Here is a 72,089-nt window from a genome sequence, read left to right as displayed (position 1 = left end):
CTTTATGAATTATAAATTGCAAAATATACTGTGCCCACTGAAGAAAATAGTGTAATCTAAAAGCCACTCTTGATGCTTTGATTAAACCATTAGGTCATGAAGTATTTTAGCGCAGAAGAGAACAGTAACCCAAATTCATTTTACTGGTGGATCTGCAATTTCCGTAATTACACAACACTAATATCTGCAGTTGCTTTAAAGTCCCAGAAAAAGTATAGATGAGGGAAACTTGGCTGAGCTCCATAATAATGTGATTGTGCGAGAAATGAGATCATCAATCCCTGCTTAGAATAGAGAGTAAGCAAGCACGTGGTACATCTCCTTTGACCTGAGTAGGACTTGGGCTGGAGACAGAGGTGGGTGGTAGCCCTGCCTTCAGGCAGAGTGAGGTAGATGATGCTAGAAGGCAGGAAGGTGGCAGCGGTAATGCACACCCACCCACACCCAGCTGTTCCCATTTTCTGGCGGCAGCAATGCTTATGTGTTACTGGCCTGACTGGCTGGCTTTCTCAACTACCAATGTGTCACAAACAGTGCCATGGGGGAAAGCCCCCTCACTGTAATGATCTCATAGGTCTGGGGAAGGCGATCTGCCGGGTAACATGGTCCCAAGTTCTCCAGGGCTTTATAAGCAAACAGCAAGATAGGTAATAGGTAACCAGTGCATGGCCAGGTGCACCACTTGACTTCCTGGCAAACACATTCTACACCAGCTAAGAGATGACTCAGCAATGCAATATAAGCAGCAACCTCTTCACCAGGGCTTGGTTTTATTTATGAAATTTAAATCTCTCAATTATATCAACGGGTGTGGGTGTCGGTGAGGAGGGGGCCTTCAGTACTCCCACAAGTTCAACAAGGCCTTATGGCCTATGCAAGCGTTCACGGTCTCCCTCCCCACTTTTCCCCTGAACACCTTTACAGGGCTTTCGTTTTAAGGGAAGCAAGGTGCAGTGAGTGCTCTTTCGATGGCAAATATTTTGGCCCCACAGACTGTCAGGAGAACAGCTCATTTCTGCCCACCCTCTTTCTTGTTTGCTTCGAGATAAAATGAAAACCTCTCAGCCCACATCAGGAGATGGGCTGACTGACATCAATATGCCCCAGGGCAGCCATTTTAACCACAGAGGCTGCTCAGGTTTCAAATTGTAGGGAGACTTATTCAGGCTGACTTGAAAGAGGAGAGTCACACTAACACTGGGCTCAACACACACACACACACACACACACACACACACACACACACACACGTTTGTACATGCCCCTACCCTCGTGGAAGTGGTGGTGGGGATATCCAGCAACTTTCAGGGGACAAGCAAATTTCTAAATAATAAAAAAAGTCTTATCCTAGGCTTAAATCTGAGTTGGCTAAGGGTTTTGTTCTCTCTTAGCAACAAAAAAAGCCTTGCTGCTGCTTCCAAGTGGGGACTCAGCATGAACTACACTACAGAATAACTATCCAATATCTTTTTACCTAGTGGGCCACCCAAAATTATTCTCTGGCGCTGCTAATGAAAAGAATGCTATGTTTCTCTTTAGTTCTGCTCTCTGCCTATCCAAGAACCTGTGTATTTCATACAAGGCAAGATCTGAGTTACAGCAGGCCTTTATGTTTTCAGACATGGGGGTCAGCCGGTGCTTCTTTGTCCCAGAATGCTGGGTGTAATTTGATACCTGCAACACGTAGCACTGACTAATTCATTTGGTCTGCAATCTCCATGTAACCTCATGGCCTTAACATCTAGCCTCATCTTGCTTTTTATATCATCTAGCTAAGGTAGGGTGACCATATGAAAAGGAGGACAGAGCTCCTGTATCTTTAACAGTTGCATAGAAAAGGGAATTGCTGCAAGTATTTGTATGCATGCAGCACCTGGTGCAATTGCCTCTTCATCACCACAGTGAAAGCTGCAGGTGCCCTGCCCTCTTTTAAAATGGTCACTCTAGAATAGCTCCTGCAGCTTTAACTGTTGTGATGAAGGAGGAATTTCACCAGGTTCTCCATATATACAAATGACACCTGCTGAAATTCCTTTTTCTATGCAACTGTTAAAGATACAGCAGCCCTGTCCTCCTTTTCATATGGTAACCCTAAGCTAAGGGGTCTCAAATTTGGCATCTATGAGTGCCACTCTACCCACAAAGCCAGGCTGAGCTGGCCGCCAACCTATTTTCCCTTTCTGCAAGTGAATTAAGTGATTCCTCCATTCACTAGCACAGGGGTTGTAGGGAGCCCTCATTGCCTCAAAATGGCTGGAGGGGGGCAAAGTGCACCCCAAGGCCTTTTGGGCAACTGGGTCCATTGGCTTTAAAAGCCCCCCTGCTGAAAATTGCCAAATGTGCCTTAGGGGGGAAGTTTGGAGACCCCTAGTCTAGCCTGATATAAAGAATTCTGCAGACTTCAAAAGTATTCACCTTTTTGTGGCATTTTACTTGGTATTAATAAAGTTAGTGCCTAGCTTTGATTTATTTTTCTCATGGACCAATGCAACTATTTTGTTTTTTAAGTGGTGTATTCATTACAGATAATTACTATAGTGTCAAATAAGCATATTCATATTTGTAGGCTGTATGCTTAGATTGAACATTTAGTTGAGCATTAAGATATAAACATCGAATATGAATTTATTGCTCTTATACTCTGCTCTTCATATAAAGACTTGCATGTTTTTGTGGTTTTTATTTTTTGTATATTGTTTTTAAATGTTTTATCTTATGTGAACTGCCCAGAGAGCTTCAGCTATGGGGTAGTATATAAATGCAATAAATAAATAAAATATAAAGGATTTTATGTCAGACCATCTCCCATCCCTGCAGCTAACACTGAAGATATTAGATTGTACAGTTGAACTCTGAGAAAAACATGGTACTCTCACTTATTTCCAGAATATGCCTAACAAAATACCTCTTGAGTAGGCACAGCACCCTCTCCTGGCTAGAATTAGGCCTTCTGTTCTTGTTAGATCTCTTGCCCCTCTTTTCAGAAAATGCCCTGGGTTCTGAGCCTGGCAGTGTCTCACTAGTATGGGGGACAGGGAGAGGTGTCATGGTCACTGCGAGCTGTGTTACCTGGAAGATGGCAGCCATGTACCAGCCTAATGGGATGGTGGAGGTGGGGTGATGGCTAAACCAGGTGTGGGCAGACTTCGGACTTTTGTGTTCTACTTTGTTTTTACTAGAATCCCAAATTCCACCAACCAGAGCCAGGCACAAAAGACATACATTTTAAATTAAAGAATTCTGAGGCGAGGATTTGATGCAGTAGGGTTTTTTCTTTCTTTGTTTTTTAGCACCAGAACTAAATGGAGCTCACCACCCTTCCAGAAAAAAAAACACCCACTCCTTGTTACCCTCTCCACAAGCTTTCTTCATTTTAGCAGTTTAGGTTAAGTAGGGTGCAAGGAAGTCTTTCTTGTTACAATTGTTAAAACCAGTGATTTACTCTTTGGAAGGTGTGATTCTTTTGCAGCCCAATCATCTTGGAATGGGCTCCACAGAGAGGATCCTGAAGACCGAAGCGTCCAGTCCCAGGAAGCCCACCTCTTTGGACGCCAGTCCCAAGTGATTGACATGTTCAGGCCTGGGAGGCCAGTGGGGCAGGAGCAGCCTACCTGTATAACTTTGAAATGGGTTCCAAACGGTCCTTGTTGCCACGACAAGACCAGTATTGAGGCCTGGGAGGCCAGTGAACCAGTAACAGCCCACCTGTGTAGCTTTGAACTGGGTTCCAAACGGTCCTTGTTGCCACGACAAGACCAGTATTGAGGACTGGGAGGCCAGTGAACCAGTAACAGCCCACCTGTGGAACTTTGAACTGGGTTCCAAACGGTCCTTGTTGCCACGACAAGACCAGTATTGAGGACTGGGAGGCCAGTGAACCAGTAACAGCCCACCTGTGGAACTTTGAACTGGGTTCCAAACGGTCCTTGTTGCCACGACAAGACCAGTATTGAGGCCTGGGAGGCCAGTGAACCAGTAACAGCCCACCTGTGGAACTTTGAAATGGGTTCCAAACGGTCCTTGTTGCCACGACAGCTGGTCGGCGTCCAGAGCCGAGGGTTCCGGCCTGGCTCTTTGTGGCCGTTGGCGTTGGAGCGAGCGGAGGCGTCGGTCTGGTCTCTGCTCCCGGACTTCATTGGGTTTGATCGTTGCGGAGTTCGAGTTCGAGTTCTTCACTTGAGATCATCTAAACGTAAGTGAATTCTGCCCCCTCCACGCAAAGCTGATGACCCTGAAGGAATCTTGAATGGCCCCATTGGAAGCGGATGGAGGGCTTGAATAAGGGGATTCCTTCTAGAGTCAGAAATGCTGAGATTAGGGCGCACACCCTCGTCCCCTTCTTCCCCTCGCTAGTTTAGAGTCAAGTGGACGTTTTTAGGAAATAGGGCTCTCCCTTCCTTAGGCCTCCGCTTCTTCAATCCTTCAGAGTTTCCTGGGGTTTTCTGTTGACAACTATGTGTACAGACTCCTTTATATTAGGCATCTTTTATTGGTGACGAGGGCTGAAAACAGGGACAATCCAGAATGATGCAGAGGAGCAGCAAACTTTCCTTTGCCCTGACATGACAAATATCCTTTCAGACGTACTAGAGCAGGGGAAAAGCAAATTGGTGCCCTCCAGAAGTTTTAGACTAAATTCCCATCAGCCCCACCCAGCATGGCTAATGGTCAGGGATTGTGGGAGCTGCTGTCCAGAACATCTATAGGGCACCAGGGTGCCTCCCCCCACGCTGGAGTGTCCTCATAGATAGAATGATATTTAGCCCTCCACCCACTTCCCCAAATTTAGGAAATACTTTGATGTAATTTGAACATGGCTGGTTTTAACTAAGAAGTCTACTGGCTTGATGTGTGGTTTGAGCCTAACATGACAGACTGAGAGTCCGGGGTGGGGGGGAGGTGAGGGGGGGCAGGAAGGAATGTTTCATTGGGTCACATGAGCTTACAACTCTGGGCAGGATGTGGCTTGGCTCCCCTAGGACAGGAGGACTGCTTGCGCCCAGGCTCCCCAATCTTAGGGTGACCAACTGTCAGGATTTCCCCAGATTTGTCCTGGTTTTTGTTCTTTCCATGGTGTCAGGGGGGATTTTCTATAATTTTCAATAATGTCCTGGAATGATACACCTTCCTCTTTAAGGCTGCCATTAGCATGGCAGGAGGGAATGACATGCTTTCTTGAGGCACATCATTCCCCCACCCCGAGCTCCAATTGAGGTCTTAAAGGGGAAAGGGGGTCATTCGTGGACATTATAGAAAAGGCCCCAATTGGAGTGGATGGTGGTGGTGCAGAATGAAATCCTTTCCCCTCCTCCACTCCAATCGGGTTCTTTAAGGTGGCGGGGGAATAACGTACTTTCTGCAGGACTCAGAAAGCTGCTTCCCCCCACACACACTAGGTGTCCTCTTTTTTGGTTTCCCAAATATGGTCACCCTACCCAATCTCCCATACGCACACTGCTGCCAGCCCCACACGAAGAGCATGAGGAGTTTCAGACCCACATGCCTGGTTTCCCAGCAGAACTCCTGCCAGCCTGACTTTTGCAGGAACGCAGGACGCGCTGGTTCCCTGCAAAATCTGTGATTCTGCCCTGAATGGCTCTCCCCGTGTACCTTGTTTCCCTGCAGAATTGGGCTCCTGCCAGCCTGCTAACTCTTTTCTTCTGCCGCTCCCAGTTTGTGGAATGGCTTACTGGGAGAGATTCATCAACTTAATAGTCTTCCGGAATTTAAGAAAGCCGTAAAGACTGATTTCTTCCAGCAGGCCTACCCAGTTGAATTTTAAGATGCCTTTTAATAATTTGCTGCTTTTAATAATGTATTAGTTTTAAATGTTTTAATTAGTTATATGTATTTTATTGTGTTTGTATTTGTGTTGTACCCCACCTCGATCCAGAGGGAGAGGCGGGTAACAAATAAATGTATTATTTATTTATAAATATTTTCTTACTATTGATAGGCTGCCCTATAACAAAAGTTCTGTGGGAAGTGTACAAAGTTAAAAACAAGGGGGGTAAATAATTATAATTACAATGAAATATAATAAAATGCAGCAAATAAAGCACAACTATAGAGGGGGGAAACCACTTAAATAAATGTTGTTGTTGTTTTTAAAAACCCAAACATACCAGCTGGAGACCAGGCAGGATTTGATTAGGGTAACCATATGGAAAGGAGGGCTGAGCTCCTGTATCTTTAAGAGTTGTGTAGAAAAGGGAATTTCTTTGTATGCCTGCAGCCCCTGGTGAAATTCCCTCTTCATCACAACTGTTAAAGCTGCAGGAGCCCTGTCCTCTTTTGTATCTGATGCAGGAAGAGAAGGGAAACCCTGTGAGGGAGTGAAAAAACAAGCTATGCTTTCATTGAGCAGACAACTGTAAAAACCATTTTGAATAGCCCTGAGGAAGGACGTTTTTTGTCCGAAACATGTAGGGTACCTCCTAGGGTGACCATATGAAAAGGAGGACAGGGCTCCTGTATCTTTAACAGTTGTATTAAAAAGGGAAATTCAGCAGGTGTCATTTGTATATATGGAGAACTTGGTGAAATTCCCTCTTCATCACAACAGTTAAAGCTGCAGGTGCCCTGCCCTCTTTTGCATCTGGTCACTCTATTATAGCTCCTGCAGCTTTAACTGTTGTGATGAAGAGGGAATTTCACCAGGTTCTTCATATATACAAATGACACCTGCTGAAATTCCCTTTTCTATGCAGCTGTTAAAGATACAGGAGCCCTGTCCTCCTTTTCATATGGTCACCCTACTACCTTCATTACATCTTTTTCTATTCAAATAATATTTTGCAAGATTATCCTTGGCTCCGCCCCTGCCTTCGGCTTGTTTTTTCACTCCCTCTTTTGTATCTGGTCCCTCTAGCTAAACAGCTGTTTCATGTGCTCTGTTTCTCAGCAGAACCGAGAGTCCTGGGAAATAGGATATGCAAGGAGAGTCATCCCCAGGCGCCTTCTTTCCCAACAGTTTCGCTGGGGGAGGTGAAAGCCTCTCCCTCCTTCCAGCGACCTGAGTCAGGGTGTGTGTGCGTGTGTAAAGGGGTGTGGACGTGTGTGTGTGGCCCCTGGCCACCGATCCAATGCTACATGCAGCCTTTAAGGCTGTACAAGTTGCCCACCCCTGCTGTAGGGCAGTGGTCTTCAACTGGTCCAGACCCAAAACCCACCTCAGACTCCCAACCTGTAACATGGGACTGACTTTCAAAATTGCCCAATATGCTGCAACAGCTTTGCTAGGGCCTGTTTGGACTAATCTCACAACCCACATTTGAGTCACAACCCACCAGTGGAAGACCATTGTTCTAGGGTGTCTACTTTGGCTCTTGAACTAGGGTGACTATATGGAAAGGAGGACAGGGCTCCTGTATCTCCTGTAGGTGTCATTTCTATGCGTGCAGCACCTGGTGAAATTCCCTCTTCATCGCAACAGTTAAAGCAGCATGAGTTATGCTAGGGTGACCAGATACAAAAGAGGGCAGGGCTCCTGCAGCTTGAACTGTGGTGATGAAGAGGGAATTTCAACAGGTGCTGCATGCATGCCAGTGACACTTGCTGAAATTCCTTTTTCTCTACTACTGTTAAAGATACAGGAGACCTGTCCTTCTTTCCATACGGTCACTCTGTCCTGGACCTCAGTTTGACAGAGTCAGGAGGTGCATAGAAACTCATAGAAATGAGCTGGATTTGGGCACTGGCCTGTAGCGTTCATTTTTCAGTCTGATTTAGGGTAGGCAGGTGTGGAACCTCTTTCAACTCAAAGGTCGAATTCCGTTTAAGAGCAGCTCTCTGGGGAAAGGGACAGGCCCCCCAATACAAACAACAATTCCCAGCATATTTCAGCCTTTACTGCCAGTAACTAAGACTTAGCAGAGGTATTTCTGTTTCGCCCCCCTCCATTCAGCTTTTTAGAATGGGCCGGGGGGGGGGGACTGCACAAAAGGCAGGAAGCCACGAAAAAGTTGGTGTTCAGGGAAAATGGGGCTTGGACAGGGAAAGGGGAGGCACACCTTCTTCAAAGTACACATTTAATTTTAAAATGAAATTAAAGGGAGCGAGAGAGAGATTTGAAGCATACAGTCAATGAGGGCCCTTGGACATCGTAGTGTTACGTGACGTGAAACTTTAGACATTGGCGATAGAGCGTCTGTGGCTAAGTAAGGCGAGTCTTACTCAAAGAAATCTACACCATTGAATAGGATAATGCCACAATGGCACATTTATGGAGGTTCAAACAGATATACAAATGCACAAGCTAGTTTTGGGGGAAATAGTGGAGGCTTAGAAGTAGTTTTAAGACTGAGGAGGAGACTTTCTGAGACTTAGAGCGCACACACACACAGGGCAGGGAAAAGAGGGGGGGAATCTCTAATAGGTGTGGACTCCCTCCATCGATGAAGAGCAATAACAAAAGAATAACTATGTACAAGAATCTGGACATCTTTTTTTTCTTTGCAGATGAAGTTTTCACTCTGCACATGCTCTTGGCTTGGCTGCCAAGGGCTAATTAAAACTGAGTGAAACTTTTAACCAGGGGGCTTTGGGGGTGGCATTTCTTGTTTCCCAAACATACCTGCACGGCTGGCCAGAATAAAGAAAACTAAAGCAATTACTCTAAAAGTTAATGATGCCCTGGGTGCAAAGTGGGACTGAGTAATTGCTTCTGGAAAAGGCCAACGGTCAGGGGGCTTCACTTTCCATTCTTTGGACTGCAAGCCGTTGACACCCTTGGCCTTGTTAAGCAAGTGCCATGCTCTGTCTTGGTGTCTTGAAGGGGCTGCCCCCGTGCCTTACAAGGGACTACCCAATGCTTGTCATCCTTGTAGGTGCCGGCTTCATAATCACATTTCCAGTCTTGGATCTTGAGTCTGCCTACAAGATTTTCTAAACAAAGGAAGGTTATTAATGCAGAAAGATGGAGATCAAATAACCACTTCACTGCCTGCTTAGCAGTGGCAGGGAGTTGCACATGGGAGCACTGTGCTGTGAAGTCTTTTTCACCTGCGCTGTTGGGAAGCAAAAACTTTATTGGCTTCACACAGGCAGGTGGCACAGGTTTCTGGGCTTCTCGATCTTTGTCTACTCTCTTGTGGCTGTAATTTGAGACCATTTGGTAATTTAGGGAGAAAACAAGGTTAATTTTTTAACTTGATTCAGGTTTCAGGTAGACACTTCCTGCAGTTGGAGGCTCTACTTTTGACGTTGTTATTTTTTCCTGTATGGAAAGGCTGCTTATTAGGAAACAAAAGCTGGCTAGCAAACACAAGGTTTTCTTTATTAGACTTTGCTACTAATTCAGGAGAACAAACAAGTTCTGCTTCACTCCCTTGAGAAATTTCCTTCTGTTCTATGCAGCGTTCTTCAACAGGCTTTCTATTTCCAATTTCTACTTCTGAACATGCCACAGGCGTTTCCTTACAACTTGGCATGGCGGAAACATTCGACTGGGTTTTCTCACTCTCTTGAACTTGAGACTGAACTGGGGGAGCTTTTAAAACTTGCCGTTTCATGGGCTCACTTGGTTAGGAAGTGAAGCTCAATTGAGCGTAGAGAGGATGGCTCGCCCTGTCTTTAGGACCAGATCCAAACTGCCGCTCTCCAGAACCAAACTAAAACTCTGCCCTTCAGACCCTTCTGACTTTCAAAAGGATGGTGCTAACCTGGCAAAACCATTCTAGCACTTCTAACTTTTGCAGTTCTAGCATCACAGTTCTAGCAAACATTTAGGCTAAGCAAAACATCCGGCATGCAACAAGACTTCAAACACATTGGTGTTAGCCAGCAATGGAAACAGAAAACAGGAAAACATTCACACAGTGACCCTTTCACTAGAATCCCTTCTTGCCAAGACTACTCTATGCTAACGTGTGTATGAACAGACGCGTGTCTGCCTGCCTTCTCCACCAGAACTGTTACGTGATGTGCTCTCCTTAGACCCGTGTACAAACCTGCACACCCGCTTATAAGGAATCTCCAGACATTGGCAATAGAGCGTCTGTGGCTAAGTAAGGCGATTCTTACTCAAAGACATCTACACCATTGAATAGGATGACACCACAATGGCACATTTATTGAGGTTCAAACCGATACAAATGCACAAACTAATTTTGGGGAAATTAGCTGAGCAAGTGGAAGCTTAGAAGTAGTTTTAAGACTGAGAAGGAGACTTTCTGAGACTTGGAGCACACACACACACACACACACACACACAGGGGAGGGAATCTCTAAAAGCAATTTCCCTTTCCCTGGGCTGAAGCCCTTTCCTGTAGAGAAAAGCAGTGACTTCCCAATCTAGAGAAATGCATTTCAAGACGTCTATCAGAAAACGGACACGTGACCTAGCCTTGTGGGATCGCTCCCAGACCCATTCCTGTGCCTTTGCCCCATCTCTGCTGGAGGTGGGGGATGAAGACGCCTTGACTTTGGGGGGGCTGCCTCAAAACGGAGTCAGTACTGCTCACCAGAGAGCTACTTTGTAACAGCAGTGAAAGGCAGAGAGGTCTCAGCCGCTAGAGTGAGGGTCTCCCCTGGTGTCTCTCCATTAGGGTTGCAGACATGCGGTTCTTGAAGTGGCTGAAGAGGTGTTTCTGCTGCTGCTCAAGTTGCGGACGGAAGAAGAGGAGGAAGGAGGACAAGCACAACGGAGATTCGTTTAGTAAGTTATAGGACAGGACTGCACTTAGGGTTAGAATGTGAGACAGGTGGAAACTGCAACTAAATGTTGTGGTGCGGAATTCCCCTGTTCAAGGTGCATTCCATTCTCCATCAGCCCACTCCGGTTTTCCATTCCTAACCACCCAACACTCAGCATTATGTGCCCACTGAGCATGCTCAGTCCTTTCTGGGCTGGTTTTGGTTCCTTCCTGTTTTGTCCCCCTTTAACAGTGTGTGTGTGTGTGTGTGTGTGAGAGAGAGAGAGAGAGAGAGAGAGAGAGAGAGAGAGAGATGGCCCCATTTGAGCTACATAATGATTGGCATTTGGAGAATGTTACTAGTAGCATATATGACCGTTTCCAGCATACTCTAGCAAGCCTTCTTCTTATGGCTGCATGGAAGAGCCATACAGAATATTGTCTCTGAAAATAGAAAGCTGGGTGAGAGTAAGTGGGGGGGAATAGCTGCCGGCACCCACATCGAGGGACCTCCGCACTGAGGTTTCTCACCCATCCTTTTCCCCCTCCAGCAGGCCCAGGCCCCAGTGGCCAAGAGAAGAGCCAACTGGAAAGAAGGTGAGAAAGACAGCGGGGGGGGGGGTTGTGGGCGTGCACGATTCTGCCCCCCCTCCCTCCGGCCTTGGAGTGCCGGGATTTCTCCAGGCATTCCCGACTTCTGGCCTCTTTTTTTGCAGATCTCAGAGGACTGCCCTCAACATCCAGGACTTCGATTTCCTGGCAGTCCTGGGGCAAGGAGGTTTCGGGAAGGTAAGTGAGCCAGAGTGCAGAGGAGCAGCTTTCCGGTGGGGGTGGAAGGCAGGCTGGGGCTGAGACCTCCCCTCTCTTTCAGGTCTTCCTGGCGGAATACAGGCCCAGGAAGACGCTGCTGGCCGTGAAGACCCTGAGGAAGGCAGCAGTAGAAGACATCAGGCGGTAAGTGGGAAGGGCCTCCCTGCCTTGTGAACAAGGTCCTCCTGAGGAGGAGGAGGAGGAGGTGCTTTGGACAAGCCCAGCCGGGTCCCAGGCGGGGGCTGTGGGCGCTGGGCGGGTGCCTTGCTGGCTCCCCGCTCGAGGTTCCCCCGTGAACCGTCCCCTTGGCTCCTGGCGCTTGGGAGCCCAGGTCCCTGCCCAGCGCAGCCGCCCTGCTCATTCCTTCTCCTCTCCTTCCTTCCTTTGGCTTTGCAGGCTGGAAACAGAGAAGCGGGTGCTGGAGGGCAACACGCAGCGGAAGCACCCCTTTGTCATCCACCTCTTTGGGTGCTTCCAGACTGCCACCCACGTTGCCATGGCGGTAGAGTACGCGCCCGGAGGAGACCTGCGGCACTACCGCCAGAAGAAGAAGAGGAAGCCTTTCAAGGAGCCCTGGGTCAGGTGAGGGTCTCTGGAGCCCTCCATGCCGTGACAGGGGTTGGCAGGGAAGCTGCCCCTGGCCTCGGTGGCCACGTAGAGCCATCCTGGCTCGTAGCCACGGCTCAGCGGATGCGGTCCCCACAGCAAGACAGGGCCTGAATTTCTCCCCGTCTTTTTTTGGATAGGTTCTGTGTCGGCTGCATCACGCTTGGCCTGGAACATCTTCATGCATCTAACATCATTTACAGGTAGGGTATCTGTCAGAATGACATCGTCAGAGGAGGGTGAGGGAAACACTGGATTGCCACAGCAGGCAGATATTTAGACGGAAAGGGCAGGAAGTTAGAACCCCACTGCCTTTGGGTTTCTGCACTGCTTGCAGGCAAGGTGCTGTAACCATTGGGCAACATCCAACATAAGAATCAGCCCATTGAAATTTTAGTTTAGTTTTTGAGCTAAATTTTGCCTTTTTACCCCTCCATGAAGTTTGGTGGCGCGGTGGGGGCTGTACGGCAAGGTTGGTGGGGGCCACATGGATCCCATGGGCTGTCCGTTGCCCACCCCTGCCTCTTGATAAGGAGTTCGCGATGCTGCTTGGAGCAGCGGTAGGGAAACAGACAGAGACCCGGCAAACATAAAGGCAAAATCCAACCTAAGTCCTACTTAGAGTAGACCTATTGAAATGAATGGAACTTTAAGTCAGTCATGTCTGACTTACGTCCTATTGATTTCAATCGGTCTACTCTAAGTAGGACTTAGGCTGGATTTTGCCTTTATGTTTGCCGGGTCTCTGTCTGTTTCCCTACCGCTGCTCCAAGCAGCATCGCGAACTCCTTTGTGGACCCTGAAAGGCTGCTGTGTAATTGCTCCATGGCAATATCCTCTTCTTCTTACGATGAGCTTCAAGCCTCTCTTTGTCCAGGAGCCTCTAGCCTTGTTTTGCCCAGAAGGAATCACGTCGGTAGAGTCGAAAGTGGGTGCCACCAGGGCGCCACTTCCAGCTAGCAAATGGGAGCGAGAGGAGGGGGCCTTCAGGGTGTCCCAGACAAGCTAGCCTAAGGGGTGGATCAACGGGGAGCTTCCCTCTGGGAGACCTCCCGCTCACTGCAGCCTCATCCCGTCCGTGGCTCAGGGACCTGAAGCTGGACAACCTCGTCATCGATCGGGACGGCTACATTAAGATCACGGACTTCGGCCTCTGCAAAGAAGGTAATGGCAACCGGATGGCGTATGTGGGAGGCCCTTGATCCTGGGGCAGAGCTCAGGCGCTGGCTGGCTGGAGCAGGGGGGGCAAAGGGACGCTTTCTGTTAGTAACACCCTGCCCTCATTTATTCCAGGCATCGGCTACGGGGACAGGGCTTTGAGTCGCTGTGGCACCCCTGAAACCATCGCCCCCGAGATCGTCAACCGCAAGCCGTACACCAGATCCGTCGACTGGTGGAGCCTCGGGGTTGTCATCTACCAGCTGTTCACCGGAAAGGTAAGCACAGGAGCAGGGGCTGAGCCGTGAAAGAAAGGAAAGGGCCCGGGAGTTGAGGGGAAGAACCATCCGCCGCCAGGAGGAGTGGGGCCAACCTTCCCACCCAGCCCCCTTTTCCTCTTTCAATGCCTCTCCTTGGGACTCTTGGGTTCACCTACACGGCACGGATTCCAGGAAGCCTGTCGTTCAGCCCAAGCAGAGAGCCTGAAGTCACCGGGACGAACAGTTTGCCTTTCAGGGCTAATAAGAGATGGATTTCCAGGCTGGTAGCTGAGGGTGACCTTGGTCCAACCTCCCAGGCGGGTGAATCGAGAGTTTTGTGACTTCCCTTCCCTGGCTGACCCTTTGCGTTTCCTCTCCTGCATTTCAGAACCCGTTTGATGGAGACAACCTGAGACTGCTGGCCAACATCATCACAGCCCCCGTGAAATATCCAGCAGCTCTGTCGGAGGAAGCCGTTTCCATCATGTCCCAGGTGAGAGGATGAGGAATTCATCCTTGCCACGTACTAATTGATGGTGGGCTGTCCAATCCTGGGCTGGGGCCTCCGAGGTGAGCAATGCAGCCCCCACAGCACATCCTGAGCGGGTCGTCCAGCCTGGCTTTCGGTGGGCCGCTGCCTTCGGTGGGCGGCCGGGCAGCCGATCCTGATTGTGCCCGTACTGTTTTCTAGCTAATGCAGAAGAACCCCCAAGCTAGATTGGGCAGCGGAAAGCGTGATGCGGCTGACGTCAAGGGCCACCTCTTCTTCCAGGTATGTACGTGGTCAGGGGTGAGGAGCGGAGCAGCATTTCCCCGCCGCTCTGAAGTCTTCTGCTTCCCCAGGAACCCGACAGCCTACGTGGGGCTTCCTGCCCCTCCCCTTCCTTCTCCCCCCCCCACCTCCCTGCCTTCCTCCGTTGCTGGGAGCACACGGTGAGAAGGCGTGGTCTCTGTTTTTGGCCTTGGTGGGTTGTGGGCCTGGGAAATTTTCTGTGGGGTGTCCATGCTGGTTGCTTCAGCGAAGAAGTCACTGGCCTGGCCACCGGGCTTGTTTCCAGGAGTTCGCGTGGGAAGACCTGCTCCAGCGACGGATGACATCTCCCCTCGGCCCCGTGGAAAAACAACACCGGCTTGACCCGAAGTCCGTCCGTGACATCTCCCTTCTCAGCTCAAGTGCTGCAGATGCCTTGGAGATGCACTTCGAAGGGTTCAGCTGCATAGCTGAGGGGGCTCTCTCCATCAGCCCCAGCAGGTCAGCGTCCTTCATCCCAGAGGTCGTTCCTGCTGGGTGGCCCAGTCTGCCCAGGGAGACGACCCACGCCGTCCAGGGCCCGGCCTCTCCCTGCGATTGGCACCCTGCGGTCCCAAAGCCGGAGACAGGAAGGCCCTCTGAGGCTAGGAGGGTCCGGGAGCCCTTGCAAAGCCTGGGTGACCTTTTCAGGCTCAGCTTCTCTGCAAGAGGGAGAAGGTCTTGTGAACCCGTCCTTCGTTTTGTATTTCCAGGGAGAGCAGTGGCCAGTGCCAAAGAACACCTGCCAGGGCGTGCTGCGAGGAGGAGGAGGTGTGGGAGGAGGCCTCTGCCTCCAGCGAAAGCCCAGCTTCCCCCGGCCAGCTTCCACCTCTGGCGCCACCGTCCGCTAGCCAGCCTCCATCTCTGGCTCCATCTTCTGTTGGCCAGTTCCCACCTGCGGCTTCACCTCCTCCCAGCCGGCCGCCATCTCCGGCTTCAAGCACCGGGGCCGCTCCATCCCTGCTTGAGCCCTCAGCCCTCAGCTGCAGCCTCTGGACGAACCCGGAGAGGAGGACGGACTGCGCCGTGGCCCGAGCAGCTAGCCTGCCAAACATGTACGGCTCCCCGTCCCCTTCCCCAGGGAAAGGGCTGAGATGGGTTCTGGCCGCTTCAGCGGAAATGGAAGCCAGGGGCCTTGATGCACATTTGCTCTCCTTGCAGCTGTGGTCACCAGCAGGACTCCCCTCCGTGCCTTCCACGCGGCTCTTCGAGGTGCCAAACAACGGTACGCTTTCCTCTTTCCTCTCCCTTTAGGGGAGGACACGTTGCCCCTCCTTCGCAGTCCCATGAGGGCACAGGCTGAGCTCTGGCCAGGAAGGGCCCCTCAGCCCAGTGCGGGGCTCAGCAGTCCCTCGTGCCCAGGGGGGCCTCAGGGAGGAGCGGGTGGGATGGCAGCCTTGTCTTGGCGGAGGGGCTCATGCTTTCTGGCGCCTTCTCTTTGCAGTGAGATGTCTCCAGACCGGGTGGAGGAAGACTGAAGAAACGTAAGTCCTCTCCCACGCCCGAGTGGAGCACCACTGATGCCCTCCACGGCAATGCTCCGGGATGCAGCCCCCTCCGTGACCCCCTGGGCTGGGCTGGGCCCCCTCCCTCTTCCCCTCCCCTCCTGTCCCTTGCCGAGACTCAGCTGTGCTTCTTCCCTCCCTCCCTCCCTCCCTCCCTCCTCCTGTCTGGGCCATCTCCCGGCTGCTCGGAGTTGGTCCTGCGGGTGGCAGGTGAAGACAGAACCAGGTAGCAGTGGCAGCAGCGCAAGCAACGGAAGCAGGCACAGGTAAGGGGGCAAGAGGGGGCCAAGGAGAAGGCCCTCAAGGGAGGGGACCCGCTCCCTGCCAAGCACTTGGTTGGACTCTGGGAAGTTGGCTTGGAGCACTAGGGGCCACAGGGCTAGAGAGAGGGGGCGGAAGAAAGAGGGACACGTAAGGAACCCCAGGAGGAATCAAGGGGGGGGAAGGACTTCTTGGAGGACCCCGCACCAGGGGAGAGGCCCATGAAGTTCCCAGTGGCCTGGAGTGGGAACACTTTGTGCCCTCCGCCCGCAACACATGCAGTAGTTCAACTGCTAGGCCTCACTGGACAATTTTTCATGGTTCTTAGAGGGATTTCACCAAGCGAAGCAGGCAGCCTCTAAAACTGGAAGCAGCAGCAGATGACGGGAACGATGGATATCCGGGACAGCCAGGAATGTGAAAAGGACTCAAGGAACACGAAGAATGGCTCTTTTCAAGGCACCAGCAGGTACTACAGGGCATGAGATTTTGGGGAGGGGTAGAAAGGCGGAACAGTTGAAGAAACACTTGGACAAGACATGTATCCTAATGGTAGTAGCCTATCAGTAATTCTTTGGTTGGGGGAGGGGACCCTGGTAAAGAAAGGGGCTGCCAGTCGGGAAAGTCATCCCCCCTCCCAGTTCTGTAAAAAACACCCCCAAGGAGCCCCCCGTAATGTTTTACAGTGTTTTTCCATGAGATTTTTTCATGCTCATTTTCACATAGTACCCAAAACCAACACGCACACACTCACACACACGCACACACTGCCCCCAGCCAAAAAAATTGTTCCTCTTTTACAGGTGTTTGTCAAGAATGGAGTTCCTAACCCAGGATCTTCGCTCCCGTTCAGCAATCTTTAAGGCACAATCCTATGCAAGTCTAGATAGAAAAAAGGCCTCTGACTTCTAGCGTGCTCCAGCCATCATGCATAGGATTGTGCCCTCAGCAGCTCAGTGATGAGTGTGCTTGATAGGAGCTCCAGGGAAGGAAGGAAGGAAGGAAAGAAAGAAAGAAAGAAAGGAAGAAAGAAAGAAAGAAACCGATAGTCAGACAGACCAACCACAAGCTCATGCAGGCTTCCTTTGGGAATAACTCTTCCTGAAATGAGTCAATATTCATAGGATCAACTGTAAATTGCTTAGGACATCATGTGAGGACTTACCCAGCTGTGAGAATCCACTTACAATCTTTTTTGCCTTTAGGCCCAGGACTGGATTCACAAGCCATGTTTGTGAATCGCCCTTATAAGTTGGGGTGAGGTGTATCTCAGCTTCTGTCGGCCCTGGGCCGGATCACCGGGCTGCCACTGTGTTTCCCCGCACACCATGCGTCATTCCAGCGTTAAAGCACCTGCCAGCTCATTCCTGATCTCCTTGTCAGCGTGCTTGAGAAAATCCAGCGTTTCTGCACTGCCACCTTTACCACTACAAACAAAAGAGAGGAAATCAGTCAGTCATCGATGAAATGAAGAACCCAGCAACGTGTCTGTTAAAAGCTGAGGGAGAGGAGGAGAAACAGCAGTGAATCTAGTCTCCCTATTTTGATTACGATGTTTAAACTTGTCATTGTTGTTGTGCGTCTTTATTTCAGAAGAGGCCCTGTCATGAGGCAATGTCAGGAATTGCCTCAGGCGGTGGATTTCAGGTGCCTTTAAAGGCAGTGGAGTCGAGCCGGGCAGAACTCACCCACGAGGCACAGCCTTTGGGGAAATTCTTCTGCATAAGACCCACTAAAGTGAAATATGCATGGGAGAACTTCCCCACGGATGGAGCCCCATGGGTGTGTGGTGAATTTTCCACTACAAAATCTCTTGGGCCAGCTTTTTGTTGTTGTTGTTGTTGTTAGAATTATTGTTGTGGTGGCCTTGAGGGTATCTTGAAGGTCATCTAGTCTAACCTCCTGCTCAACCCCAGATTTCCGATGCAGCCACTGCATCCCCTGACAGATCTTTGCTCGGCCTGTGCTTAAATACTTCCAGCGAAGGAGAACCCACCTGTTGTGGCTGTCAACCTTTACGTTGTGAATTAAGAACTTTAATGGGATTATTATTATTTAAATCATTATTAAAGGCAGTAATAAATATAGTTTATGCAGCACTATCCATTTGTAGAGTGATTTACAAAGTAATGTAAGGGGGAGGAATCTGATCCCTGCCCTGAGGAGCTTCCAAATTTCAACGATGAGTTGAATTTCAACCACAAGTGAGCTAGCAGAGGGAGAGAGGTCAGAAATCATGAGAGCACGAAGCAACGAATGGGAGAAAACACAGTGAAATGTGCTTAAGCATTGCTTCAGCTGGCAATGAGGATGAAAGGTTTTTTATGATAGACTTTATTTATTTATTTATTGCATTTCTATACCACCCAATAGCCGAAGCTCTCTGGGCAGTTTACAAAATTGTTCTTACAGACAGCAGAGAATAAACTGCTGTCCAGGCGTTTCCCAAAATCTCTCCTGTTCCAGGCTGTGCATAGCAAGCGTGCTTGTTGTATGTGTGCTGTTCAAGCACTCTGCTTCCACCTTTGTGTTTTGGAGAGGCATGAATAATATATACACAACTGCCTCCGTTCAACAGCACTCAGCACTCTCCCAAGGGGAGGGGGGAAGAGGAAATCCTACTGGTGTACTGGGACCGAACTGTTGGCTCATTAGAAAAATAGAGAAATGCCCCACTGTTTTAAAGAGATCAGTTTATATTAGCACATGCACCATTTATTGTAACAACTCTTGGGTGCGTGTGCAAGCTCATATAACACTGATGATTATTTACTTTGGAGTTGTTCCTGAGGCAGCTGTTCCCATGCCACCCTGCCAACTCCATCTCTGCTCAGGGGTGTGGAAGCTGCATTAATTAAAGCCACTCCCAGCTGGTGCTAAGAACTGAGAAAGGCAGTGCAGATTTTTGATTTCTTTTCAACTGAAACTTTTTTTTTCTGACTGAGAACAGTTGGACCATCATACCAAATGGGCAGAAGGGCGTGTGTGGGTGTATGTATGTATACTAGGGTGACCATATGAAAAGGAGGGCAGGGCTCCTGTATCTTTAACAGTTGCATAGAAAAGGGAATTTCAGCAGGTGTCTTTTGTATATATGGAGAACCTGGTGAAATTTCCCCTTCATCACACCTGTTAAAGCTGCAGGTGCCCTGCCCTCTTTTGCATCTGGTCACTCTAGTATAGCTCCTGCACCTTTAACTGTGGTGATTAAGAGGAAATTTCACCAGGTTCCCCATATATGCAAATGACACCTGCTGAAATTCCCTTTTCAATACAACTGTTAAAGATACAGGAGCCCTGTCCTCCTTTTCATATGGTCGCCCTAATGTATACACACACACACACACACACACTTAGTCCACTTCATATTTGCAATAACTTGAGCTCTGGACCACAAGAATGAATTCGTTAGTCTTGAAGGTGACGTAACACGCTGTTCTTTCTTCAACAAACGAACACAGCCACATAACTTGATTTTTATTTTATAGTAATAATGATGATGAAGAAGAAGGAGAGGAAAAGAGAGAAAAATATACACCACTGGCTGTGGAAATTCAAGAATTATAGCAACAGGAAAAAGTTGCCATTATTCTGTTAGTCACATCAGTCAATTTTTTTTTACACAAAACCTTCAGAAACCGGGCCTACCAAAATACATCCACACCAACATCCAGAATGCAGTTGTACTTAAAACATGTCCATTAGTCAGGAAATTGCTGAATCAGGAGAAGACAGCATGACTTGGCAAAGCCAGTCATGTTCATCTAGAAAAACTGTCAAGAGCGAGAAAAGAGAGATAATAATAATAATAATAATAATAATAATAATAATAATAATAGTATAAAAGCAAAATATGCTGCTTTTTACTAACCTACCTGTGCACACATACCTTAGGCATTTAATTATACCACAACATTAGCCCGTGAGAAAAACAAATGAATAAACTATCTTATGATTTATAAAATCTCCTTTTGGACACCTGTAAGTAAACTTTACTAGCCACAGGCAACTGGGTGACTGTTTACAAGTATGACTGTGCTGCTTTGTGGTTTTGTTATTTGCTGTTTAAAAGAGTCTGCACAAGCCTCCTTCTTTTGTGCAACACAAGACAAGATCAAAGGATCTACTTTGCATTTTAAACTAACCACAGTTCCCTGTGATATATGAACACAGGAATCTGTGGCTTGTATAAAGATTGGTTAGTGAAAAGATTGTATAAAGATTGGTTAGTGAAAACAAGGCAGGATCATCACATTTGATTTGAGACACTGACTTGTTCTCAAACTAACTTATTTGGAGCGGGGGACCATGATAATGCCTCCCCTTCTAATCTGTTCAATGAAATTGTACTACTCTTCTTATTCCTGGCTGGTTGGCCTAAAACTGCAATCCTATGTATACTTACATGGGAGGAAGACCCACCATACTCATGCAAAGAGCTGGGCCTCATGGCTGCCATCCTAAACATAGAAACATAAAGGGAAGGGAAGGAGAATGTGTGTGGCCCTCCCACTGTTGGTGGATTGCAGCTCCCACCATCCCTCATATGCTGGCTAGTACTGATGGGACTTGCAGGCCAACAACATTTCCCATCCCTGTTTTAGAAAATTCCCTTATAGTTAGTCAAACCATGATCCATCTAGCTCAGTATTGTCTACAGCAGGGGTGGGTGTCTTGTGGCCCTTGAGTTGTTTTGGCCTACAACACCCATTATTCTTCACCATTGGCTATGCTAGCTAGGGCTCATGGGAGTGTAGGCCAAAATAACTGGGGGGCCATAGAATCAAAGAATAGTAGAGTTGGAAGGGGCCTATAAGGCCATTAAGTCCAACCCCCTGTTCAATGCAGGAATCCACCCTAAAGTAACTATAGTGATAGTGTCTCTTCAGGGTTGAGACAGAGGTCTTTCTACTTGGAACTGCCAAGTACTGAACCTGGGATCTTGTGCATACAAATCATGCACTCTACTTCTGAGCTGCGGACCTTCCCTAAAGCACACTTGTTAGGGAGCAAGCCAGGGGGACCTACTTCTGAGGAAAGTAACTTTGGGTCAAGCTGCATTTCTCATGATCAGAAAACGTCTAAAGTGCGGACTTAAAGTAGCATGTTGCATTCCTGGAAACTCCCAATTACAGCAACTTGGACTCCTCTTTGCTATAGCTGTTCTGCTAATGAGTGTATGTGGTCCCAAGTTTGAAGTCACTCATTCCGGAATAGTAGTACTGGGACAACGGCTGCGAAAAAAAGGCTGGACTATGGAAGGCCACATATAACAAATACTATAATTCAGTGTTGAAACTAATGCATCAGATGACGAAATACAGAGGAGGGCAGTACTCTTGAATGGGAGTGAAGACTGAGGAATTTTGGCTGATGGTGCACTGTGCCATGTAGAGGAGAAGAAAGATGCACAAATACATGGGAGTCCAGTCTTACTTTTTTATCCGGTCACCCTCCCAACACATGCAAGGCTCTTAGCTTTAAAATACATTGCCCTACATTTCCTGGTCAGTGTAACCCAAACCGTAGTCATGTCTGAAAGCTAAAAGCAAAAATGGATTGTCCATCTAGGAACCCGTATCCAGCCACAGCTGCTAGTTCTGCTAAGCCCCGTCCTTCAATTCCAAGAAGTGGTCCTGGCTTAAATGACACCTTCATTTCCATCCCTTCTAAATCTGACCCTTCAGCCGCTCAAGCATGTTTAACATCCCTGTGTGCATCACTTGCTCGACCAAAATAAGGGTGTGAGGGGGAGGAGGGGGGAGGGACCTTGGGCCAAGGGCACTGCGAAGAAGGGTTGTGGTTCCGTGGCAGAACACGTGCTTTGCACAGAGAAGGTCCCAGATTCAATTCCTGCCATCAGGGCCTTCTCCAGGTTTTAGGCCCCTTGGGCAAGGGAACCTAAATGGGAGCCCTCCTCACTGAGTCCACATTCTCACCCCTATTGCCACCAGCTGCTATTGCCGCTCCTTCTCCTCCTCATTGCTATCACTTGCCTGCTTGCCAGACAGGGCCAGTGAGCGAGTAGGCAGTTTCATCTCCTCCTCCTCCTCCTTTCCACCACTGTTGTCTGGGCCAGAACCAGCAGGTCGTAATGGTGAAGAGGGGCAACTCCAGGGGGCCTTGTCATCCCTGCTGCAGCATGGCAGGTGCTTGACTATGTCTTCCCATGACACCAGCTCTCCCCAGCGTCTCCAACACTGGGAAAGTCTCCTGTCTAAAACCTGGGAGAACCACAGCTAGTCAGCAGGCAATACTGAACTAGATCCTGGAACAATATTACAACAGCATCTTCTGGTCTTTCGAACCACCCCACGTAGGGTACTTGACACTCAATATGGACCAGGCTGAAGTGGTCTTGGTTAGTAGGAGCATTGATACGGATTCAGCCTGTTTGGGATGGGATGATGCTCCCTTGAAAAGCAAGATCAGCAGTCCAGCGATGCTCCTGGATCCAAGCACTGCTGTTAGATGCGTCGGGGGCCGTGGGAGCCAGGAGAGCCTTTGCCCAGCTTAAGCTGGTGTGCCAGCCGGGCTCAGCTCTGGAGGAAGCAAATCTGGCCTCAGTCACATGCGTTAGACTGGGATTGGATTACTGCCCCGTGCTCTATATGGGGCTGCCTTTGAAAAGCCTCCCGAAATTTCAGCTGGTTCAAATTGCAGTGGCAAGACTCTTAACCAGAATCGCCCTTTCCCCTTTTTTACAGCATAGTGACTCTACCCTTATACCGAATTCCCTTTTGACCCAGTTTGTTTCTGGGCCAAAAGGGAAGTGCTGGTTATCCTCTTTATCAGCCTAAATCATTTGGACCAGGATATCTGAAGGACCTTCTCCGCCCCACGAAACTGCTGCTCTGCTCCGTTCAGTAGGAGAGGCTCTTCTGCCTGTCCCACCGGCGTCACAGGCACGTTTGGCAAGAATACGGCAAAAGAGCCTTCTCCGCTGCAATGCACAGGATGGGGAACTGCCCCTCCCCACACATTTAGAAGACTTCCCTCTTTTGTGTGATTTTCCTTTGCTCCTTTTGGAAGTTGCTTTTTACGTTTTTTGATTTGCCATTATCTTTTTGATGTGTTGTTTTTTTTAAAAAAAAGTGTCAACATTTGGTTTTGTCTCTTAAGTTAGCTGCTTTGAGTATGTTGCTGTAAATGGAAAGGTGAGCAAAACCTGAAGTAAATACAACAGACTAGTTCAATAAGCTATTTCAAATATAGGCAACCCAATCCTACATGGAAGCGTGTGGCTACAGCAGAACAAACAGTGCCTCTGTGGCTAGGCTTGTAATCCTATGTGCACTTACGTGACAGTAGCCCTGGTCAGAAGGCTACTTAAAACCACAGCTTTAACCAGGGTGAATAAGGCAAAAAGCCTCATTCATTGTGGTTAAAGCCGTGGATTATGGTGACTTCTGAACAGGGCCAGTGTGTGCCACTGAACAGTGAAGCATTGCTGAGTGAACACGGCTAGGAGTGGGCTGTTAAACAACCTACCCTTATTGTGACCCAGTCTCCAAGGCTCCTGATTATGACCTCAAGCCAGGATCATCTACCACAGTGGTCTGGCAGTCTCGGCTTCAACTGGATACTATCAGAGTGGAAACACCTGTAGATCATTCTCAGGAGGAACTACTGTACTCCAAACCTTGAAGTTCAGATCTTTTGGGAGAGGAATCTGGATAAACTCACAAGTCACCCAAGGCTGCTAATTCTCCTCAAGGTTCTCATATTGGAGATGGTAAAAGACATTATTTGATGGCAGTTCAACGCCCCAAGGCAGCATACTGCCTCTACATTCCTTTCCGTTTATCTTGGAAGAGAAGAGCTCTGGCATTAATCTTGGCCCGATCTGAGGACAGAAGGGCTTCGTTGAAAGGTTTGTACTTTCGCTTTATTCATCTTTGCTGTCTCTAGGAGTGGCCCAGGTTCTTCAGCCTCCCTCTGAGTCAAGTCCCTGGGTGCCCTTTAGCTCCCTTTCAGTTCATCCTTGATGCTAAATCTTTACTCTGCAGAACGCCTTGCAAGCAGGCCTGATCAACCAACCCATACTGCCTAAGCGATTCCCTGTGAAGCTTTGCAGACTGCTTCTCTGTGATGGGGTAGCAGGAGGCAGTGTTTCTTGATATTGACATAACGTTGTGAGAGCAGATTATCTAGGTGTAGAACTTGGGGGGATTCATCTCCACCAGTCTTCCCCAACCTGGGTGCCTTCAGGTGGTTTTGCCTATTACATCATTCCTGGCCATTGGCCTTGATGACTGAGACTGATGGGAGTTGTAGGCCAAAACATTTGGAGAGAGCCAGATGGGGAAGGCTAGTCCACACAGCGTTGCATTTAAACCAAGGATGTTTGGTTAGTTAGGGTCCTTCCCTTTCTAATTGCCTCCCTGACCTGGTTCACATGGCATGGCCAACTCATCATGGGTTACTTACTTGTAATATTTATTAGCTGCCTTTCAGGGTTGCTTACAGCAATAAAATACATACAAACAGTTAAAATATGACCGGCAATAAAAACAATAATAGTAAAATAGCAATAAAAACAATAAAAGCTAACAATAAACCCAGCAGCAACAGTGGCAGTAATAGCAGTCATATCAAGAGAAGGCCATGGTAAAATAATAAGTTTTCAAGCTCTTCTTAAAAGCCTGTAATGACAGAGTATGGCAGACCTCTGATGGCAACTTGTTCTAAAGGTATTTAACTCACGATGAACTAGTATGTGTCAGACGTGTGTGGACACCATTTTGGATATGTAAGTGATTGGGGGTTGCACTGTTCCATGCAAACCTAGCCATCCTGGATTATTCAACCCTATCTTACCCCTCAATTACTAATAGGGTTGTGAGGGTTGTTTAACCCCCAAATAACCCACAATGAGCCATACCTGTCATGAAATCCAGGTCCTTGTCTCTTCCTTGCAGGCCATGAGTAGGTTATGGGGTGTTAGCTTGTGGGTCTGTTTTGGGGTAGCCAATTATACATTGTCAAAAATAGGACACAGATTTGATTGTGCAGATTTATATGTATTTTAGAAAATTTACCAAATCTAGAAACGATGACTATAATTTACATAGAAACACAGCACACTGCATCATCCTGGGGGGAAAATGACTAGGTGACTTGTGTGCCTCCTTGGTCTGCTGCCCAGGTGCTACCTGTTGATGGGCAACTTCAGGGCACCTGCTCTCTCTTCTTGGGTATTATTATATTATTATTATTCTTAAGGCAGGGTTGGAATGGACAGCCCTTCAAACAGAGGCCTGAAGTCAAGGCTCAAATTAACTCCTGGTTTTTTGATGTCTTTATTTTTGGATTTTTGGGATGTTTATCCTTTAGAAATACTATGGCTGGTGGTTGGGGGATTCTCAAGTAGGGCGATGGTCAAAGGGATTGTCAAGAAAACTGTTTCTGGGACACTATTTCTGGGACACCATCCATACAGGAATCCAATGGGGTTGCAAACAAGGATTTGTGGCCTTTGAACTTGCTGACACAATGTGCATTGGTCACTGCTTCATGATTTTGCAGCTGAAGGTAATCTGAGGTGCCCCCAAAGCTCTCTCTACTGCTAGACCTGTGTCAGCTCAACCATACAAGCAGGTCATCCCCTCTATGATGTCACAGCCAAGTGATAGGGCAGCCATGGTTAGAGTGCTGTCCTCTCCAAGGCCAGGGAAATGTGGGTTTAAATTCCTATACAACCACGAGGCTTACTAGTTGACCTTGGGCAGCCGCTATCTGCCATCCTAAGCTACCTCACAGGGTTATTGGAGGTAGCATACAATTGCGCGCCATTCTGAGCTCAGGTTGGATAAAAATAGGAAGTAAATGAAAATTCAAAGCTGTGAACCTTCCATGCGATAGGCGTTTTATTGCACACTCCTTACTGGGCACTCACGGAGTTTGCTCAGGTCCCTCAAATGACGTGGTCTGCCTCCCGCACGCCTTCTGACCTTTCTGGCCTTCCTTACGTGACAAAAAACCCACCCCTCTTTAAGTCCAATGTTTTTTTAAACTCAGAATCGCTGCTCTCTCGTGCTGTGTGCAGGAGAAGCAGCGCCATTAGAACAGCGGATTCAATGGGCCTTCTGCTTGTTGGGTACTTGAAAAGAGGAAGTAACTGAGGAGCGAAAACAGGGGTGGAGAAGCGACGGTAGGGAGCGTGTTAACCCCCGGTGCGATGGAGCTTGTCTCTCTGTAACCCCAAAATGACTTCCTATCCTTTCTCTTCCCTTCTTACACTGAAGTGGGATCACCAGAATCCCAGTTCAGGGAATTTGAGCCTGGCTGTTGTAGTAAAAGCAGCATAGCCCTGTGTTTGCTTGGCTCCCCATTCATTTCAGTGGGGATCCTTCCTTTAGAATTTCATTCCAGGGCTTGAGCCCGTTCACAGGCACGTGGACTTCTTCCCAATGAAACGGTGGCTTGAAAGCGCTCAAACTCCGACTGCCTGGCGAACTCGGTTTTGCGCCGCGTACGTGTGTAAATGGCACCAACATCCATATAAGGACACAAATCCGACGCAATGGCTCTCGATGCAAGCCGCGTTCGGGGCAGCCCTTAGGCGTGTAGGAAGTGGAGTGACTCCGACGAGGATCGTTTAACCGGGCCCTGCGGAAGCAGCAGGGACGCGGCAAAGCAGCAGCAGCAGCGCCAGCCGGGCGCGCCCTTTCTTCCTCCTCCAAGGGCGGCTCCGGCCCGGCGCGCACTTACGTGCCGAGGGGCGGCGCTGCTGCTGCCGTTGCTACCGCTGCACCCGCCGCCTCCTCCTCCTCCTCGCCAGTCCCAGTTCGGGAGTCCACCGGCGCCGCCTGGCTGGGAGCGGCCGCCCAAGGAGAAAGGATGCTCCGCCGAGTGCGGCGGCGGCGAAGGCGCAGGAGACGGGACCGCCCCGCGGCCACGCGCGACCCCAGCCTCCTCGCCTAGCGCCAGAAGCAGCCTCCCCCATGGCGAGCGCGGCGGCCCGGTCCCCCGCGAGGCTTGAGCGGCTCCGCCCGGCTTGCGGAGGGGCTCCCGGCGGCAGCGGGGCTGCCCGGGCCCTTTTCGACTCTCGTCTCCGCGCGCCCTAGGACCGCGCCGCCGCCGGCGCCATGGCCGAGACTGAGCGTCCCGAGGAGGCGGCCCGGCTGTGGCGAGACGCCGCCCTGCGCGCCGGGAAGCTGCGCAGCAACCTCCAGCAGCTGGAGCTCGAGTTGGGCGCCTCCCGGGAGGAGAGCGGCCCGGAGGCAGAGCCGGAGCCGAAGCCCTCTCAGCCGCCGCCGCCGCCGCCGGCTTCGCCGCTGGAGACGCTGAACCTGAGCGGGCGCGGCCTGGAAGAGCTGCCCGAGGGCTTGTGCGCCGCCGTGGGCAGCAGCCTGAGCGTCCTCTCGATGCGCAGGAACCGGCTCTCTCAGCTGCCCTCGGCCGCCGCGCTTCGGCACCTGGGCCGCTTGGCCGAGCTCGACCTCAGCCACAACCGCCTCCGCGGCCTCCGCGACGACGGCCTGGCGCTGGCGCTGCTGCGCGGGCTGCGGAAGCTCAGCCTCAGCCACAACCAGCTGGGCGCCGACGGCGACGGGACGCTGCCCGCCGGCCTGGGCGAGCTGCGGCAGCTGGAGGAGCTGGACTTGAGCTTCAACCGCCTGCGCCGCTTGCCCGAGGAGGCCCTGGCCCGCCTGCAGCAGCTGCGCGCCCTCGACGTGGACCACAACCTGCTGCCCGCCTTCCCCCGGGTGCTGCTGGAGCTGGGCGCGCTGGAGGAACTGGACTGCTCCGGCAACCGGCTGCTGCGAGCCCTGCCCGAGGGCATCGGCGCCCTGCCGCGCCTGAAAATCCTGTGGCTCAGCGGCACGGGCTTGGCGGCCTTGCCGGAGGGCTTGTGCCAGCTGGGCAGCCTGGAGAGCCTCATGTTGGACGGGAACCGCCTGAGGGCCCTGCCGGCGGGTTTCGGCTGCCTGCAGCGCCTCAAGATGCTGAACCTCTCGTCCAACCTGCTGTCTGACTTCCCTGCGGCTGTGCTGGCCCTGCCGGGCTTGGAGGAGCTCTACCTGAGTCGCAACCAGCTCACCCTGCTGCCCGCTGGGCTGTGCCAGCTGTGCCAGCTCCGCACGCTGTGGCTGGACAACAACCGCATCCGCTACCTGCCCGACTCTATCGTCCAGCTCCGTCAGCTGGAGGAGCTGGTGCTGCAGGGCAACCAGATTGCCATCCTGCCCGAGGGGTTTGGGCAACTCAGCCGGGTCACCCTCTGGAAGGTCAAGGACAACCCGCTGATCCAGCCCCCCTACGAGGTGTGCATGAAGGGCATCCCGTACATTGCGGCCTACCAGAAGGAGCTGGCCCACTCCCAGCCTGCTCTGAAGCCCCGTCTCAAGCTAGTCCTTATGGGCCTGAAAAATGCAGGCAAAACTCTGCTAAGGAAGTGCCTCATGGAGGAAGAAGAGGAGGAGGAGGAGGAGGGCCAGGGGCAGGCAGATTCACCCTTAACTGCAGCCAACCAGGATTCTGGGAAAGGCCAGGCCAGGGGGTGCTTCATACGGCCCCTGAGAAATCTGCCCCAGCCTCTGTCTCCAAAAGCACAGCCACACCACCGTCCCATTGTTGAGCAGCCAGAGGCTTCATCCCTGAAATGCTCCCATTTCGGATATATTTCCTCTGAGCAGTGGGATATGATCTTCAATCCATCCCCAAAAGCTGCTGGGCAGACCCAGGTAGGAAGCTTTGCTGCTGAGCAGCACAATGAAGTTCCGCCATCTCCCTCATCCAAAACAAACGGGGAAACGCACTTCGGCTGTTCTCCACCGCCACGGCCCCTTCTGCCCCTGGCTCCGTATGCAGCAGGGCTGCCAGGCAGTAGCCAAGGCATAGAGGTGGCAGACTGGACGGCGGATGCAGAGAGGGGTCTGACTTTCATTGTTTACGAGCTGGCAGGAGACCCAAGTTACGATGTGATCCAGCCCTTCTTCCTCTCTCCTGGAGCCCTCTACGTGCTGGTGGTGAACCTTAGCACTTACATGCCACAGTGCTTTTATCCTTCGGTGGGACACTTCCTGCACTGGCTAGGGGCGAAGGTGCCGCATGCGGTGGTGTGCATGGTTGGCACCCATGCAGACCTGTGTGCAGAGCGGGAGGTGGAGGAGAAGTGCTTGGACATCCACCGTCAGATTGCCCGGCAGGAGAAGTGTGATTACGAGGGCCTCCAGAGTTTGGCCCAGCAGGTGGATGAAGCCCTGGGGCAGGATTTTGACCTGCGCTGCTCCAGTCCTCACGTTGCCTTCTACGGGGTGTCGGACAAAAACCTCCGTCGCAAGAAAGCTCAGTTCCAGTATCTGCTCAACCATCGGCCGCAAATCCTCTCCCCAGTCTTGCCTATCAGCTGCTGGGATTGCTGCCAGGTACGCCGTTTGCGGGAGAAGCTCCTTTCTGTGGCGGAGCACAGAGACATCTTTCCCAACTTGCACCGGGTGCTGCCAAGATCTTGGCAGGTGCTGGAGGAGCTGCACTTCCAACCACAAGCCCAGCAGCTGTGGCTCAGCTGGTGGGACTCAGCTCGGCTCGGCCTGCAGGCAGGACTGACGGAGGACCGTCTCCAGAGTGCCCTTTCCTACTTGCATGAGAGTGGAAAGCTGCTGTACTTCGAGGAGCACTTGACCCTGCGCGAATACGTTTTCCACAACTTGCCCAGGCTCATTGACATTCTCAATGTCTTCTGCCAGCGGGATGCCGCGGTGTTGCTCCAGAAGCTGCTCAGCAACGCCCATGTGGACGAGTTGAAGGCCGCGCAGCTCCACCACTATGTGGAGGGGTTCTTGCTCCATGGGCTTCTCCCTGCCCATGTCATTCGTCTGCTCCTGAGGCCCCACATACAGAGCAGAGAGGACCTGCAGCTCATCCTGGAGCTGTTGGAAAAGATGGGACTCTGCTACTGTGTCAACAAACCCAAATCCAAGCCCTTGAACGGGGCGACTGCATGGTACAAGTTCCCCTGCTATGTGAAGAACGAGATGCCCCATGCAGAGGCATGGATCAATGGTACCAACCTGGGTGGACAGTCCTTCGTTGCCGAACAGTTGCAGATTGAGTACAGCTTCCCCTTCATCTTTCCACCTGGGCTGTTTGCCCGCTACAGTGTCCAGATTAACAGCCACGTGGTTCAGCGATCTGATGGGAAATATCAGATCTATGCGTACAGGGGAAAGGTGCCTGTAGTGGTAAGTTACAGGCCTGCCAAAGGCAGCCAGCAGCCAGATACTTTGTGTATTGCTAGTCATGCATCCCTACCAAATATATGGACAGCCTGGCAGGCCATAACCCCGCTAGTGGAAGAACTGAATGTACTGCTTCAAGAATGGCCAGGCCTGTACTATACCGTGCATGTCCTCTGTTCCAAGTGCCTTAAGAGAGGGTCGCCCCACCCGCACACCTTTCCAGGTAAGAAACTTTAAATACTTGATTGCCGTATTAAGCACAGCGTGTGTGTCACTGGGTGAATCTAGGTAACTGTTTGTCAAGTGGTCGCTTGCAGCTGCGTGTGTAATTGCCTTGTACTCTGGTGGGTACGTGGTTACAGACCACCATTTTACCACATGTTTGCATCAGACGTGTGGTGAATTTCCCCTTGCCACTTGACAGGATGATGCACCTGGTGTTATACTGGCAAACTGACTTCTGCAAGGCGAGAAAGCTTCCTCCAGGAGCAATGAGGGATTTTAAGACTTCCCTCTTTGCCAGGTTTCTGATCAGATGTGGGAATGTGGTCATATTCTCCTTACTACTTGGCAGAACAGTATGTGGGATCGTTTTACTAGACGCCTGCACTTGATGTGTAGGGAAATCCCCCTTATTATGGTGAAGCAGATAAGCCCCTACGGATGGCCGGACTATCCTGGCGTGTCGCTTTGTCAGCTGTATAATCCTGTCAAGTGATAACTAAGACTTTCCCACACATCAGATGCAGATATGTGGTAGGGTGTGTGGTAAAATGGCTGTCTGTATCTCTCCCAAATAACTAACAGCTACCTTTGGTAGCCTTTTTTCAACTGATTCACCAAGTTAGCTACTAGCTACACACTCACTGTGGTAATTTATGGCATGGTAAGTGATCATTTGTATTAAATTCCCCCTTAGCTGTTCAGTAGGCAGCATTGTGTAAGAATTCCTCTTTGTCTTGCTTTTGTCTGTTGATATGTAGCATATGTTGATGGAGTAATTGAAGTTACAGGGATGCTGCTTTATTTAGGCCTGCCGGTTCTTCCGTGTGCTTGTGATACCAGCCTTCCCCAACCTGGCGACTTGCAGATGTGTCTGACTACAACACCCATCATCCCCAGACAACAGGCTGGAGATATTGGGAGCTGTAGTTCTCAACATATTTGGAAGGCACCAGGTTGGGGAAGGTCGCCGTACACAGTTCATCGTTTATCTCTTTATTAGAGCCATATGCTTTTCCTGTTCTCCTTACTTCAGATAATTTTGCAGCTTTCTATAAATTGCTCTGAATTTTAACAGGCCTGCAAAGACTGCAGCCTATCAGCCATGTGCTCTGGCCCAACCAAATGATTGGGCAATCTCTCCTCACCCCTCTTTGTTGTCTTTTCCCATCTCAGGCATGCAACAAGGGTGCCTGGAACGCCGTAATATGTGGCTAGTGGCCCACAAGTTGTACAGGCCAAACGAACAACATGTCAATGTATTCTTAATGCTTTTGAATGTTCATAAAACACAAATGTCTTGCAGGGATATTTGTTTTAATTAACAGTTTTAATTGGTTTTCAAGAAGTATAGAAAAATAGGGACAAACAATATCTGATAACAGGATTTTCATCATAATTGCCTGTGAAGGAGAAACCACTCACCTTGGATGTGCAGATTGTTGTTCTTTCCCCCCAGAAAGTTTATTTTATTTATTGCATTTCTATACCGCCCAATAGCCGGAGCTCTCTGGGCGGTTCACAAAAATTAAAACCATTCAAAGTATAAAACAACAGTATAAAACCATACTATAAAATACAGTATAAAAGCTCAACCAGAAAAAAACAGCAGCAATGCAAGATTACAAATTTAAAACACCAAGCTAAAAATTTTTTATAGACTGTTAAAATGCTGGGAGAATAAAAAGGTCTTCACCTGGCATCTAAAAGCATATAATGTAGGTGCCAAGCGAACCTCCTTAGGGAGCTCATTCCACAGCAGCGAAGGCCCTCCTCCTGGTAGCCACCTGCCTCACTTCCTTTGGCAGGGGCTCGTGGAGAAGGACTCCTGAGGATGACCTTAGGGTCCGGGTAGGTACATATGGGAGGAGAAAGTTGATGGTGACTTGAGAGATTTGCTACCTGTGATATGTACCTTTGTCCCACTTTCTCCTCTGGTGAACAGGTTTTGTAGATTTTTCTGCTGCTTCAATAGAAATGTCGACCAGAGGAAATCGTAGACAAAAGCAAGTGTGTGTGTGCGTGCTATTATTATTATTATTATTATTATTATTATTATTATTATTATTATTATTATTATTTTATTTTTATAGCACCATCAATGTACATGGGAACTGATGCCTTTCTCAATGCCCATTTTAATTCTCTCGGAGAGCACCTCAGGAACCATAGAATTTTTCAGGGTCCCCCTCCCCTGCCCTTTTGCAGCTGCTGCAGAAAGAACTGTGGGCACCTGCTTTCTGGGGTCACAAAAGCGGCCTTGTAGAGGTCTCAAAGGGGGCTTTCCAGTGGGTGAGGAGGGGAGAGAATAGGCCAGGTTACAAAAACCCTATGGCCTCTCCAGCCTCAGTCCCGCAAGGGGCGCTTCCTCTAGACAGGCTCAGAGGCCCTGCTGGCTGCAGCCTGGCAAAGCATTGGATACTTGGAAGCCTTTGAGTTCTGAGGTTTTCATCTAACAGGGGCGCAATCCATAGTGTTGCATCCTTAGACACTGTCTGTAGCTGTACACTGTCAATCCCCCAAACCAGATACTCGGGCAGAGTTCCTTTATCTTCAGCAGGAGTGTCTTTAGAATCCAGTGTTTGGAAGGCTACTTTGGTGGTTCGATAAACAGATGGTTCAGGAGTTACTCACCCTTGATTGTGCAGCGACTTCTCTCTGACTGCCAGGACTATCATGGGTTGTGCTGTGTTCAGACATGTAACAAGAGTGCTGGAGAGAATGTATATAGAGCAATGCAGTTAATTCCTCCAATCCTTTGTTAGTTATTTCCACAAATTCCTCTTTCTGTAGGTTCCCCCCCCTTCTATTAGCAGCTAGTTTTGTCCTTTGTATGATTTTTTTTAAAAAAAAATGACGTGTGTTAACTGATTTTTCCATCATAAGAACTAAGGATGTTTAACATTGCCTGCTAAGGACTTTAACATTGTATCAGCAAAGGGTGGGATGTATTTGTGGAGTAGCGTATTGCCCGTCGTTATGAGGGGAGGTAAGGGCATTATATCTCTATGTACAATGCAGCTCTTTCATGGCATCCCTGAGCCCCTATAGATGGCCAGATTGCTATACCTTTGGCTGAGCTCTCTCACCTTTGGGTACTTTGACTTTCTGCATCATTCTGCGATGTAGGACATACCACACATCAAGTGCCAATGTGTAGTAGAATGGTCATCTGTATGGGCTTCCCATCAGTGTTGGTAGGCCGTCCCCACCCCACCATGGTGACATTGTCTGCAAGTGCAGCACTTTATATCTTTCCCAGCAGGAGTCCATAGCAGCCATGATGAAGGAGAAAGTAAAGAATGTGTTTGGAGACACTATTCGGGTTCAGGGCTAAACCTATGTCTGCCCTGGTAAGGATTATTTGAAGTGAGGTTTGGTTTTGGTTTCCTCTTAACTGTGTCCTAGTTTGCATTGTGCAAGAGAGTGTGTGTGGTGTGTGTGTGAGAGAGAGAGAGAGAGAGGAAAAAATCACCCACAAGTGATGATGGCTGTGGTGGTGACTCACAACTTTCTTCTGTGTCTGGGTTCACACAGTCACTGCAGCCCACCATGGCTTAATTAAGCCACAGTGTGTTGCGGTACATGCTGGCAGCCATTTTAAATATTCTACCCCCAGGAGGGGGTTGCCATGGTTTGTCGCGTTGTCTGAACCTAGGGTGACCATATGAAAAGGAGGATAGGGCTCCTGTATCTTTAACAGTTGTATTGAAAAGGAAATTTCAGCAGGTGTCATTTGTATATATGAAGAACCTGGTGAAATGTCCTCTTCATCATAGCAGTTAAAGCTGCAGGTGCCCTGCCCTCTTTTAAATCTGGTCACTGTAGTATAGCTCCTGAACCTTTAACTGTTGTGATGAAGAGGGAATTTCACCAGGTGCGACATGCATACAAATGACACCTGCTGAAATGCCCTTTTCTATGCAACTGTTAAAGATACAGGAGCCCTGTCCTCCTTTTCATATGGTCACCCTACTGAACCCAGGAGGCAAGGGTTATTTGAGGGTTAAGCAACTCTCATATAATCAATGGTCTGTTGTAGGGTTATTTGAGGTTGTTTAACCTTCAAACAAACTTTGCCACCCAGGTTCAGACAACACAACAAACCATGGCAAACCCCTGCTGAGGGTTGAATATTCAAAACGGCCACCGGCACACATTGCAACCAATCATGGTTTAAATGAGCCACGGTGGGCTGCAGTGATCATGTGAGCCAGCCCAGTGAGATAGTTGGAGACTTTCTGATGATGATTATTTAACATTCATTGCTTGTCTGTAACTGGTTGATACTTCCCTGCTTTCGTAATGCAGACTTGAGTCGGAATGCTAGAATAGTATTTTTGGCAAGCAGACCTTATGCTGGCATAAAATCAAGTCAAAATTCTGACCTTAATAAGCAATGTGTTTATGGGACCTTTCTTTTAACAATCAAAGTAGTTGGAACTGTGTTCTGTAAAGATGGATTGAGGGGGTGGGATTGAGCACACTTTACTCAAATGGTATATTAGTTTTTGACTTGTTAGAAATTTTATTAGACTGTGGTCCTTTTCTCTGGCTTGCTACTATTATTTGTACATGCTTGGAAGTAAGCTAAATATGACAAACTTTAGAGAACTCAATGGTCAGATTTGTGGTAGACAAAGCTTGCTCTTGAATCTATTCATGTGGCAAGCCCCTATTGATTTGCAGGATTGGGATCACACATCAATTTTCTGCTATAGAGATAAGGAGGTTAGATTTGTGAGCTGCAGTCATGCATGGCTCTATCAATGCAGGACTTTTCATAATGGCTCATTTAATTCTTGGAAATTTCTTTGTCTGGTAGCTGTACAGACCTTATAACCTTTGGTATGTATAGCATATTGTGAGATTGGGAATCTGTCAGTGTCCTTAATAGCAGTTTTGTGATCCTGTGCATTTTCACATTAAATGGTATTTAATTACATAGCTATAAAGAAATTGCAGGTTGCTCTATATATGAGAATAATTACAATAGGATTGAGCCTAGAGAGAGCATCTAGTGCCTGGTGGGCCTTGTGTGCTTGTCATACCTCTTGTTACTTTTATAGCACCAATAGTGTATGTACACAGAGTGGCACAAGCAAAAAAGATAATTCCTTGCACCTAGGGTTGCCATATGTCCTGGAAAACCGGGAATGTCCCGATTTCCAGGAGATTCTGAAATGTCCCGACCGGCTGGGCAAGAATCCTGGATTCCTGGTCCAGCTGGCCAGAGAAATTCTGACCTCCAAAATGGTTCCTTGAGCCTGTTCAGCGAAGCGGCAGCAGCAGAGAAAAAGACGCATCAATCCGCTGCTTTTTCCAGAGCATCACCGCTCCTCCACAGGGTCACCTGAGTTACTCACCGAGACTCACCTTATTGTGCCTGCGGCTGCATAGGAGAAGAAGAACAGCAAGGAAAAGCGCACGTGCTCTGCTCAGGCTACCTGAGTCCCATGCAATGCAAAGGAGGTTGGTGAGCTTGGCTGGTTGTAGTCAGACCTTTAGGGTAAGCGCGGGGCGGAGCTGCTGGGTTATTTGTGGGGGAAGAGAGTTTTGTGGGGGACATGGAGGAGGGAGCGAGTGGGGGACGAGGGGGTGAAGGAGAGGGGAGAAAGGAAAGGAAAGTCACTCTCCCCCCCCCCCCCCAAAATCGACCATCATAATCCACCTCCTTGGATTTGGGTTGCAAGGCTCAAATCTGTTACTTGGAAGTAAGTTGCAGTGGATTTAAGATGTCTGGTTTTACAGTGGCTGATGTTTTAATTGAAAAATTGGGCTTTGCAAAAATTGGGCTTTCCCTAGACCTTTACATATTGCCCATTTTTTAAAAAAACAAAACAAAACCCTAGTGCCCCCCCCCCCCAATTGTCCTGGTTTTTTGGATTCAGAATATGGCAACCCTGCTTACACCCAAGGTGTTTACAATCTATGTTTTGACACTAAAGAAGATGGCAAGGGTGGAAAAGCTAAGAAAATGCAGTTGAACATGCTGGCAGCCCAGTGCTGTGCTTCTGCTATCCTAAACTTTATAATATATTGTTAGGGAAGTCATTTACTCCAGAAATGAGCCAGAAGGAAATGAGCAACTTTTAGTGAGAAAAGTTCCTATTTCTCTCTATAGTTGCTGTTGGAAATGGGTCTTCCTGTTAGTTACTATTATTTGTCTTCCTGTTGGTTCCTATAATATCTGCATTCAGGCATGGATAACTTTGCAGCTGACTAACTAGCAAACAACATTTTAGATTCAAGTATATCTACGGGGGGGAAATGCCAGAACACCATGGACCACAAGCTGAAATCATTCAATGACAACAAGATGAACCCAAGAGGATACTGATTAAAGGCTCTGCTATTTTCATAGAATCATAGAATAGCAGAGTTGGAAGGGGCCTACAAGGCCATCGAGTCCAACCCCCTGCTCAATGCAGGAATCCACCCTAAAGCATCCCTGACAGATGGCTGTCCAGCTGCCTCTTGAAGGCCTATAGTGTGGGAGAGCGCACAACCTCCCTAGGTAACAGATTCCATTGTCGTACTACTCTAACAGTCAGGAAGTTTTTCCTGATGTCCAGCTGGAATCTGGCTTCCTTTAACTTGAGCCCGTTATTCCATGTCGTGCACTCTGGGAGGATCGAGAAGAGATCCTGGCCCTCCCCTGTGTAACAACCTTTTAAGTATTTGAAGAGTGCTGTCATGTCTCCCCTCAATCTTCTCTTCTCCAGGCTAAACATGCCCAGTTCTTTCAGTCTTTCTTCATAGGGCTTTGTTTCCAGACCCCTGATCATCAGGTCACCTTCATCATTGGATTACCAATAGGGGGAATTTCTTCCTGGGAAGAGATTAGTGAGGCCCTAAAAAAATATTTTTAAAAGTGCCAGGACTAAGTAGTTCAGCTGGCAAGAGAAATCTTTTTTTTTTGTTAAACATTGTAAGCACCATGCTTTGAAATCTCTTTCTCCCTTTTCTAAACAAGGGAGAAGAAGTACATTTTGAAGAATGGTTGACTATACATTACTGCCAGTTGTTCAGCCTATTAAAAAGAGACAGAAAATAAAGGACTATGTTTTGTGGAGCTTGGAGCAGTTTTAAATAAAATAGTGATGGGGTGTTTTTGCATAAACTTCTTTACTCCTCCACCCCCTTGCTTTCTCCTGGCTATACGGGTTTTGTTAAAAAATTTTTTAATGTAACACTTAGTTAGCCTCTAAGGCCTTGTCCTAAGGTTTTAGAACATTTTCAAGTCTCATGAGCAATACCGGATGACTTCCACAGCATAAAGTGGTCTTCACTGAAATTAAGTCTTAAAAGTATGGCTTTTTGGAATGTTTAATTATTTGTAGGCTGGCATGAGTGCTAAATGGATGAAAAGCAGCCTAGGAAAATTCAAATAAAACTTATGCAAATACTTACTCTTGGTCATGATGATTCCTAAATGCAGACATAATACTGGTTCCCTAAAAAGTATGGTTTACAAATTAGGAGCCACCCTTGGGAACACATGCTCGCTCCTTCTCTCACCACTAACAATGGTTTCACAGTGGTATGAGGTTCACTCATAAGCATTGTTTGCAAACCTACTTGAAATCATGGTTCGATTTGTGGTTCATAAGGGAACCGTGATTTATTTAAAGTTGTGCTTTACATAGGTGCACATGTGACTAAACCCTAGTTAAAGTTGACAGGGAAAGGAGGGGGCAAATCACCTTGGGAGGGCTTCTGATTTGAAAATCATGTTTTCTGGGGAGCCATTATTACCTCTACACTGGAGTATGTTGCTATAAAGGTCCCAAGAGGAACTAGAGGTAAACTCTTCCTAGAGACATGTGGTTTGGTTGGTATGGAAATGCATTCACAGAAAGATTTGTGTATGGAGAATGAAATTGGGTGGCAAAAATACATGCATTTTTAGAAAATGGTCAGCAAAAATAAGAATGAGCTTCTATATTAAAGGGGCCACGTGTTGTACTTAGCATTCAATGCCATAGGTTTTATGTTGAATTCCACATCCTTGTTTTGGATATGCTTTGTTAATCTACTACGCAATTTGTTCCAGGGACAAATAATGCATGTTTTAAAAGAAGCGTTCAAAAGCGTGCAACAGTGCAATATGGCTGCAAGAAAGGCAAATGCTATTTTGGGTTGCATTAATAGAAGTATAGCTTCCAAATCACATGAGGTACTGGTTCCTCTCTATTCGGCCCTGGTTAGGCCTCATCTAGAGTATTGCGTCCAGTTCTGGGCTCCACAATTCAAGAAGGAAACAGACAATCTGGAGCGTGTTCAGAGGAAGGCAACTAGGATGATCAGGGGTCTGGAAACAAAGCCCTATGAAGAGAAACTGAAAGAACTGGGCATGTTTAGCCTGGAGAAGAGAAGATTTAGGGGAGACATGATAGCACTCTTTAAATACTTAAAAGGTAGTCACACAGAGGAGGGCCAGGATCTCTTCTCGATCCTCCCAGAGTGCAGGACACGGAATAACAGGCTCAAGTTAAAGGAAGCCAGATTCCAGCTGGACATCAGGAAAAACATCCTGATGGTTAGAGCAGTACGACAATGGAATCAGTTACCTAGGGAGGTTGTGGGCTCTCCTACACTAGAGGCCTTCAAGAGGCAGCTGGATAACCATCTGTCAGGGATGCTTCAGGGTGGATTCCTGCATTGAGCAGGGGGTTGGACTTGATGGACTAGTAGGCCCCTTCCAACTCTGCTATTCTATGATTCTATGATTATCCCATAGTTAGGGTAATCACATTTCAAAAATCCTTTAGGACACACTGTTGGGGGATTGAAAGAGTGGCTTTTCCCATTTCCCCCCAAAATACATCCAAATATATTCCAGAGTCTCAACAATGTAACCTCCAGCGTGCACTGTGAGTTGATAAAAGAGGACTGGTCCCAGATACACACTCTGAAAGAGTGGAAAGAACTCACCCTATTATCTCACCAATCGTCTTGATTATATGAGGGGAAGTGGGTTAACTCTGATTGGTTAAGTGGTTTTGAGAAAGTTCCGTGAAGTGTGGAATGATTATTATAATCCTAATCCAATTTAATGACACTGAGGATAGAACTGAGAGTTGATGTTTGTTCCCGATTAATTAGTTTGTGCTAAAATCGTGTAATCTTGTGAATACCTCCTTCGAAATGTGTAGATCTATTTCTACTCCGGCCCATCTAGCAAGAGCAGTTCACCTAACACATACAGAATAGTCATGTGGTATGGCTCTGATGAGACTGCACGTTAATGCATGTTTTTACACAAGAGAACATTCAACAAGTCCTTGGACTTGCCTGGGTTGCTGTAGTCAGCCCCATTGAAATCCGTGGGTTTAATTTCTGAGCAAACATGAATGTGATCTGGCTGTTAGAAAGGTTTTATGAACCTGCAGTTGTGTATACTGAAAGAGCATACAGCATTGAGTGATAGGTACATTATTAACATGTGTGATGTTTCAGAATTAGAGCATTGTTCTCATAATTTGTTCAGACACGCAAAGCAATAGAAAAAGGACAGTAGTAGCCTTTGTGAAGCTGCTTTTTTTCTTTGCTGGATTTTTAATGAGGAACTGCGTCTCTATGAGAAACTACATTTGTTTTCTCCTAAATGAAAGAAGTCAATGGAGTTATTTTGTTGTTTGTACTAAATAGTTCAGCTCATCTTCAGAACTCAAGAATCCATCGCATTGCAAAGCTGACTATGAAATACAATACAATTCATTCTCTGAAAATATTTTGCTGCCTCCCATGGAAGGGGCTTTGTAGAGCAGAAAAGCAACTCATCCATAGTGGGGCCCTCTAATTAGCAAGTGCCACTTTGAGCAAAAGGAGAAATGGTGTAGTAGTGGTATTGCTACATTTCCATCTGCCTGTTAAGCCTGGTAAAATGGCACCTTACTTACAGCTGCTGTACAATCCGCAATTGAGAAGAGCATTTTTGTTAGCTAGGTGCAATGCCCTTCCCTCTGCATTACTAACGGGGCGGTTCAGAGGTATACCATATTTAGCCAGGTTATGTTTATGTAGTGGGGGTTGTATTGAGACCCATGAACATATATTTTTACACTGCCCTCTCCACGTATCCCAACGGAAGAGATATCTGGGAAAGATCCTATTAAATTGTCAAGGATCCGCAAGAGTCCACTCTACGGACTCTATTATCTGCGGAGGGGGGGGGGGAAATGCTTGAAAATGTTGCATTATTTGCCCATTATGTAATGACCTATCAAAGACTGGGAGCTACACCCAGAGGCATGGTGGAATAGTCAGCAGGGAGATTAGTACTGTCTACTATACTAGCAGGCTGAATTGCACAATGTAAGAGTACTAGTTTGTCTGGAGGATGTCAAGATGTTTTTGTATGGTTTGTGGTTGTTTTATGCCAATAAAGGTACATTGATTGATTGATTGATAGTGGTATTGAATACCACGTAGATGGTATACTCGGAAATAAACATGTCTAGGATAATGCAGGGCCCATTATGTTAATTAATTTATTTATTTATCTTGGTTTTCAAGGGTCTAATACAGTTTTGACAAACAATTTTAAAAAGCACATGGTATAGTCCCCCTAGAAGTATATCGCTTCAGAATGCACATTGCAGATCTTATTATTATTATTATTATTATTATTATTATTATTATTATTTGTTACATTTCTATACTACTGTTTCTCCCTCGGCAGTTAACAAAAGATTAAAACATTAAAATGATACACAAAATTTTAAATCTTAAAAACATACAGCAGTATACACAAGAGAACATATATCTAAAAACAACTTTGAGCAATCAGCCAAACCTAAAAAACACACCATATTGACCCTGTTCAGAAGACACGCTAAGTCACAGTGGTTAAGCATTTAAAGCTAAACATTACGGGTTAGCGTGTTGCGTGAATCATGGCATAGCGTGCCACGTGAACCATTCCTAACCACGTTGGCTACATAATCAAGGTTTAAATACGCTCACTCACCATTTGCTGCAAAAGGGTAGGTGGCACATTCTCCATTAGACACTGTTGGAGCATGAAACCCAACACTAGCTCATCAAGGGCAGAATCCTATGTGTACTTACCATCTTACGCATGTTTAGACATCGTTGACTGGAGAATGATGGGAGTTGCAGGATTTTTTTTCCTGCAACATTCTTGAGTTCTTGGTTTTTGTAAGAAGACTTAGGAAAGTACAGAAATGTAAGAGGGAGGGGCAACACAGGGATCTAGAATGATCTTAGGGGAGTCTTCTATTGGCTCAAGCATTACTGATAAGGTAGCCAAGATTTTGAGTTGCAAAGAATTCACCTTAGAAAAGTGCTTGCTATTGGAAGTGCCATAGAGATTGTCAGATTTAAATAAACCATTTTACAAAATAAAACTTTAAAATAAAACCAGCTATGACTGCAATCCTATATACACTTACCTGGAAATATCTCTCAGTGACCCCAATGGGACAGGGTAGATAGGCAAGGGGACCGCAGAAGAATGTTGGCTTCCCATTGCCTCTGTATGATTTGCCCTTGAGGAGATAAGCTCTGGAGAGAGAGCAGAACCAGCTGGAGAAGAAAGCATGAGAGCTCTGTCTGGTACAGGCCGGCCTGTGTCTGGGGCCTCCTCCTCTACTTCAGAGTCTGATTCTGATTGTTTACCTGAAACACCTTCTTCCAAAACAGGGGGAGCAGGGCTTCTGGACATGGCACAGCGGCATTGTTGATTTGTGACTTGGCAGTAGGAACTGGGTTCCAGGTTCAGTGTTAATTCCTCTACACACATCCCTCCAGCATTGGTTAGTTTTTACAGCTAGGCTAGAGCTTGCCTCCACCCCTTCCCCGTTCATTAAAGCATCTCATTTTCTGGCCTATAACCAAAGACTACAGAAAGTGCCAGGACTAATTAAACCGTATGACATAAACATGCATCTACTTCAAAGCTCATGTGGCATTTAATAGTGCTCTTTCTGTGCTGTTTTTTGATTGGCTTTGCGTGTTTTGAAGAACTAACCAATCTATTCCACTTTCTTAACTCCCCAAAATTAGATATTCCTACTGCAGAGCGTAGGTTTTGGGTGTGCAGTGCTTTAGAAATATAACTACATGGTTGCTGGATCAGATATTCAGCTGTCTTAACATGCATCCAATGCAAATTGTCATTAAAGCCATCTATACATACACATCATTTGTATTCATAACGAAGATCTGTACAGGACTATTGTGAATCCTTACTTGCGCACTTAAAATTGTCTGATTGCTAAACTATAAATAAAGGTAAACAATTAAAAAATAAATCCACCAAGAGAAAAGTGAGTATTGTGACCTGCATATACCGATTCAGCAAATGTGCAAAGTAAGAGAAATTATACACAATGTATTAATCTTTTGATAATTATGGGACAGAAACTATGCGGTGCACTGAAGTCATGCTGTAACCCAACCTGTGGAAATTTAGTGAAGCCTCCTTCTGGTTTCTAAGCTTTCAGAAGACATTGCCCATATATTTTCAGGCTTAACTTCCCAGCCATAGGAGCTGGAAAATTGCTTTTTAAATGAGAGCTCAGATTCTCAAGAAACCATTCAATCATGTTTCTGGCCTCTTCTGCAATCCTGTGGAATTGCACCATTCATACAGGCCTGAATATAAAATGTAAAACCCTGAAGTTGAATTTCAGTAGATGCAAATATGTCCATCTGTTAAAAATTGGGTTATGCACATCTGTTCGTCCTAAAATGGATGCAAGGGTACCTTGGAAATTCCCTTTTTAGCAAACCTCCAGCGTCGGAGAAATGGAAACATTAACTTTATATTCCCTTGTTACCTAGAGGAAAGAAAATCTCGGGGTGGATAAGTCATGAATTTGGGGAGTGGGGCTAGAGAGGGTCCAGGTCATAAGCCCTTGAATCTGAAATGGAAACTTAAAATATCCCTGGATAGGAAAAGGCCGGAATAGGTATATGCCATAGGCCCTGTGCTGTGCAAACCAGTTAGAGAATAGGGAGTTCTTGACCCCAAATAACACTTTGCGTATGCTCTATTTCTACTCTAAGAAAGAATGACAATACATTTCTATTTTGGGAACATATTATGACTGTATACAGAACCAAGTAGTAAGAATTTTGGAGCATTTGTGATCTGATTACTAGTTATTTTAAATTAAATTTAAAACATTTAAACCTATTAATTTTAAATAACTATTGAATAGATTGCAAATACTCCAAAATTCTTACTGTTCAGTTCAGGACATAGCCATAGCTTTTAAATTATATATTGTTTCAACAATTGGATCATGGTTTAATTTGTTTTTAACAGTGCATAGTTATTGATTTATACTGTATGTTTTTACCTGTGTGCCGCTCTGAGATCTTAATAATATAGGGCGGGATATAAAGGTTTTAAATAAATAAATAAATAAATAATGCAGTCACAAAATGTAGCAATGTCATTCCTTCTCGCAGTTGCAGAAATAGAATTTGCACAAAATGGAAGCCTGGTGAATCAGTGGTGAATCACAAAGTATGGGAGCTCCTTATCTTTTATTTATTTTTATTTGTTTATTTATTTAAAACATTTATATCCTGCCCTATATCATTAAATCTCAGGGCTGCGTACAGATAAAAGCATACAGTATAAAACAGTAAATATACACAACTAAAAACAAATTAAACCATGAACCAAGTTAAAACAATATATAATTTAAAAGCAGTAAAAACAATTAAAACAATGTGCCATCTTAGTGAATTTAACCATTAAAGGCTTTGTTAAAAAGCCATGTTTTCACTTTGCGCTGGAATCTTGTGGAGAAGCTCTAGCATTAAATCGTGGGGGAAATGTGGACCATACTAATCTGGAAGTTTTCCTTCTGTTTGGAAGACTTTTCTACCTTACACAGAAGCTAATAAGGTGTTTGCTGGTAAATCCCAACATTTTAGCTCTGCATTTACTTATTTGAACCTGCTTTTTCATCTGTTGTGAAAGATGCTTATCCCAACGGAGTGGTTCTGTGGTACAAAGCGGATTCTATGCTGGTGGAAGGATGAACTATATTTCAGATTGCAATGGGCTACAATTTAAAGTAATAACATACACAGTGAAGGAACTGTTTTTGGAATAAAAATTAATAAACACATTTTTTTAAAAAAAGTACAATAAAACATCCTGTTTTATTTTACCATCTTAAAAACAACAACCCATAATATAACCACACTCTTATTTCTAGCATGCTGGCCTTCTTTTCCTTGAAACTTGTTCTCTTGAAATACAAGTCCTTGTTGGCTACTGTGGCAGGATGGGGAAGGCTTGGAGCGGTTGAAATAGATGTACTGCTGTACTAATTATAGAAGGCGTTTCATTTCACCAGGAGGATTAAACCCGGAGTTTTTGACTTTTAAAAATACCTTGTATGGTTCAGTGTTAGGTGCTCTCTTCTCTGCTTTATCTCACGGGCTTGTGTTAGCTTTAACCACCATGATATAATTAATACAGTTTGCAAGGCAGACTGAATTTAAACACAACAAGTAAAGGTCCTTTCTAGATAATCATCTCTGTTATTGGACTGTTATTTGAAGGGAAAGCGGTTAGTGGTGAAAGTCCATGTGAACTTGCTTTTGATTTGGTTTCTGTTCTGCGTAGCTGCAGTTGTGTAATGCATGACATCATTAATCCATTTGACATTACCAGTAGATTTAAAACTCTCCTAATCAGTATTCAATTTAAAAGAAATGTGATTTGTTTGGTACGCTTCTCTTTTTTGCATACTGTAAATAATAGAACATACAAAATGGCTTCAGTAGAAGGTTTTTGTGATGGATGATAGTTGTTTATATGACTTTTCAGGCGTGATTCTGCTCATAACAGCAAAATTAGATTAATTTTGGATTTTTAATCTACGAATAACCTGGGTTTGCCTGTTACGCAACAACCTCCAATTGGAGGTTGATAATGCAAAGCAGAAGCGGCTTGTGAGGCATGTGACCTGACAAATTGTGGGTTAATTAATTAACCCATGATTTCCTGCCATTACAGAGGAACAGGCCCAGTGTGTGGTGATGTGTGTTTTCTCATTGAGAGGTACATTATTTGGCTCCTGTGCACATGTAAAATTTTAGTTTGTGGGCAGCAAAAGTGTATATTCCAGGGCCGTAGATAATCTTAATCCATACCTAAAGTCCTTGAGGTCGTTTCTGGAGCCTGAAGTGTAGTATGCTGAAAGGTCATCTCTGTTGATCAGGCAAGGGTAGAAATCTGAGTGGGTCACCAGAAGTACATTGCTTTAGGCGCATTACAGGGTCTGCATTGTGATGTTACCTTCCACACAGTATTTAATTTCGAGTACCGAATCCTCTAACTTTACCTGAAGCCACCTCGTAAACATTTCCCATTTTGTAATTCTTGAAATGTGTGAATTCAGTGTTTCACTTGATTGGGTATTTCTACCAAAGTACCACAGCTAGTTCTGTTTAAATTCATTAAAATGGAATTAAGGTAAGAGTGCTCTGCTGGCTTTCTTTGAACTTCCCGTGAGTGTCTGGCATGAAAAGCTCTGGGTGTGTTGCACAGAATTCTGGGGTGTGTTTCAGAGTACATAGTCAGGTGATGTGGGGTGCTGCTCAGACCTGTTCAGTATCATCTTCACCTTTTGTGAATTGAGAATGTTCTCTGGAATGAACCCATTGCTGTGCTGGAAGGGTCCATACAATTTGGCTGGCCTTGGCAGTTATCCAAAATTGGTAGTTGCGAGGGCCCTTCCTCAAAGGTCAAGGACTACCTCTCAAAGGGTGGTGGTGGGCTTGTCCTTGACCTCACATTGCACCTTTGAAGAGCAAAGTCAAGAACGATCCGTTGCATTCTCTCCAAAGAGGATCATCCTCCCAGTTTTGCTTCACTTCAGGTGTACTCTTTCCAGGTCTGGGATTTGTCTCTGCTTTCTAGTTTGAGGTGCTCCACATGTTGCAGAAACACAGTGCCAAACCCTACCTCCCAACCTTGAAGTTGGAGAGAAGGAGAAGAAATTATCTCTGCAGTTGGGCTTGTTACATCTTCTACGCCCACAACCCATCTCTTGTCTGCTTTTGTCCTTTAATAGTCACTGAAAATGAGAACAAAGACGTCTTATTATCTACTAGCTTCTTCAAGGAAAGTGAAACGCTATCCCTGACACGGGTGTAATATTACCTATGCTTAAATAATGGCTCCATTAAAGTTTAAAGATGTGTGCGTGTGTGAACATTCAAGGACTATGATGGTATCTTTTGCCAACTTAAGGACATGGTTTTCTTTCCTCCTTCCCTTTCAGTTCCAGTCTACAGGCAGAGGTGGTTGTAGAAACCATTGCTCTTTCACCCTATTAAAAGTGCTTGACTTCCTATGTAGAATGTTGCCAGTTATTGAAGGGTACTTAGGTCTCTGACAGATTTTTCGTTTGCTTTCCATTCTGTTTCAGTGGGATAGAAATGGCAAGGAAGGGATTCTGGTGTAGCCCCTGTAAAATGCCTTAACCCCCAGCCATGCTGGCTATTGACTCGCTGTTTGGGGACAATGGGAATTGTAATCCAACACAGGCTGGAGAAGGTTGCAGTAGCACCTAGTTCCCACTGAAAGCATAAATCTGCATCTGGGTGGTACCACTTGAGAAAACTACCTTTCTGTGAGTGTGTTCAGGGTATTTTTGTGTATAGCGGAGCAGCCTAGGGAAGTTACCTAGGGAGGTTGTGGGCTCTCCCACACTAGAGGCATTCAGGAGGCAGCTGGACAACCATCTGTCAGGGATGCTTTAGGGTGGATTCCTGCATTGAGCAGGGGATTGGACTCGATGGCCTTGTAGGCCCCTTCCAACTCTGCTATTCTATGATTCTATGATAAGCCTCCATCAACAGTCTCAAGTGGTACAGGCCAGTCACTGGTTTACTCCTTCAGTGGGAATTTGGCCTAATTTTCAGAGGACGACAGACCAAGGACTCTTCAAGCTCTGTTCTAGGGAATCCAGAGTTCCTTAGAAAGTTATCACAGTCCCACTTTCAGTGATAATTTCATCATGCCCACTACTACTCTCTGAATGTAGTGCAGACCACAAAACTACATTGGGATGGTGTGGAGCGAGATTACAATGATTTCAGAGCTGCTCCATTAGCTCTACTGTGCATAGAAAACTGGGGTGGGGGGGAGAGCACTTAACTCATAGGAAATGTGAACAGCCTTTAAGTGGCATAGCAATATTTCCATAGATGTTTGGCCTGGCCTATAAAGCTAATGGAGTAAAGTAATGATATCTATTTCTAAAGCAGAATGGCTGCATTTTGTATAGGAGATGCATAGAAACTGCCAAGGCCACAGTGACTTGGAAATGGGATGGTTAGAAGATTAGACCACAGCGGTTCCAGGAAGGCAAGGTTGAGAAAGCAGCCGTAATTGACAGACCACATTTGGAGCAAAGCAGCAGTTCTTATGCGTTTGGGGTGGGGGACCTTACGTTAGAATATTCTGCTACAAAATCAGAGCAAACTAGGATGTGGGTTGTGGTGGGTGGGGTGGGGGAAGGCGACTGTAGAACCTTGGAAAACTAGCATATTAGTTAGTTTTCAGATCCATGATCCCCCAACTGCAGTCTGAAGTGGTCTTGGAAAAGCTATCTGGCATGATGGTGCTGCAGGTTAGAGTGGCTTCTGGGCCGCTAGACTGTGTAAAGATAGGTAGAGGAGAGTTTCCTAAGGGGTAGCCATATTAATCTGTTGCGGAAAAACCCCCGAAATGTCCTGTGAAACCTTGAAAGTTACCAATTTATTGCAGCATAAACTTTTGTGGACTAGAGTCCGCTTCATCAGATGCATGAAATGTTATCCACAGTTGGCAGACTCACACACGTGCTTCTGGTGGGCGGGGAACTACAAACAGTGAGATCAGAGACAATTAAAATGCAAAAAAGTATTATGATAACCATAACAGAGTGTTGATCTGTTATTGATACTCAGGGCTGCTGCTGTGATAACCTTTAAAGACATGGCTGTGCTTTTGCGAGGCACACCTTTGTCGAAGTTGCGTGGAAAATGTATTCTAGGACGTTCAATGCTATCATCAGTCTCTGAGATAAGTCTTTAGAGCAGTCTCTGATGTATCTTGTCTTGCAGTAAACATGTGGTGTAATCTTGGATGAAGTGCTGATTGTTACCTTGGTGATAATCAATTTGGATAACTGGGGTTGTTGGATAACAGTTTTGGGAAACAGATCCTGCTTTATTGTAGTGGCACCTTTCATAATTGAACTGCAGTGAAGAAGATCAGGGAAACACCGCCATGAATGCTTATAATTCCTGGTTTAGAGCTTTATCACACCAGCATTATACTGTGCAATCACTGCAAATTGCATGCAAAGGACTCCGAAGTTTTCCATTTTATAATCTGCTTTTATTGTGAAGTACTCTGAAGTTTTCCAGTTTATAATCTACTTTGACTGTGAAGTACTCCCATCCATCCTGCTTTAATTGTGCTTCAAAGGCAAAAGAACCGGCCTATTTTGATACTACTTTTGGAGCGAATCATTTGTTGTTTTCTGAACGGCCTCTGGGGGTGCAGCAGCAGGATTTGATAGGTTTAAAGAAAAATTAAACAAATGCTTACATCTGCGTAAGTTTTAAAGATAAAGACATCAAAATTGGCACAGTAATAGATATTAAGGAGAGCTTTAAGCATACCAAATTTAAATCGGATTGGGTCATCCGTTGATTTTTTTTAATGATTTTTTACATTTCCCCCCTTAAGCCCATTTCAAAGGTATGCAAAGGATCTTAGGAGCGCTGCTGCAACAACAACAATAATGACAGCTAAACACTGTAGGGGATAATTCGAGGGAAACAGGTACGTGGGATGAAGCTATTAGTGTAGGGATAAAACCCAAACTTGGTGGTAGACATGTTTTGCTGTCCATGTGTGTGCCGTGTTCACATACAAAGTATGTGTGGAGGGGAGGGTAGAGTGTATCTTTAATGCAGTAAAGGCAGTGCACAGAAGAGAGGTACTGTACCCCCCCCCCCCCATTTACTGAAATCCCCTCACGCCATTACTCCAAGTACTTCTTTTCCTGTTTCCTTGCCCACTTGTAGTTTTGGCTAAGATGCAGGAATCCTTTGAAGTGATTGTATGTATGTATGTATGTATATATTACATTTATATTTATTTATGCATTTATATCCCGCCTTTTTTCCCTCAAGGAACCCAAGGCGGCGTACATAATCCCCTCAATTTTATCCTCACAACAACAACAACCCTGTGAGGTGGGTTGGGCTGAAAGTCTGTGATTGGCCCAAAGTCACCCAGTGGGTTTCCATGGCCGAGTGGGGGCTAGAACCTGGATCTCCCAACTCCCAGTCCAACACTTTAGCCACTACACCACACTGGTTCTCATGATAGTGGCTGGAAGTCCTTAGTAATGCTTCTGTGCAAGCGACAGTAACTTCTATAAAAAGGGCATAAAATGACCCCTTTGATAAATCCATCTTAAAATAGCTTTAAAATTAGAGTCTTGGTTAACATTGCCTTAATCCTAGTACTGACATATTTTATTGGCTGCATATTTATGAGAGACAGTGGTCAATGAGGACCCAATCTATATTCCATTCAAAGGCAATTTTCTTATTTCTGAGATCCGGTGGTTCTGCAATTTTTTTATTTAGCGTAGTGCCTATGTCATTATTCCTTTTCAACTCACCTTCAGTGACGACAGGGTAGCTGGTGATGGTGCACGCAAGCGACGGGTCATAAATGATGTATGTTTGATGATACTTGCCGCGACTGGCTGAAGCTGAAAGGGGCAGCTGCGCCTCTGGACATAAAAAGATTCGCTGACACATTGATTTACTTTGCAGATGTTCCTTGTTTGAGTGGATGTTGGGGCTTGATTTCGCAAAGCTGATCTGTGAGTTTTGAAAATAGAGCTGCCGTTTCGGCTGAAAACGTCATTGCTTTTGCTGGCTAATGCAGTGCTGGTCTTACCATACAGAATCGTTTTCATCTTTCCTCCTTTGCCTGCATTATGCAGCTGCATTTGTACAAGTTCACAGCCATCTGTACCATTCGGCATAGTGAGGTGGCCCCTGTCTCAAGCAGCAGATTTTGGGATACCTTTTAGGGTGACCATATAAAAAGGAAGACAGGGCTCCTGTATCTTTAACAGTTGTATAAGAAAGGGAATTTTTGCAGGAGTCATTTGTTTGCATTCAGCACCTGATGAAATTCCCTCTTCATCACAACAGTTAAAGCTGCAGGAGCTATACTAGAGTGCCCAGATACAAAAGAGGGTAGGGCTCCTGCAGCTTTAAGTGTTGTGATGAAGAGTGAATTTCACCAGGTGCTGCATGCATACAAAGGACACCTGCTGAAATTCCCTTATCTTCACAACTGTTAAAGATACAGGAGCCCTGTCCTCCTTTTCATATGGTCACCCTAATACCTTTTAAGGGACAGTAAAAGGTGGTTGTATTATATTTTTAGACCATGGAGGAGAGCTCTTTGGGGTTTTCTGTCTCAAGTGCCAGAATGTCATGAGCTGTTCCTGCATGCATTACAGCATGGGTACCTTCTAGCCTCAGTATAATTTCTAGGTATAAAAATGTATCTATAGATTAGGTCAAGATGGAAAGCTAAATTCTGATCCCCTATTAATTATGCCACCCCTGCAGGTTGTTGGTTTGGGATCTTTTTATTTTACAAAGAGTAACTTATACAAAATGGTAAGAATTGTGGAGTAATTCTGCTTGTACTGGACATAAGGAGAAGCAAGGGTCTATGCAAGGAGAAGCAAGGAAGCCCCCCCTTCCCCTGAATCGCTTCAAATCTTATACCGCCATCGATCTGACTTCCAGTTTTGACCATGCATTGTCCATGTACTTTGAGCCATAATTTTATATCCATTGGAGCTAGAATTTTGCTTTCAAACGAATGAAAATTGAAATGCCCAGGAAGATGAATTCTACTGTGCCCAGTAGCACTTTTGCAAATTGCTTGCATGTAGCCATGATTTACATACAGCTCTGGGATTGTTATTATTGCTTCGCGTCATACTCTTAATCTGTACCATTGGGAATCATCCTTTGTACAAACAGGGTGCTGGACTTTTAGACAATTGGTCTGTAACTCTGCATGCTGTGTTTCATAGTGCTACTCTTTATTTTTGCTTATTTGTGAATGCCGTTACTCCAGTGTTCTCCTCTTGCATAGGTGGTCATGCCATTTTAGGTGCAGCAATGTGCGTCAGTTGCCAAGAATTTAGATGAAACTTTCTTGTATGGTCCTCTGGTTTAGTACCTGCTTTTCCCCAAGGGTTTCTTTTTTCATGTGTGGAGCTGGGGTGAAAATAAAGAGAGACGGAGCCCAGCTCCTCCAGGAGACTATCCCACCAACCTCACCTTGTTCATCCCAACCCTTTGCTAAGGTGTTCCATTCAGTGGCTTATATAAAAATTATGAGCATTGCAAATGATCATGTTTGGTTTGTTTTGTTTTTTTAAAAATAGTAAATTGAGGGTTTAGGGGCTGACTTTGGACAGGGGATATTTAACTGGGCATGTTTAGCCTGGAGAAGAGAAGATTGAGGGGAGACATGATAGCGTTCTTCAAGTACTTAAAAGGTTGTCACACAGAGGAGGGCCAGGATCTCTTCTCGATCCTCCCAGAGTGCAGGACATGGAATTACGGGCTCAAGTTAAAGGAAGCCAGATTCCAGCTGGACATCAGGAAAAACTGTTAGAGCAGTACGACAATGGAATCAGTTCCCTAGGGAGGTTGTGGGCTCTCCCACACTAGAGGCCTTCTACAGGCAGCCGGACAACCATCTGTCAGGGATGCTTTAGGGTGGATTCCTGCATTGAGCAGGGGATTGGACTCAATGGCCTTGGAGGTCCCTTCCAACTCTGCTATTCTATGATTCTATACTGTCTCTTAATCCTTTCCCATGTCTTTTCTGTATTGATAGTAAAATAATGAGTATTTGTAGAGATCTTATCTAATGAGTGGCTGGATCAAGGCTTTATCTCCATAACATTCAGTATATAGAGAAAATCTGCCTGTCTTGAACCTTTTAAGAACCAAAAGTTGTGGGATGAAGTGGGATTAAATAGGGGGGAAAGGCAAGGGGTGGTGGCATGAACATAACTTCTTTGCAAAGCATTTTATAAATAATGCTACATTTTGTCAGATGTAATTAAGCTGGTTGGTTGGATATGGAATGCTGTGGGGGGGGTTCTGTTTGTTGGATTTTGGTTAGCTGCCTAAGTGTAGGAGAAGTAAGATAGAATTATTATGGCTAAATCAATCGTGGGCACCTGGGCAAAGGATGTCATAATAGAAGGAGATGAAGGAAGCATCCACACTTCTACTATGTGACAAAATGTCTTGCCACATGTGGTGCTGCACCGGTGCTTCTCACAGCAAACATCTGAATTGTGGATCCCATGTCTACGTCTTTAAACAAAGGGCACATAGTTCTAGGATAGGTAACTTACTGTCTTGTTCTTAGTCACCTATATGCATCTTTTTTGCTTAGTTAACCTTGGGGTGTGGGGATGGAGTACAGCCTTTCCATGTGCTTCAGACATGTATAAAATATTAGCAGTAGTGCTGACATCGTGAATTTCAGCTGTGTTCCAGAGATGGTTTGGTATATTGTGACCCTGTTCAGACAACACTGCAAGCCACAGTGGTTAAGCATTTTGAGCTAAACATTATGGCTTAGTGTGTTGTGTGAACCATAATTTAGCATGTCATGTGAACCATTCCTAACCATGATGACTACATAACCATGGTTTAAATATGCTCACTAACCATTTGCTGCAAAAGTGTTAGTGGCCTAACCATGGCTTAGTGTGTTGTCTGAACAGGCCCTCTATAGCATAACCATGCTACACCATCAGAGATGTATGTGTAACCCAAGCCACAGGAACAAGACATTGAATGAATTGTTACGAACATTGTGTGTTTGTGTGTGTATGTGTGTGTTTCTGTCTGTCTGTTAGCAAATGAATGTGCAAAGCATATTTCATGGTTTCTGTTTAATATAAGTGCACTAGAAAGAGCATTTTAATTATGTAACTTTTTCACACCATCTATAAATTCCACCCTTTTCATTGATTTTTATGTTCTCCGTGATTCATTGCTACCCTGTCTTGCTTCTCTTTATGGAATCTGTCGTACAATAGCAGCAGCTAGGCTGAAGATTTCTGATAGACTTGCTTAGTCATCCTTAGTCATCAGCATTGCATGTTTCAATGGTCTTTTAAATCAAACAGTTACATAATACATTATCAATATTTGGTCATTGTGTGTGTGACCTGGCAATTGCAGCAACCTTTTCAAACATTGTGGTTTTTCCCTTGAAATAGGTCATTTAAAATTTGTCGTAACAAGATTTGAGCCAGCAGGATTACCCCAGGCATGTCTTCACCATGGGTGGGTGCAGGAGTGGAGAACCTCAGAACCAGGAGTCAACTCCTGCTCTCCTGGAGTCCCAACTTGGCCATCCAGAGTATTTATTTATTTATTTATTTATTTATTACATTGTTATACCGCCCAATAGCCGAAGCTCTCTGGGCGGTTCACAAAAATTAAAACCATAATAAAACAACCATCAGGTTAAAAGCACAAATACAAAATACAGTATAAAAAGCACAACCAGGATAAAACCACGCAGCAAAATTGATATAAGATTAAAATACAGAGTTAGAACAGTAAAATTTAAATTTAAGTTAAAATTAAGTGTTAAAATACTGAGAGAATACAAAGGTCTTCAGCTGGCGATGAAAGGAGTACAGTGTAGGTGCCAGGCGGACCTCTCTGGGGAGCTCATTGCACAACCGGGGTGCCACAGCGGAGAAGGCCCTCCTCCTAGTAGCCACCTGCCTCACTTCCTTTGGCAGGGGCTCACGGAGAAGGGCCCCTGTAGATGATCTTAAGGTCCGGGCAGGTACATACGGGAGGAGGCGTTCCTTCAAATAACCTGGCCCCAAACCGTTTAGGGCTTTAAATTTCAATACCAGCACTTTGAATTGGGCCGGACCTGGACTGGCAGCCAATGAAGTGATCTCACCGGCCAGTCCTTGTTAGTAAACGGGGTTCTCCCAGTCCCCTGAAGGTCACTGAAAAATGTTATGTGCGAGGTGATATGGAAGTTCCATTTGCAGTGATTGATCTGTGATTAGCTCATTTACACATGTAAATCAATGATTAAATGCAGTGTGAACCAGCCGTAAGAGGCCAGCCACAGACCAACATGCTCTTCCATTTTATATTTTTGAGTCACCTTTCTGACCAAAGGGGCACACTTAAAAATCAATACGATTGCACAATTAACAATAAAATTAGTAAAACCTTCTAATCCCAGTGTTGAGAGAGTAATATTTTGTTTCAATCAGTGCCTCTGTGTTATTTTAAAAGAAACCCTTTCCTGGGAATAGAAAAGCTTCTTACTTACTATCTGTTAGTTTTATGAAATGGCCTGCAGCCAAGGGGAGGGTTTCCGATGGTGTGTGACATGCCTCAGAAAGAATGCATTATCCAAACACAGACTGGTTGGAAGAGGTCTAGCCAGTGAGTAAAGCTGAAGGGTTTTGTGTGCCCCCCCCTTTTTTTCGGGAGCAAAAGGAGCCAGGAGTTTGCTCCGGCAGTGCGACTTGTCCAGGCTTTGCTCTGCAAAGCATATCTTAATTCCTCATGGACGCCACCGGGGCTTAATTCAGCAGGAAAGGAAAATGACCCCCCCTTTCTTCTTAGGCTGAGTTTATATAATGCTTTGGCACTGATTACTTGGACATGTGGCAGACTTGATACTGTAATTGGGGGAAAAGCCCTCAGAGAAACAAATAAGGGTGCAGCAAACTACTCAGAAGTGTACATGTACCACTAATGATTAACATTGGGCTTGGCGATGTTAAACATATATAATAGGAGGCGAATTGTGGGTATTCTGTGCTACCCAAAAATATTAAAATTACGCCAAGAAAAATAGGCTTCTGTGATCTGTAAATTGTGCAGATGTGTGCTATTGAATTTGCTTAATTTATTGTGCACTTTTATTAACTCCCTTTGCATAAACTATTCTGGTTCTGCATGCCATGAGAACTGGGAAGGAGCCGTGTAGGTATTGAAGTCCTGCCCCTTAACCACTGAAAATCTTTGTTCAGAATACTTTTCTAGGTTCAGAATACTTTTCTGAGATTTCCGCAGACATTGTCCGCACACTTTTTCAGGTATATTTTTGCATCTATAAGGGCTAGGAGTGTGTGTGTGTGTGTGTGTGTGTGTGTGTGTGTGTGTGTGTGTGTTATAAAAGCTGAGTATTTCATGAAACTGAGTTTTGCACCCTATACCACGTTCTGTGCTTTTCTTCTACATTCCTGCCTCATACAAACAGAAAAATAGGAAGCTGTCTTATACTGCGTCAGACCATTGGTCCATCTAGCTCAGTGTTGTTGACACTGACAGGCAGCAGCTGTCCAGGATTTCAGGCAGGAATTTTTTTACAGCCCCACTTGGAGATGCTGGTGATTGAACCTGGGACCTTCTGCATGCAAAGCAGGTGTTACACCACTGAGCCACCAGCCCCTCCCCACACTCTACTCTCTCTGCATTCTGGAAGGGGGTCAAGAGACCCCAAACATGGACAACATCGTCATGGTAGAGGATTTATATTTTTGTGGTATATTATTCATGCCTTGGGTACATCGCAGTTAGACTGTTGCAATGTGCTTCACGTGGGGCTACCCTTGAAGGTTAATTGGTGCAAAATGCAGCAGCTGGGCTGCTAACTGGTGCATAGCACTGCGATTACAGCATTGCAATACTGGAGGATTTGCACTGGGTGCTGGATTAGACCAAAGCTGGTCGTTGTCAATCCTTCTCCTGATAGTTCCAGATGTTGAGACCTTAGTCCTCATCCCCAACTACCGTATTTCTTTGATTGTAAGATGCCATCGATTGTAAGACGCACACTAATTTCAGTACCACCAACAGGAAAAAAAAACCCTAAGACACACCCGCGATTCTAAGACGCACCCCATTTTTAGAGATGTTTATATGGGAAAAAAGTGTGTCTTAGAATTGAAGAAATAGGGTAAAATGAAAACCAAGAACATCAAGCTACATTTGTTTGCATTTATCCCTTTTTGACTCCTCCTTCCCCTTCCTTGGTATAGGGAGTGCGCTCTTTCTGTTTTTCCTTCTCTCCTTTTGGGGTTTTAACTCTGTAAATGACCATGTAAGGTTACAGTGTTGTTGTATACATTTTATATTCTTAACAAATCAGCCTAAATATGAGTCGAAATCAGGATGTTCTCTACAAAAGCAAATGACTTGAAATATTGTATATATGTTAGGTAAAATAATACCACCCTATTTGATTCAGTTTGCCTCTCGGCTTGAGTATTTGCTTTCGGTTTCAATTACTGCATGTTAAGAGGCCTGAAAAAGATTCAGAGGAGAACTGAAACGACAAAGGATTTGGAATGTTTGAAATGTTAAGGACATCCCTCCATTATAGAGCATGCTTAGATTGAGGCATGTTTTAGATGCTGAAAGTATCAAATATCTAAATGTGGGAGATGTCAGCATCTGTTTGCCAGGCCTATTTGGGAGAAATTCCTCATCAAACCCAACCTTTTATGACCAGCCTTTGGTGGGATCCCTTATCCCCACTTCAGCTAAGCTGAAGTAGTCATGCACATCCTGTTACCATTGCAACTCTTGTTTCTCTCCTCTATTATCTCCTTACACTGTGGAAATTTATTCAGCAACTCTTTGGGGTAGGGATCTGCCTCTATATTTTAAATCTGTAATTACAATGTAAACACAGCAGTAACATGAAGAAGATACTATGGTTGCAAGTTTCTAGCAAGCAAGAAAATAAAAAATTGGCTTCCTAGGAGAAATCATGAACATTTCTTGCCCAGCAGATACTAAGCACTAGAGAAGGGGAAAGCAGAAGGTAAACCATGTTCCGCTAGTAGACCTCTGGCCATTTCCTGATGGACCATGTAATATCTGTTGGTTGCTATCCTGGGAGAACTGAGTGCTTGTCCCTGGTTCACCCCGGGATCAGCTGTGCGTCATTTGGACATGCAGAGAAGACCTCGTGACCACCCTGGGGTAAATGATAGGTGTAAACAAGCCCTTAGAATCACTTAACAGTTAAATCACAATTAATTTGTATTAAGAGATCCTTAGTAAATATCTAGACTCGGGGTAGAAAGTGTGTATGTCTGTCTGTCTCAAGCTCTCAGTTTGGTTAATGACAGCTATAGTTCAACTCATTTATTCAAGCCTTTGCTGAAAGGCCTCCGTGATAAATCTCCAGGCGCATCTGCCCCGACTCCTAATTGCAAACTAACTCTGACTTTCTCTCTTTCTTTGGAGCCATTTCCCTCATTACTCTGAAAGCACGCACATTAACGTGCAACACCCAGATTAAAGATCTCTAGTGTTTGTCTGTAGTGGTGCAAGTGATTTATTTATTTATTTATTTATTACATTTCTATACCACCCAATGTGCCGGAGCTCTCTGGGCAGTTCACAAAAATTAAAAACATTCAAAGTATAAAACAACAGTATAAAACCATAATATAAAATGCAATACATAATGTAAAATATTATACTATAAATATAAAATAATATATTTATTATATATTATATATATTTATTATATATAAAATTATTATATATAATATAAAATACAATACATAATATACAATACATAATATAAAATAAAATACAGTGATGGGAGGGGAAAAGCCAATGACAGATGTTAGCTTTTGTCAAGGGCAATTTATAATCCTTCAGTCATTCAGTTCATCAAGATGAAAATTGTGTTGGGTGACATTTTTGTATTACATCAGATCTCTTCAAATGACGAATGACGTCTTTATTTATTTATTTATTTATTTATTACATTTTTATACCGCCCAATAGCCGAAGCTCTCTGGGCGGTTCACAAAAATTAAAATCATCATAAAACAACCAACAAGTTAAAAATACAAATACAAAATACAATATAAAAAGCACAACCAGGATAAAACCACGCAGCAAAATTGATATAAGGTTAAAATACAGAGTTAAAACAGTATAATTTAAATTTAAGTTAAAATTAAGTGTTAAAATACTGAGTGAATAAAAAGGTCTTCAGCTGGCGACGAAAGGAGTACAGTGTAGGTGCCAGGCGGACCTCTCTGGGGAGCTCATTCCACAACCGGGGTGCCACAGCGGAGAAAGCCCTCCTCCTAGTAGCCACCTGCCTCACTTCCTTTGGCAGGGGCTCACGGAGAAGGGCCCCTGTAGATGATCTTAAGGTCCGGGTAGGTACATATGGGAGGAGGCGTTCCTTCAGATAACCTGGCCCCAAACCGTTTAGGGCTTTAAATGTTAATACCAGCACTTTGAATTGGGCCCGGACCTGGACTGGCAGCCAATGAAGCTGGAAAAGGACTGGCGTAATGTGATCTCGTCGGCCAGTCCCTGTTAATAACCTTGCTGCCCTGTTTTGCACCAGTTGAAGTTTCCGGACCGTTTTCAAAGGCAGCCCCACGTATAACGCATTGCAGTAATCCAAACGAGAGGTTATCAGAGCATGGATAACTGTAGCTAAGCTATCTCTGTCCAGATAAGGGCGCAGCTGGTATATCAGCCTGAGCTGATAAAAGGTGCTCTTTGCCACTGAGTTCACCTGTGCCTCAAGTGACAGTTCTGGATCGAAGAGCACCCCCAAACTACGGACCCGATCCTTTAGGGAGAGTGCAACCCCGTCCAGGACAGGGCAAACATCACCTCGTCTTTAGTTGTGGTTTCCTCATGTTTGACTGGAACTGTATTCTCCTGGCACTGAATGTGTCATTGTCTTCCTAATACCCTCTATCCTGTTTCTCCCAGGAGAATTGCTGAGTCAGCCGAGGCCAGAGGGATTGACTGAGATCATCTGTCCGAAGAATGGTAATGAGCGAGTGAATGTGGCTCTAGTTTATCCCCCTACACCGACAGTGATCAGCCCTTGTTCCAAGTGACCTCTGGAAGACGCCTGCCTTTGCCCCTGCATAAGGACACACCAAACACCCCTTAATCAAACACGCCCCTGCTAAGCATTTTTGGAGATGTGCAGCCCAGAAATGGTTCTGATTATTCATGGGCCAAGAGATCGCAGCTCGGGAAACAAAGGTAGAGTGACGTTTCTTTTCTGAATGGGGAATATTTAGAGTGCTGATATTGTTTTACTAGTGTAAACCCCATGTCTGTGGCGCTAGTAGTCTGAGAAAGATCATTTAGTATTTCTTTTAAGTTTGAAGTCAAAGACGTGTGATGTCCGATCAGGCGCTATTTGGTAGATCTCTAGTAATCAGCACTACAATACCAGATTCTTATAAGGATGTTGCAACACTAAACTGAGATGAACCAACATTTCATGAGGGTTCTTGCTTTTCTTTTGTGGGGTTTACACCTTAAAAACACTGAGTGCAAATCAAGTACTTCAGGTTCCTGTAGTGGAATATCTGTTCTTGACAGAATTGCAGGTGCTTTGCCAAAGAGTGGTTGCTGCTGTTGTTGTTGCTGTTGTTTTTGGCGGGATGGGCGAGAACCTTACTGAGGCACAATTCCCAGTTACTAGCATATGGTTCCTTTTTGCACACTTTTCCGGGGTGTCATCAGCAACAGATCTCACAGTGTTCTGGTAATGTGTGCATGATGGGGTTGTGGCAGTAATATGCAGATGGTGGCATTCGACTTTAGAATTTGGATTAAGAAAGTTACAACACTGAGCAAACTTTCCAAAAACCTTCCAAAGCAAATTTAGCCATGTTACTTCACCTATCCATTTATAGTAAATGTTCATTCCATAATATATCAGGACTTTTTAAGCCAAGGATTAACTAATGGAATTGAAGCTTTTCCTTCAGTCGCCTGTTGGAGCTGGCTGGGGCATTCTGGGAGTTATAGTCCAACACATCTGGAGCGCCCCAGGTTGAGGAAGGCTGATGTACATGATGGCCTATTAAGTGCATTCGCCATGATGGCCATGTACAGAGGCTGGGTATTGGCTGATTTTTGTGGGGGCAGTAGTAATTTAATGGAATGTATATTTGGAACCATAAACATCGTGAATCTTGAGGTGACTGTCCTGTCTTTTTCTAACATATACAGATTAATGGGAGCGGGTGTGCTGAAGGCTGTACATTGGTTGGACACAAATCTGCAGTCTGCCTGAATTGATCCTTCCCACCAGTTGGAGTTGTATGTTCCCAAGAACTCTACAATGGCTTACGAAGCAGGAAACGCAGCAAAACATTCCCATCCGGACCTACTTGTGAACTTGTATACGCTACAGTCTGAAGGCTTTGGGAGGTTTTAATTGCTTCACAAGTACCAAAACAAGAGCATTGTTGGCTGATGGCAATGCACTGGGATTGCGAACTCTACGGACCTGTGTTGTGCACTTATTCTTTGGACCCATTCATGAATGTAAGATCTTTCTCTGTGTGGACACACCATTCAGATGTACTTGAAGAAATATCAGATAAAAAGGAACTGTTGGTAATTCTGTGGTGGTTCACATGCAGGTAAGCTTTGAATTTCTCTGATGTCTGAACCCGGCACTCTGGATCATGGTGGGAGAAACAACCCAGAGTGTTACTGCAAGGTTTGTTAATGGTGAACAAACAGCGTGTTCCTGGATTGTTTTGCAGAGTGAAAGCAGATAGGAACCAAACTCACCTCTGAGCACCACTGCATTCAGACTAGGGCTTCCCCCAGTGTCCTTAATTGTCATCTCTACTTTATTTACTTACTTACTTAACTACCTATATGAGGCTTTGCCATTTAAAATACTTTCCATCAAATAAAAAATATAATTAAAAAGAAACTAGCATCACAAATATCATCAACTCACAAGTACAGTATTGAAATAGTTACAGTTAAGCCAACTTAGTCAAAAGTCAAAAAGGTGTTTCTCACTTTCCCTCCAAAAACCCACCAGAGGAGGATGTTTCACAGTTTTGGGGTGCACAGTATAAGTCCAACTGCTGTCCAGCACATCACCCTCTGACCCTATTGTAAGGAGGGAACAGACAGCCAGGCCTGTGATCAGATGCCTCAAATTTCAAGTGGGGTAATACGAAGCAAATAGTTCATGCCAGGCTAAATCTCCTGGGAGAGCTGTGAGAGGCATATCTCTGTATATCTGAGGAGATTTCATTTTGCATGAACTATTTGCTTTAGACACCTTAGAGAGCAGTGTGCCCTGCAGTTAACATTGATGTTCAACTTCTGTGTACCAGTTGTGCAGCCACTGGAGCCATTTAGATGTTGGCAAAGATCTGTGCTTCTTTTGTCACCAGCATAGAAACCTGTGGGCTTGTCAGGGCTGGGGGTGGGTTGCCCCTCCGTACAGAATAGGTAAGCACAGTTGCCATGACGTGCATGTGCGATCAGAGTGTGCTTCGTGCAGATCTGCTGGGTCACAGAATTTTCACCAGTGGAAAAAAGTCCAGGACACGCTGTGGGCGGGGGAAGACAAGGCAAGACCTTGGAGTCTTCTCGGCCTCGGAGTCCTCCTGCCTTGGGCAAAGCCCTGCTAACCTGGGCTCTTTTGGTCTGAACTAAAACAATTAGGCTTGTTCTCATGTAAGTACAATCAAGGCAGCTAATGTAGTCTTATAGGGTCACAAAAATGGTTACAGTCATCAGCATAAAAATAGCCTAAAGTGGAGCACAGGAAGAGAATATCTTTTCCGGTTTACAAAAGCTTCTTCGCTGATCGCTTGGAGGAAACCTTGCTCACCACAGGTGATTAGATGAAGTGGTATATTTTGCAAGTCTGAGTTGATAAGAGTAGCTTCTAGTAGCCTGTGGTCTTTAGGCTAAACTTCAAATTACATTGCAGCCTCATGTAGACATAGTCCCAAAGCTCCTCCTTGCCAAGCCCCTTGCTCTGGAAGGGATAATTTAAATAAGATAAGGAGGTGCTTCACCTCCCCACCCTCACTCAGTTCCTCTTCACCTCATCCCCTGGCCCATTTGCTGCCTGTGACAAACCCATACTTGAGCCAAGAGATGTGTTTGCTGATCCCTTCAGCTTGCTATGAACTACTTGGTTTCTTATTCAGGTATTTTCCGTTGTATGTACATTCCTTTCCCATAAAATATGTTCAGATTTATACATCTCCTATGTTCAGTTTAATCTTAAAGGAGCAAACTCTTCCTGTATGTTTTGTTTCCTTAGAAGTTAATTTGAAGTCTGACTCCATCTGTTTGCTATCTTCAATATGCCGGGGCGGGCGGGCAGGGAGCTGAGTAAATCCTGGCATGCCAGAGTTATAACACCACAAAATCTCACTAAGAAAGCCTGGATCAGGGATCAGCTGGAAATTGATTATAAGCTCCTCAAAGCTCCTTGAGCTTCTTTGGGGAAAGGAAAATGCTTGTTGTGGGCTAGATTCTTTACAAATAGGGAAAGTTCTTACATAGTTACTCCCTTTCTCCTCTCCTTCCTGTTGCTTGGGTTCTTCAGAAGTCTGGGGACCAGGGCCCTGCAAATGATGGTCAATGGTCCTCTTTGCTCTTTTTTACTGCTTGACTTGTTCTGTTTACAACATCTTAAGGCTCCTTGGGTCCATTATTGGTTTTGTTAGGAGAATGCTTGAATTAGTTGCAATAACGGCTTGGCTCTAATGAGGCTGCTGAGCTGTGTGGAAATCCAGGAAACGCTGGTCACTGAGATAGCTTCAATCCTAGTTTCCTGTCCCACACATGCTATCTGCTCTTTCTAGTTAATTAGGGCACAATCCACATGTTTACACAGGAAAAAAAATGTGGTTGCCTGTGAAATACTGGGAGTCACAGGACTTTTTTTTCTGTCTAAACTTGCATAGGATTGTGCCCTTAAGGACTTGGAAATTCCAGGCCTGGCAGAGAATGCTAGCAGCAAGCAGAGTTGCACTCCAGACTGCTCTCCAGCCAGAAATCGAGGGAACGGTATATAGAGGTTAAGGACGATTTTAAAACTAGAAGTGGTCATTTCTCCCACCCTGCTTAAATTGCGGTTGGGTCAGTGTTATGAATGTTATCTGAGACCCAGGTTGGAGGGGTGAAGCTTCTTTTGAGAGAATTTTAAAATGACCTTGTCACCCTGCATATATGTTCTCACGCTGCCACTTGAGAACTGTAGCAGGGGCACTGGCTAACCCTTCCTTGAAATTTCCTAAAAAGCCACCTAGTAGCAGGGCTCAAGTTGAAGCAAGTGGTGGTCCAGCATAAAATCCATTTCCTCCCTCAGAAGAGCACATGGGAACGAACAAGCTATCTTGAGATTCAAGGAAATCCCAACAAAAAACCCCAAGAGAATCTACCCATAAGCCGTAATATACTTCCTCAAAAGGTGGCTTGTTGCAGCATTGATCAATCAATTGCATATGTGAATTAAAGTTAGAAATGAGGGATTCAGGGATAGGATAGGGTTGCACTCTGTGAAGTTGAATGTAATTCTCCAGAACAGTGTGGTGGATGTGGGTTGGGGGGGAGTTTGGGATTTTAAAACTAGCCAATGATTAGGGTTTGGCTGCATTTATTTATTTATTATTTATTACATTTATATCCCACCTTTTTTCCTCCAAGGAACCCAAGGCTGCATACATAATCCTCCTCCTCTCCATTTTATCCTCACAACAACCCTGTGAGGTAGGTTGGGCTGAGAGTCTGTGACTGGCCCAAAGTCATGATTCCACATGCCTGGCTATTGGTTGTTAGTTGGTTGGTTTTTCCCAAATGGTTGGACATCTTTGTTTTCCCAATTCCTGGACTCATGAAATTTGCTTTTGTAAATATTTACATGATACTTGCACTGCCCTTGGGACCTACATGAAGAGCAACAATATTATTCTGTTTGTTACATAGCCATTTTTAAAAGTCCGATTTTTAAAAATGAGTATGTAATCAACCTCCAACATAGCAGTTACCTTTTTCAGAACCCAGCCTGAAGAATGCAGCCCACACAGGTACAAAATAGGCATATATGCTCACAATATTCTTGATTTAAATTGTGAGCAAAAGACCATGTTCAGGGATAACAGAAATTGCCTTGAAAGGCATTCGCCTATTAGGAGCGAGGCAGATTTGCGTTGCCAGCCAGCTATGATCCAACCTCAGTGGCATCACTAATTAAAGTGGGAGTGATGCCTTTGAAAAAGCAGTTAGCCATTGAAAAGCAGTTATGCATACAGGTTCTGCACCTGTCTTGCATCAGTCTGAAAAAGCTCTTAGCTAACATGCAGGCTGATATGTTTACAGCAACTTCTCACCAATGCAGTATCCACTGGTACCATAGCTAGTAAGCAGGGGAAGTGCTTTTCTCCATGCAGAGAGAGACATGGAGCCTCTGTACAGAGAGAAGGTAAATGGGTGGGACTAGAAAAATAAAAGGGCAGGGGAATAGACCATTGTCTAGTTCACGTTGTTATGGCATCTCTAGAAAATCCCCGTCAGGGCACAGGTAAATGTTACAATACTTGTGACTAGTCTCATTGAAGGTGAAAGTATCTGAGCAACTGAAATGGAATAGTCTCTTAAATACTAACTTGGAAGACAAAGAAGGTAATGGAAAGTGATAGAAGATAAGCAAGTGCTACGTGTGGAAAGAGACACTTATTCATTTAAATTTAGTCTTTGACACATCCTGAAGGTTCAAGGTGGGTAACAAAAGTAGACACTCTAAAGTTAGAGTATTAAATCATTAATAAATAAAATAAAAATAAACAAAAGTGACACCTCCCAAAGCAAAACAGAATGCAATGTGATCAAATTCGTAGAAAACCCCATCCTTTTATGGCAGATTGAGCTTACAACAGTTCTGAGAAATGCTCAGACTTGGGCTCAGTTCAGATGTGTTAGTCAATGCAGTGTGAGGACTCCACTCAACAGTTGAATTTCTAGGGGGTACTCCCCACACAACATCTTCTAACTCCACCGTTGTGGGCTACCATGGAGTTGAGTAAAATCCATCACGATGTTTGATTGATTCCACCGTCCTCTCTCTTCCCCCAGTCCTCCTAATGGTATCTCATCAGCCATTGATGCAAAAAATAAAAATCCCAGCAGCTCTCCTAGAATGGCACTCACTCCTTTCACCGCTCTTGCCAGGGAACTCAACGCAACGGAAAATTCCACGGAGCTCAACACACAACGGTTGTGCAGGAATTCTCCTTCGTACAGTGTGGATAATCAGCGTGGAGTGTTTTCCAAAATAACTCCACTGTGGGGTGGAGTTTTCCCAGAAAACACATTTCTCAATGGTGGTGTAAAAACTCCACCGTGGAGTTCTAAAACCACTGTTGAGAAACGTATTGTCTGAACTGAGCCTTGGACTTCAGTGAATTTGTAGCAGACATGAGGTCTATGGTTGGGTGGACACTGAGCTGGAAAGTTGCAAAGCCACAACACTGCTACTAGCTTGCCTGCCACATACATCAGTTTGCAGAACATTGGAGGGCTAAGAAAAAAAAATCTCAGCTCGTAAAAGCTTCCTTGTCTGTTCACCTGAAGTCAATTTGTATTCTCCTTAGGGGACCAGGCATAGGGCTGCTTTTACAAACAGGGACATGTACTAAGACCAGCCCATGTAAGGATCCCTACTCTGAGAAGGAACACTGAGAAGTCTTGTTCTTCAAAGGCCGTGCTCTGCTTATGACAACACTGGTTGGGAAGTTTCTGTGATTTGGTTCTTGCATGTAAACATCCCTTTGTTCTTTCTTTAGTTTCCCCATAGGAAGAAATTAATGATTCTGTGGTGGTGCTGTGCTGTGGAAAAGGTCGTAAAATCAAAACTGGAAAATACCTCTTCTTCTGAAGGACACGTTCCCAGGGACTGAATATAGAACTTAACAAACCCAAAACTGAAATGGTTTTTAAAGTAATATATTAACTTGTGGATGGAAGGTGGACTGAAGGATTCGTCGCTTGACCCTCAGCTTCAGGATCATTCTCTTGCAAAGAGCTGCTTGCCAACAGAATGGGTTGAAAAGCTTCTCAGGGATTATGTTCATTGTGCAGTGTAAAAGCCACAACTGCAGTCAAGGACAGCAGTATTGGGGGCAATCCGTTTCCAAGCTTGTCAAATGTGAAAGAGGAATCACTGCTGTTCAGTCATTTGTGTTACTTTTTTTTTGTAAAGTGTTAATATTTATTTTTGTAAGTTTTAATGATCTGTGCAGCTTAGAGTTAAGTTGACACTAGGTGCAAAGTTCAACATGGAGATTGTGCTAGAACAGCTGCTGGGTTCTGGTTTTGTTGTCAAAATACTGCATGTATGTATCTTCACTGTCGAAACATCTGTCGCACATACACACCAAATACATACTTTGACTTCCACAGTTTTATGGTAAAAGTCACCTAAACAAACTGAAGAACTAAAACAAAAACCATTCTAGATTTTAGGATGCTCCATCTTGTGAGTACCACAGCACAAAATAGTGTAGAGAGAAGGCCGCTCTAGTCAAACACTAATTTGTAGCATAGTCATAAAGCAGTGGATAGCAATGAATTAAGCCAGGAATTGTTCATCCCTGAGCAATGCTGAAGCTCTCAGAAAATATTGGCATGGATCAAAATGGAGCAAGGAGTTGCATAGAAACAGGTCCGTCCCCCACAGTGCTCCAGCCACAGTGGAATAAAATATGGTAAGACCTGGAAGCCTAAGGAGGGCGCAATTCAACTATTGGTGACAATATGCCACAAAGATTGGGCTTTCTCATTAGGTTCAGTGTATTAAAACTAAGCACTTGAACACATCAGGTAAATTCAACTCTTGCCGCAACAGATTTTACCTTCTCAGTTCCATAAGTGTTTCCCCCTTGACATCCACACTGCCTTATTAATAAATTTCTATCAACCTTTGAAAAGTTATTGATTTTGAATAACACTGCAGATTGGTTTCAAAAGAACAATTTATTCAGCCCCAAGTTGAAATATTACTTGAGCAGTGTAATTGCTGCCATTCAATTGTTGCTCCTATACCGTTTTGATCACGTTAATAAATTCTGTATGTATGGTTAGATCAGATTGCATATGGCTATATGTACCACACCTACCACAATTGTAATTGTGTACCATTCTTGCAACACAAACTATCCTGACTATATGGATGGAAGCTTTTAAAATTTCTGGAATGGTTTGAGAAGAGCTACAGGGCAGAGGCAACCAGGTTGGTGAGGCCTCCAGGTTCCATAATATCCACTCTTAAATCGCATACAAAAATTCTAGCTGCATTTTAAAGTCTAAGTCTTAGATGGGTTTCCATAGGGAAATCTAAAGAACAGCCATTAATAAAAGATATGCCGTATTTGGAAAGAAGTTGAAAAGGTGGAACATTTTAAATCCCGGTGGCTAATTTGTGTATGTGTGTGGTTGAAAGGACTGATGTTTTCTCTAGAACAGACCAGTTGACAACTCCGTGTACAAGAGGGATTAACAGCAGTTTACTGTTCGTTGGGGTTTGTGCGAAATTTCAGATCTAGTATGGATTTTTAAGTGGAATATTCCCAGAAATGAATTAGCTTTTTAGGTCACATTCCTGATGGTCAAGAAGAATTTCACACGCAGGTTTTCGATGAAACATCACTTAAATAAAATAGTTTGGGTTTCTGAAATGTATTGTTTAAGTTTGCCTTAAATAGGATCCAATAATATCTGGTCATTCTGTGGTAAAGTGCCAAAATAGCAATGCTAACCAGTGGTGGTTACCACTGAATTTCTGGCAAATGCTAATTGAGGTGTCAAAGTGTACCTTTGACACAACTTTCCAGGTCGCTTTGGATTATGGAAGAAAAACACAGCTGACTTGATTTCCCCTCTCAAAGCCAAAATGAAAACTTTTGGGTGCCTGTGAAAGTCTGTCTTTGCCGGTGATTGGAGATTGACCTTCCCCTGCTGTCGGTCTAGAAATGGATGGACTTCAGTCCCCATCTGTGATTTCAGGCATTTAACTAAGGATGCTCAACATCATTGTATAGTAGGAGATGAGGGTAGGCAGTTGTGGGAGAACTTTAAGAGCAAATACATTTTTTAAAAAACACTCTTTTCCTATGCAGGATGCTTCAGTACAGACAATGGGATTTGGCTGGCAGAGTGTCTCTATGGGAACTTGTTGTGGTAGCATCAGTGGAAGGCCTCTTCTACTTCTGGGAAGAGGGTGTGGTTTCGCTCTGCAAAGCACAAGAATCAATCAAGCCATTCCTTTTAACTGCTGGAGAATTGCCCTTGTAATCAGTCACATTTTCTCTTCCTAGGTTCTGTGACAGGAAAAGCAGTTTCCTGGCTATACATCAGTGTGCTGCCAAGACAAATGTGTTGTTGCTGGTTGTCATTATTGTTGTCGTTGTTGTTGTTTTAACTCCTCAAAAGGTTCACTTCAGCTCATCTTTGTGATTCACTCCTGCAAGGCCAGGAAAAAGGGGTGTTGGTGTAACATGGATGCAATTTCGTTCAGCAGAGGGCTTGGGGGCTATATTTATGGCTGTCTGTTAATTCTCCATATTACAGCACAGGCATTTTTTTTTAACAAAAAAGAAAAGACGAAAAAATATTCTCACTGAGGAAAAACGACAACTGAGAATAAAAGTCATCTTAAACTTGAGTCATCTCTGGCTACTCATTTATCTCACAACCATACATTTATCTATGTGTACTTTTTTCCCTCTCCAAAGCAAAAGTAAATTCTGGCAGATACGAATCACGCTATCACTAAGTGCTTCTCATCCTTCCACATAAAAAGGGTTAGAAGTAGCCTATTAAAGGTGCAATCCTATGCATGTTTAGACAGAAAAGACTTAAAACTCCCAGCATGCTCCAATGAACTATGCTGGCTGAGGCGTGCTGGGAGTTGTAGGCCTTTTCTCTGTCTTATCATGCATAGGATTGCTCCCATGCTCTTGTTTTTGCAGCCAGCCAACATGGGTAACTCTTCAGAACAGGTTGCTTCTCCTAATTCCGACTGTAAAGTGTGTGTTTTTAAATCCGTTTCTAAAATCGTCTTGAAACAGGCCTCCTTTTCCCGCTTTTTATATTTATAATACAAAACAAAAGGCAATAGTAGCATAATAGCTTTTTGGGGGACCAATTAAAAACCCTTGGTGAGCAAGCTTTGAACTTCGTCAGAATTCTTCTAAAGACGGATAAAATGAAGGCGGGGGAGAAAGATTGGCATGATGGAATGGAGAAAGCATTACGAAGACTTACACTGTAACCCTACACATACCAACTCAGAATTAATTTCCATTGAGTTCAGGGATGGTTTACTCCTAGGGAAGTGGGTATAGGATTGCAACTTTAATTAGGTAGATGGTAGTTCTTGCAGAAAGATCTAAAGTTGCAGTAGTGTGTGAAAAAGGTGAGTGCTACTCAACATACAAGTAAAAGGTGGCTATCTATTTGTTTGACAATACAAAAGCCAGTAGTGATTTAGATCTGCCTTTAGGATTATGCATACAAAATACGTAATGGTATTTTTTTATAGAAGAGCAGGATCCTCAGAACCTTACCTTTCCAGGTATGTTTCATAGATAGGTAACATGAAAGTACTTGAACTGGTTTCCATTTCTCTGCAGTAAACCAGATTATTAGCTATATCTAGAATAGATGGCTTCATGTTGAGGAGGGCTGTCAAAGTTATGTCTGAATTCTAAATCCCTTACACATAAACTAGGAAGTTTAAACTTTCCAATGTCATCTAAATGTAGCAATGAGGGGAAATAAATAAGAATTGATGGAGGTGGCAAATATCCTCATTTCAAAACAAAAGTTTTTCAAGAGACTTCTACCAATAAATCTCAGGAGGGTGACTCAGTTAAATAATCTGAACAAATTTTGGGAAGTGTACCCAGCATGTACTCTCTTGGTTTGCATACGTTTGGATTCCAAAAAGTACCAGTTTCAGCGCTTCATCCCTGCCTACAGGCCTTACCTATAAATTGAATAAAAATAAAAACCTCTCTAAAAGAAAGATGTAGTAGGAAAGCTATTATACTTACAGGCCATAATTCGAAGATATGCTTTAAAAAGAACTAAGACTTTTACTGCATTATAGAACATTATCTACAAAATCACTAACATTGCACATTTAAAAAATATTCCTCACAAGCTTTCTTGTATTTAATTAATTGCTTTACCTGGCCCTCGGAAATTTCTAATTCCTTATTAGTTTTAGCAATGACCCATAACTGCAATAACCAGAATCGGAGGTCTTTATGAGCTGGTTTTAGAAAACGACACCAGCAATCTCTGTTGCCTAGGCAAAGTAAAAACACGTTGCTAGGGTAACCAGGAATGCCATTGTTCACACAGCTATCTTTTGAGAATCTAGATGTCTTGGGTTTTATTTATTTCCTGCTACTTTCTACCTCCTAAGAGAGGGTCACCAGCTAGGAAGGATGTTTCAAGAGAGGAGTGTTTTAGGGCCCAATCCACAAATTTCCTGCTGGGCAGGGATTCCCTGGGCCCCCAGCAAACCCATTAAGAAAGATTGCTCAGCGCAACAGATTAGGAAGTCCCCAGTTCAGGTCTCGCCTCTGCCATGAACTCGCTAGGTGGCCCTGAGAAAGCTATTCCTTCTCAGCCCCAAATCTGCAATATGAGGATCAGTTTACAGTCTTATTGAAAGAAGGATTACAAAAATACATTTATATGAAGTCTGCTGAAAAGTCTGCTGAGCATTTATTTATTAGCAGTAGTACCTTCTGGCCAGGGAATGCAGGCTCACACGCTGTATTTCTTAGCTTGACCCAGCCTGGTGCCTTCTAGAGGTTTTGGACTACAACTCCCATCATGTCCATCCAGCATGGCCATTGATCAGAACTGATGCAACAGGCTACTAAGTTACTTTAAATCAGGGGCTGCAGACCAGCTTCTGCATGGTTGAGGGTCAGGGACATTATAGATTGGTCCCTTTATCCCACTTTTAAATACCAGATGTCCATATGTATACATACATACATTCACTCATACAACTTTTTGTAATACAAGTATAGTTATATAGGTTAATCCTAAAGCTGATTTATCTATTCAGAAGAGATTAGTGGAGGCTTATTTTAGAAAGACAGGATTTGGGCTAGCTGCCTATTAAATTATTAATTTATATTATCCTTTAGCAGTATTTTCTTTATGAGAATAGCTTGCAACTCAATTACAAATATAGTCATGAGGAAAGATGTGGAAATGACAATAATAATAATAATAATAATAATAATAATAATAATGGGATTGTCTTTGTTTCCCTCTCCTTTTTTAAAAAAAATCTTCAAAATACCCCCATTTCAAATCATGGCTTTCCCCATCTGCTCTATTTATTTTATTTATTAATTAATTACATTTTTATACCACCCAATAGCCGAAGCTCTCTGGGCGGTTCACAAAAATTAAAACCATAATAAACCAACCAACAGGTTAAAAACGCAAATACAAAATACAGCATAAAATGCACAACCAGGATAAAACCGGGTTTTTCAAGCTTTCCACCTTTGGGGCGCCCTTCCACTCCCGCCTGGCTGCTGAGCAACTCTTCTGTCACAGCACAGGCTTTCGGAGGTCACTTTGAAGCACCTTCTGTTCATGTAGCCCTCTGGAAAGCCCATTGGGTCTCTTGGTCATCCTGAGCGAATGGAAAGTTCTTC

General features: G+C 45.2%; 1 protein-coding gene across 1 annotated transcript; it reads left to right on the top strand.

The window, feature by feature from the left end:
* Window positions 1-27,114: 27,114 nt before the first annotated feature.
* On the top strand, window positions 27,115-69,058 carry MFHAS1 (multifunctional ROCO family signaling regulator 1). The gene is made up of 4 exons (XM_063129029.1): window positions 27,115-30,433; window positions 59,317-59,598; window positions 60,580-60,995; window positions 66,183-69,058. Exons 1-2 carry the CDS (start codon window positions 27,115-27,117, stop codon window positions 59,445-59,447), a joined length of 3,450 nt encoding a protein of 1,149 aa, XP_062985099.1. The 3' UTR covers window positions 59,448-59,598; window positions 60,580-60,995; window positions 66,183-69,058.
* Window positions 69,059-72,089: the final 3,031 nt, after the last annotated feature.

Source organism: Elgaria multicarinata, chromosome 6 (genome assembly GCF_023053635.1).
Source record: "Elgaria multicarinata webbii isolate HBS135686 ecotype San Diego chromosome 6, rElgMul1.1.pri, whole genome shotgun sequence".
Classification (NCBI taxonomy): domain Eukaryota; kingdom Metazoa; phylum Chordata; class Lepidosauria; order Squamata; family Anguidae; genus Elgaria; species Elgaria multicarinata.
The sequence above is the reverse complement of the archived record's forward strand: the minus strand, read 5'-3'. Positions and strand labels throughout refer to the sequence as shown.

Excerpts from the sequence above, each read along its gene's own strand:
- MFHAS1 (XM_063129029.1), top strand. The coding sequence starts at position 27,115 with ATGGCCGAGACTGAGCGTCCCGAGGAGGCGGCCCGGCTGTGGCGAGAC. Across the intron at positions 30,434-59,316 it reads CCACCCGCACACCTTTCCAG|GAGAATTGCTGAGTCAGCCG; the intron begins GTAAGAAACTTT and ends TGTTTCTCCCAG.